Source organism: Salmo salar, chromosome ssa20, assembly GCF_905237065.1.
Source record: "Salmo salar chromosome ssa20, Ssal_v3.1, whole genome shotgun sequence".
NCBI classification, from domain to species: Eukaryota; Metazoa; Chordata; class Actinopteri; order Salmoniformes; family Salmonidae; genus Salmo; species Salmo salar.
Window position 1 is genome coordinate 30465078 of NC_059461.1, and position 70644 is coordinate 30535721.

The window sequence follows — 70644 nt, forward strand, 5'->3', positions numbered from 1 at the left end:
TTATTCTCCAGTACCTAATATGATCAGAGGCTTAAATGCTCACTGGCCTTCGAAGCCCTGTTCTGTAATATTGGCAGACGTTGAGCAATGTTGAAATTGTCTCGCCTCCAGGAACACTGCATTAAAGCCTTTTACCTGCCTGGAGGCGTCTGAGCTCAGCTGTTTCCTGTTCCTTCCAGAGGCAACGTGACAGGAGACACAGAGAAGAGGGACAGGACACAATGTTCATGAAGGCCCCTCTGGATACTAATGGGGACTGAAGTGACTGAGGCTCAAGCACTATTCTTTGAAATGGGATCATTATGGCCACGTAGAAGCGCATTTAGTGCAGCAGCAGCACTATAATAATTATTGATTTATTTTATATAGCGCTTTTCATTACAAGTAGAATCTCAAAGAAAGCTTATGTATTTTTTTATGTAGGGATCTGGCAGTTCTTGTGTGTTGTTCTTCCAAAACTTCAGGTAACAGGCAGTTGGGAAAAGTACAGTCGTTGTCACGTCCTGACCAGTAAAGGGGTCATTTGTAATTGTTGTACGGTCAGGGCGTGGCAGGGGGTGTTTGTTTTGTGTGTTTTGTGGTTTTTTGGTTCTAGGGGATTTTGGTTCTAGTTTTCTATTTCTATGTTTCTTTTTCTATGTGTGGCCAAGTATGGCTTCCAATCAGAGGCAGGTGTTTTTTGTTGTCTCTGATTGGAAGCCATACTTAGGCAGCCTGTTTTTCCTGTGTTTTTGTGGGTGGTTACTTTCTGTATAGTTGGTGTACCTTACAGAACTGTTGATTGTCGTTTGTTATTTTTGTTTAAGTGTTCACTCTCTCTACATAAATACACGAAGATGAGCACTATACCCGCTGCGTTTTGGTCACCTTTCATCGACGCATCTGACAGTCATGGCCAAAAGTTTTGAGAATGACCCAAATATTAATTTTCACAATGTCTGCTGCCTCGCAATTTGCATATACTCCAGAATGTTATGAAGAGTGATCAGAGAAATTGCAATTAATTGCAAAGTCCCTCTTTGCCATACAAATGAACTGAATCCCAAAAAACATTTCCACTGCATTTCAGCCCTGCCACAAAAGGATCAGCTGACATCATGTCAGTGATTCTCTCATTAACACAGTTGTGAGTGTTGGCGAGAACAAGGCTGGAGATCATTCTGTCATGCTGATTGAGTTCAAATAACAGACTGGAAGCTTCAAAAGGAGGGTAGTGCTTGGAATCATTGTTCTTCCTCTGTCAACCATGGTTACCTGCAAGGAAACACGTGCCGTCATCATTGCTTTGCACAAAAAGGGCTTCACGGGCAAGGGTATTGCTGCCAGTAAGATTGCACCTAAATCAACCATTTATCAGATCATCAAGAACTTCGAGGTGAGCGGTTCAATTGTTGTCAAGAAGGCTTCAGGGAACTCAAGAAAGTCCAGCAAGAGCCAGGACCGTCTCCTAAAGTTGATTCAGCTGCGGGATCAGGGAACCACCAGTACAGAGCTTGCTCAGGAATGGCAGCAGGCAGGTGTGAGTGCATCTGCACGCACAGTGAGGCGAAGACTTTTGGAGGATGGCCTGGTGTCAAGAAGGGCAGCAAAGAAACCACTTCTCTCCAGGAAAAAAATCAGGGACAGACTGATATTCTGCAAAAGGTACAGGGTTTGGGGACTGGGGTAAAGTCATTTTCTCTGATGAATCCCCTTTACGATTGTTTGGGGCATCCGGAAAAAATCTTGTCCGGAGAAGACAAGGTGAGCGCTACCATCAGTCCTGTGTCATGCCAACAGTAAAGCATCCTGAGACCATTCATGTGTGGGGTTGCTTCTCAGCCAAGGGAGTGGGCTCACTCACAATTTTGCCTAAGAACACAGCCATGAATAAAGAATGGTACCAACACATCCTCCGAGAGCAACTTCTCCCAACCATCCAGGAGCAGTTTGGTGATGAACAATGCCTTTTCCAGCATGATGGAGCACCTTGCCATAAGGCAAAAGTTATAATTAAGTGGCTCGGGGAACAAAACATCGATATTTTGGGTCCATGGCCAGGAAACTCCCCAGACCTTAATCCAATTGAGAACTTGTCATCAATCCTCAAGAGGCAGGCGGACAAACAAAACCCCACAAATTCTGACAAACTCCAAGCATTGATTATGCAAGAATGGGCTGCCATCAGTCAGGATGTGGCCCAGAAGTTAATTGACAGCATGCCAGGGCAGATTGCAGAGGTCTTGAAAAAGAAGGGTCAACACTGCAAATATTGACTCTTTGCATCAACTTCATGTAATTGTCAATAAAAGCCTTTGACACTTATGAAATGCTTGTAATTATACTTCAGTATTCCATAGTAACATCTGACAAAAATATCTAAAGACACTGAAGCAGCAAACTTTGTGGAAATTAATATTTGTGTCATTTTCAAAACTTTTGGCCACGACTGTAGTATCTTGAGCAGAGGGGCATTAGTCCCTCAAAGACATGAATAGTATATGTGTCACCAGTCACCACCAATCTGGTTTAAGTGAAAGTTAATGCAGCAATTATCAAAGATTCCCATCTCTACAAAGCGCTTTAAACTACAGACACCTCTCTCGATCTCTGTCTCAGAACATATTTTAGTTCTGGTGATTGTTATCATGGTATCTAACGGCTGAGTTGATCAGCAAGCTGTTCACCTGCCACAAACCTACTGCAGTCACCTTTAGGTAACATAAATATCCCAAGTCATAGCCATGGTTGGTCATGTTGAGGAGTTTGATGTGGAGACATGTTAAGAACATCTGAAGGTACCACTTAATGTGATGTCTATCAGGCCTCCCGAGTGGCGCAGAGGACTTCACAACAGATCCGGGTTCGATCCCGGGCTGTCTTGCAGGCTGGCGCGACCGGGAGACCCATGAGGCAGCGCACAATTGGCCCAGCGTCGTCTGGGTTAGGGGAGGGTTTGGCCAGCTGGGATGTCCTTGTCCCATCGCGCTCTAGCAACTCCTGTGGCGGGCTGGGCGCATGCACGCTGACACGGTCGCCAGTTGGACGGTGTTTCCTCCGACACATTGGTGCGGCTGGCTTCCGGGTTAATTGAGCGATGTGTCAAGAAGCAGTGTGGCTTGGCTGGGTTGTGTTTCGGAGGACGCATGGCTCTCGATGTTCGCCTCACCTGAGTCCGTACAGAAGTTTCCGCGATGGGACAAGACTGTAACTACCAACTGGATATCACGAAATTGTGGAGTAAAAGGGTTAAAAAAATATATATATATATATTTTAATCCATTAGTCCATCCCTATGGAGACCCTTATGAATCGATTCTGTATGTCAAGGGTGCTTCAAGTTAACATATTAAATGCTCAAACATGTCTAGTATTCTGTGCTTTATGCAAGTGTAATGGAGCAGAGTCATCATGCAGCTGAGTTGGTGGTGATGGGTGCAGTGTGGGTGTTCAGAGGTGACGAAAATCTTTATTAAGACACAACGTGACTGGCCCTCTTTTGCGCATTGTCCGTATGATTCTATGTAAAATCAAAACATCTCGCTTTTTCTGCCATGTGTGCTTTCCAATCACGTCAGCCCATAGATGGTGTTGGATGTCGAGTGGTATGATGATGACTCAGTCATTTGACTCACAGATTTGGATGTGATTAATTATGCATACCCGAGTACAGTAAGTAATGCATCTGTGGAACATAGAATATCCGAACACTCCCTTTCAAATGGGCCCATGCTAACTAACAGGCCTGGGGCTATTCATTGTGCATGATACCATATCACTGGGAAGATTGGCATTTATTGTCATTAATCCTGCCCTGGAGGCAACTCTGCAGAGTGGTCACTAGCTGGCACAGCCACAAAGTCATAACATCTTATTTTAAACCTAACCCTAACCTTAAAGATGTCCTCCAGTGATTTTTTAAACGTTCCTTTTGAAATGGCGATATCTGAATTATAAATACAGTAGTACACACAGAAAAAGGTTAAAAAAAATATGTTTTGAGCAAAATAGTGTTTTTCAGACACAACTGCAAACTTCAAGGAGTAGGTATTCAAGGACTTGATCTGATGGGGATTTGGGATGGCATCTGCCTCCTCCTTGCTTGAGGAACAATAGAGGAGCAATAGAGAACAAAAGAGGAAGGCTCACCCCCACCCCCCACATTTTGTGCTATGTCACGACTTACCTTGACCACCTACTGAGATGTGCCTTTTGTTGAGTAAATCAGGTGTTAAATAAAGAAAATGAGACAAAGAACATTTTAATTAAAAACAGGTTCAGCCCCTGGTTTGACCGTGATCTGGCAGAGTTACTCCACCTCAAGAATTACATTTGGCGAAAGGCTCTGCACACGCATATTCAGGCTGACTGGCTCTCGTTCAGGCAAATGAGAAATAAGTGCACTCAAGCTATCCGGAAGGCCGAAGTTAGTTACTTTAAGGAACAGATCTCTCTCTGTGGGTCTAACTCCAAGAAGTTCTGGAAAACGGTTAAAGACCTGGAGAATAAACCCTCCTCCTCACAGCTGCCCATGATGTGGTTGTTACTGACAAGGAACACATGGCTGAGCTCTTTAATCACCATTTCATTAAGTCAGGATTCCTATTTGACTCAGCCATGCCTCATTTCCGTCCAACATTTCCTCATCTCCCACCCCTTCTAATGCAACTAGCCCAGATGCGCCTCACTCTTTTTCCCCCGCTACAAAGTTTCTCCCTGCAGGCAGTCACTGGGTCTGAGGTGCTAAAGGAGCTCCTTAAACTTGACCCCCAAAAAACATCTGGGTCAGATGGTTTAGATCCTTTCTTCTTTAAGGTTGCAGCCCCTATCATCACCAAGCCTATCTCTGACCTTTTAACCTGTCTCTCCTCTCTGGCGAGGTTCCCATTGCTTGGAAGGCAGCCACGGTTCGTCCTTTATTTAGAGGGGGAGATCAAGCTGATCATAACTGTTTTAGGCCAATTTCAATTTCGCCCTGTTTATCAACATTTTTGGAAAAACTTGTCAATCAACTGACTGGCTTTCTTGATGTCTATAGTATTCTCTCTGGTATGCAGTCTGCTTCCCGCTCAGGTTATGGATGTGTCACTGCAACCTTAAAGGTCCTAAATAATGTCACCATTGCCCTTTATTCTAAGCAATCTTGTGGGCCGGTTAAGGAGTATTGGTGTCTCTGAAGGGTCTTTGGCCTGGTTTGCTAACTACCTCTCTCAAAGAGTGCAGTGTATAAAGTCAGAACTGCTGGCTCAGCCACTGCTGTCTCAGCCACTGCCTGTCACCATGGGAGTACCACAAGGCTCGATCCTAGACCCCACGCTCTTCTCAATTTACATCAACAACATAGCTCAGGCAGTAGGAAGATTTCATCCATTTACATGCAGATGATACAGTCTCATACTCAGCTGGCTCCTCCCCGGATTTTGTGTTAAACACTCTACAACAAATCTTTTAGTGTCCAACAAGCTTTCTCTGCCCTTAACCTTGTTCTGAACACCTCCAAAACAAAGGTTATGTGGTTTGGTAAGAAGAATGCCCCTCTCTCCACAGGTGTGATTACTACCTCTGAGGGTTTAGAGCTTGAGGTGGTCACCTCAAACAAGTACTTGGGAGTATGGCTAGACGGTACACTGTCCTGTCAAAGCTGCAGACTAAGGTTAAATCTAGACTTGGTTTCCTCTATCGTAATGACTCCTCTTTCACCACAGCTGCCAAATTAACCCTGATTCAGATGACCATCCTACCCATGCTGGATTTCGGAGACGTAATTTATAGATCGGCAAGTAAGGGTGCTCTCCAGCGGCTAGATGTCCTTTACCATTCGACCATCAGATTTGCCACCAATGCTCCTTATAGGACACATCACTGCACTCTATTCTCCTCTGTAAACTGGTCATCTCTGTATAGCTGTCGCAAGACCCACTGGTTGATGCTTATTTATAAAACCCTATTAGGCCTCTCTCCCCCCATCTGAGATAACTACTGCAGCTCTCATCCTCGACATACAACATCCGTTCTGCCAGTCATATTTTGTTAAAGGTCCCCAAAGCACACACATCCCTGGGTCGCCCCTCTTTTCAGTTTGCTGCAGATGGCGGCTGGAACGAGCTCCAAAAAACACTCAAACTGGACAGTTTTATCTCTGTCTCTTCAATCAAAGACTCAATCATGGACACTCTTACTGACAGTTGTGGCTGCTTCACGTGATGTATTGTTGTCTCTACCTTCTTGCCTTTTTGCTGCTGTCTGTGCCCAATAATGCTTGTACCATGTTTTGTGCTGCTACCATGTTGTGCTGCTGCCATGTTGTGTTGCTGCCATGTTTTGTACCCCAGTATCTCTACTTGCACATCATCATCTGCACCTCTATCACTCCAGTGTTAATGCTAAATAGTAATTATTTTTGCCACTATGGCCTGTTTATTGCCTTACCTCATTTGCACACACTGTATATAGATTTTTCTATTGTGTTATTGACTGTACGTTTGTCTATCCCATATGTAACTCTGTGTTGTTGTTTTTTGTCTCACTGCTTTGCTTTATCTTGGCCAGGTTGCAGTTGTAAATGAGAACTTGTTCTCAACTGGCCTACCTGGTTAAATAAAGGTGCTTTTTTTATGTAATTAAATAAAAATGTTGTTGTCATGTGGCGTTACTACCATGCTGTGTTGTCATGTGGCGTTACTTCCATGCTGTGTTGTCATGTGGCGTTACTACCATGCTGTGTTGTCATGTGGCGTTATTACCATGCTGTGTTGTCATGTGGCGTTACTACCATGCTGTGTTGTCATGTGGCGTTACTACCATGCTGTGTTGTCATGTTGCTGGGCGTTACTACCATGCTGTGTTGTCATGTGTTGCTGCCATGCTGTGTTGTCATGTGGCGTTACTACCATGCTGTGTTGTCATGTGGCGTTACTACCATGCTGTGTTGTCATGTGGCGTTACTACCATGCTGTGTTGTCATGCGGCGTTACTACCATGCTGTGTTGTCATGTGTTGCTGCCATGCTGTGTTGTCATGTGGCATTACTACCATGCTGTGTTGTCATGTGGCGTTACTACCATGCTGTGTTGTCATGTGGCATTACTACCATGCTGTGTTGTCATGTGGCGTTACTACCATGCTGTGTTGTCATGTGGCGTTACTACCATGCTGTGTTGTCATGTGGTGTTACTACCATGCTGTGTTGTCATGTGTTGCTGCCATGCTATGTTGTCATGTGGCGTTACCACCATGCTGTGTTGTCATGTGTTGCTGCCATGCTATGTTGTCATGTGGCGTTACTACCATGCTGTGTTGTCATGTGGCGTTACTACCATGCTGTGTTGTCATGTGTTGCTGCCATGCTATGTTGTCATGTGGCGTTACTACCATGCTGTGTTGTCATGTGGCGTTACTACCATGCTGTGTTGTCATGTGTTGCTGCCATGCTATGTTGTCATGTGGCGTTACTACCATGCTGTGTTGTCATGTGTTGCTGCCATGCTGTGTTGTCATGTGGCGTTACTACCATGCTGTGTTGTCATGTGGCGTTACTACCATGCTGTGTTGTCATGTGGCGATACTACCATGCTGTGTTGTCATGTGGCGTTACTACCATGCTGTGTTGTCATGTGGCGTTACTACCATGCTGTGTTGTCATGTAGCGTTACTACCATGCTGTGTTGTCATGTGTTGCTGCCATGCTATGTTGTCATGTGTTGCTGCCATGCTATGTTGTCATGTGTTGCTGCCATGCTATGTTGTCATGTGTTGCTGCCATGCTATGTTGTCATGTGTTGCTGCCATGCTATGTTGTCATGTGTTGCTGCCATGCTGTGTTGTCATGTGTTGCTGCCATGCTGTGTTGTCATGTGTTGCTGCCATGCTATGTTGTCATGTGTTGCTGCCATGCTATGTTGTCATGTGTTGCTGCCATGCTATGTTGTCGTCTTAGGTCTCTCTTTATGTAGTCTTGTGGTGTCACTCTTGTCGTGATGTGTGTTTTGTCCTATATTTTTATTTTTAATCCCAGCCCCCGTACCGACAGGATGCCTTTTGCCTTAACTGACTTGTCTAGTTAAATAAAAATTAAATAAAAATGTTTACAAAAAATGTAAATGAGGTGAAAAGGAGACTGGAGTGTTTATGGTATGGACAATTTTCACTTAGCAGCTGGCCCATCTAGCGGAAATGGCTCAGTTCTGCTTCCAGGCAAGATTGATGACAATAAACATCAAGCTGTTGGTCCCACAGCTGCTATTCCTATCTATTCTATGGCACAGCCCTATCAGATTTTTTTGGGTGACAAATTGGGGATGACACAAATGTAGGATTACAAAATTCTGTGAACTTTCCTGCTTATTCCCTTCTGATACCGGGAATCCTCCAACCAGGATTTTGGGAAAACCAGGGAATTTATAGAAAGTTCCCGGAATTTTGCAACCCTACAAAAAAAATGGTTGTATTTTGAAAACATTTTGATAGATCTTGTGTAGCCTCCAAACAAATCCAGTTTACACAGGTCTATAACATCTGAGCTGCATCCAGGCTTTCACAACAAAATCTCATTTCTAAGAACAGCTCCGTTGGTAGCTGCAAGTCCTCCTTGATGATTAGAAATTGTGGTTTACATAGATACTGTAGCCTTCATGTAAACAGACTGATCTGTTTCAAGTGATGGGCTTAACCTTAAATCAACATACACCACATCAGCACAGCTGAGATATTCTTTAAGATTTGGTGACGTTGTAGTCAATGTGTTTGCTGTGGTTGGCAGTGGCTAGACGATTGACAAGGCATCATGTGTTGCCACTGATAAAGTCATATCTGTGATTACACATTGCCTTCAGTTTCCATGTGTCTGAGGTGTCTCGGTCATGTCTTTTATGATTTATGTTACTCCTGGCCATTTCTTAGAAGCCTTCAGTGAATTGCTGTGTAACCAGACAGACAGAAGCAAGCCCAGTAGCATTCTGTATGTAATGGAACAACTCTACGGATAGCTAACACTGAGCAAGGTTATAGCATGCAATGCAACTCATGACTCAATAACCCAACTAACAGACCAAATAAAATAAAAAAGAAGAGGAAGAAATTCAACTTTATCCCATTTCTTAGAATTTGTCCTGTTAACTAGCATCCTTGTTGGCGTTAATGCATGGCCTATTCTTCTAGCCCTGGATCTCCTAAACAAACGCAATGATGTAATTAGTGTAAACAAAAGGAGAAAATGCATTTCTGTAAATTATTGCTTCAAGGGAAGTGTATGCAATCCATCCGAGAATCTCAGAGAAACCTGCAGCTTGTCTGGTCTGTAGCCTATTGTATCCACAATTCATTATTCCATGTGCCAATGGATGCCTTGTAATTTAAAATACCCTCTCTGCATGGACTTGTGATAATTTGTGTCGTGTTGAATTGGTAGCAGGTCATCATGATCGTCATAGGTAAAGTTACTGCGGAGTTCACTGCTGAATTACTAGCTAGAAACCACCTCCTCACGAGGTGCTAACATGACAACCATTTCACATGTTCGCTGTTTATTTTTATCACAAGCTACTTTTAAACGTTGCCATAGTCATCAAGTGCATGTACATTAACTGACTTTAGAAAACGAATGTCAAGCACAATGTATTTAAAAGTATAATATTACACTATACTTGCATGGGTATTTCTAGTGTTATTAAAAAGGTATCAGGTATGTAATGTAACATGGAACCTAGTTATATTTACAGTTCCTCATAGCTTCACAGATGTCCTCCAATGTGTGTGTTTAAGTGAGAAGCCTACACTCAGTTCTTATAATGTCAGGGTGGAAGTTCAGTGGGAGCACTGAGCTCCAACCCTTTGAAAATCCTGTTTATGTTTATCCAGAAAACATAACCAAAATTGCATGTTTACTCCAACGCCTTCGAAGATGTTGATGTGTTAAGTGGAATATATGTTGTTTTTGTCTCTACAGACCAGTGGTGGTTTGTGCCTTTCAAGATTAGGGAGGACACTATACCCCCTCTCTTCTCCTCTATCCATAACCCACAACATTATTAGACCCCATTGATGACTGTTGTCATTATTGTTGATTTTGATCAAAACCCACTTCTTCCTACAAGTTTTATTGTGGTGGTTGATTATGTATTAACTACCCTGGAACTGAGCCATATTGGTGGTGATGATGATGATGTGCAAAGAGAGTAAAATCCATGAAACACTGAAGTTATTCTACATTTCATATTTTCACATTACCATACCCTTATTTGAGGTTGCTGATCATCTCTGCTTTTTGAGCACAAACTAACTCTCTTCGCAATAAAGGCAATGAGGTATGGATGTGTGTCTTCCTGAGCCCAGCTGCTCTGTGAGTGAGTTAGTTAGTGTTATTATCTGTTTGTGAAATCCTGTAATCCAAACCCACACCACCCACCTGCTTACGGATAGGGCCACGCTGCTGCCTTTTGGAGCCCTCTGCTTTAAAAACACTGCAGTGGACCTCTGTGCCTTCAGAAAGGATTCATACCCATTGACTTATTCCACATTTTGTTTTGTTACAGCCCGAATTCAAAATGGCTTAAATATTTTTGTTTCTCTCACCCATCTACACACAATGCCCCATAATGACAAAGTGAAAACATGTTTTTAGATACTTCTGCTAATTTATTGAAATTAAATAAATAAATAAATAAATATCTAATTTACATACATAAGTATTCACACCCCTAAGTCAATACATGTTAGAATCACCTTCGGCAGCGATTACAGCTGGGAAAGTCTAAGTGCTTTACACACCTGGATTGTGCAATATTTGCATTTTTATTCTTTTTAAAAATCTTCAAGCTCTACAAGTTGGTTGTTGATCATTAATAAACAGCCATTTTCAAGTATTGCCATAGATTTTCAATACGATTTAAGTCGAAACTGTAACTAGGCCACTCAGGAACTTTCAATGTTGTCTTGGTAAGCAACTCCAGTGTACGTGCATTTGGAAAGTATTCAGACCCCTTGACTTTTTCCACATTTTGTTACGTTATAGCCTTATTCTAAAATGGATGAAATCGTTTTTTTCCCCTCATCAATTTACACACAAAATGTTGCAAATGATAAAAAATAAACGTATTCAAACCCTTTACTCAGTACTTTGTTGAAGCACCTTTGGCAGCAATTACAGCCTTGAGTCTTGTTGGGTATGACGCTACAAGCTTGGCACACCTGTATTTGGGGAGTTTCTCCCATTCTTCTGTGCAGATCCTCTCAAGCTCATGTTGGATGGGGAGTGTTGCTGCACAGCTATTTTCAGGTCTCCAGAGATGTTAGATCGGATTCAAGTCCGGGATCTGGTGGGGCCACTCAAGGACATTCAGAGACTTGTGCCGAAGCCACTCCTGCGTTGTCTTGGCTGTGTGCTAAGGGTCGTTGTCCTGTTGGATGGTGAACCTTTGCCCCAGGTTGAGGTCCTGAGCTCTTTGGAGAAGATTTTCATCAAGGATCTCTCTGTACTTTGCTCCATTCATCTTTCCCTCGATCCTGACTAATCTCACAGTCCCTGCAGCTGAACAACATCCCCAAAACATGATGCTGCCACCACCATGCTTCATCATAGGGATGGTGCCTGGTTTCCTCCAGACGTGACGCTTCCCATTCAGGCAAGAGTTCAATCTTGTTTCTTATGGTCTGAGAGTCCTTTAGGTGCCTTTTGGCAAACTCCAAGGGGGCTGTCATGTGCCTTTTACTGAGGGGTGGTTCCGTCTGGCCAATCTACCATAACGGCCTGATTGGTGGAGTGCTGCAGAGATGGTTGTCCTTCTGGAAGGTTCTCCCATCTCCACAGAGGAACTCTGCAGCTCTGTCAGAGTGGCAAAACTGAGCATTCGGGGGAGAAGGGCCTTGATGTGACCAAGGCCCTTCTCCCCCGAATGCTCAGTTTGGCTGGGTGGCCAGCTCTAGGAAGAGTCTTGGTGGGTCAAACCTTTTTCCATTTAAGAATGATGGAGGCCACTGTCCTTTGGGACATTCAATTCTGCAGATATTTTTTGGTACCCTTCCCCAGATCTGTGCCTCGCTCGAAGGACAATTCCTTCGACCTCATGGCTTTGTTTTTGCTCTGACATGCACTGTCAACTGTGGGACATTATATAGACAAGTGTGTGCCTTACCAAATCATGTCCAATCAATTGAATTTACCACAGGCGGACTCCAATCAAGTTGTAGAAACATCTCAAGGATGATCAATGGAAACAGGGTGCATCTGAGCTCAATTTTGAGTCTCATATCAAAGGGTCTGAGTACTTACTGAAACACCTTATTTACATATTTCTTTTTTTGATATACATTTACCCCAAAAATTTTAAAACCTGTTTTCACTTTGTCTTAATGGGGTATTGTGTGTAGATGGATGTAAAAATATATATAATCAATTTTAGAACAAGGCTGTAACATAAGAAAATATGGAAAAGTCAAGGGGTCTGAATATTTTCTGAATGCACTGTATATTTGGCCTGGTGTTTTAGGTTATTGTCCCACTGAAAGGGAAATTTGTCTCCCAGTGTCCGATGGAAAGCAGACCAGGTTTCCTCTAGAATTTTGCATGTGCCCGATGTGACGTGTTGGATTTGCCCAAAACATAACGCTTTGTATATTTTTTGTATCCAAAAAATATCTGCTGTCATTTCTTTGACACATTTTTTGCAGTTTTACTTTTAGCGCCTTATTGCAAACAGGATGCATAATTTGGAATATTTTTTATTCTGTACAGGCTTCCTTCTTTTCACTCTGTCATTTAGGTTAGTATTGTAGAGTAACTATAATGTTGTTGATCCATCCTCAGTTTTCTCCGATCACAACCATTAAACTTTTTAACTGTTTTAAAGTCACCATTGGCCTCATGGTGAAATCCCTGAGAGGTTTCCTTCCTTTCTTTCAACTGAGTACTGGGTGTATTGATACACCATCCAAAGTGTAATTATTAATTTCACCATGCTCAAAGTGATATTCAATGTCTGCTTTATTTAAGTTTTTTACCCATCGACCAATAGGTGCCGTTCTTTGCGAGGCAAAGGAAAACCTCCCTGGTCTTTGTGGTTGAATCTGTGTTTGAAATTCACTGCTCGACTGAGGGGTACAGAGATGAAGTATAGTCATTCAAAAATCATGTTAAACACTAATTTTGCACACAGAGTGAGTCTATGCAACTTATTATGTGGCTTGTTAAGCACATTTTTGCTCCTGAACTTATTTAGGCTTGCCATAACAAAGTTGTGGAACACTTATTGACTCAAGACATTTCAGATGTTCATTTTTAATTCATTTGTAAACATTTCTAAAATCATTATTCCACTTTGACATTATGGGGCATCATATGTAGGCCAGTGAATATGTAGGCCAGTTTAATCAGTTTTAAATTCACGGTGTAACACAACAAAATGTGGAAAAAGTTAAGGGGTGTGAATACTTTCTGAAGGCACTGCAAATGGATTGTAATGGTAAACAGTAGTGGGCTGTGATTACTCTGTACCTGGAGGGTTTCTGAACAGCCTTTCACAAACTAAAATCAAAGGGAAAAGCCCTTGTTGGCCTTCAGTGTGGAGACCAACATCACCTGGCACAGTTTCTATAACTGACACAATTGTTTTGATGTAAAAACCCACCTTCCCCAAACTGATGATGCATCTGGAGTAACACAAGTGGAGTCAGAGGCTTTTCCTCTGTCAGATAGGTTACTTATGGTGCTTTTCAATTGAGACTAAACCCCAGACCAGTGGGCTGCCAGTGTTTTATGTTAATGCTGGCTCTAGTGTTACTGTGTTTCCCTCAGGAGTGACACTAAAGACATGCAGCGAGCTGAATCAACAACCTCTGCATCATTCAAGACTATTCAAATCAAATAAAATGTTATGTGTCACATGCACCGAATACAACCTTACAGTGAAATGCTTACCTACAAGTCCTTCACCTACACTGCAGTTAAGAAAAAACAAGTGTTAAGATTATTTACTGAATAAACAATAAAACATATTTAATATATAGAAAAAAAGAAGAATATAGAAAAATAACAAATAATTAAAGAGCAACAATAAAATAACAGTAATGAGGCTATATACAGTAGGTACCGGTACAGAGTTAATGTGCGGGGGCACAGGTTAGTCAAGGTAATTGAGGTAATATGTACAAATAGGTAAAGGTTAAGTGGCTATGCATAGATAATGAACAGAGCGTAGCAGCAGCGTAAAAATGTGTGTGAGTGGGGGATTAAATGTTAGGAAATGTGAAAATCTGAGTTTAAATGTATTTGGCTAAGGTGTATGTAAACTTCCGACTTCGACTGTATATACCACTTGGATCCTGTTTCAGTAATAATGAAATCGAACCTTCTTGTTGCGTGGCCGATAATCTAATACAGGAGTAGTTAAAACATGCTAATAATGGTCCTCTGAGTACATCAAAAAATGTTTGGTATACTTCCACTGGCATGCCATCCAGTCCTGGAGTTTCCCCAGCCTTAAAGGCTTTAATTGAATCAAGAAGTTCCTCCTCTGTAATTTGGCCTTCGCATGAGTCTTTTTGTCCAGATGTTAATTCGACATTATTAATAAGAAAAAAATCCATACAATTAGCTTTGGTTAGTGGAGATGGAGGAGACTGAAACAAAAACATATTCTTAAAGTACTTTTCTTCCTCTTTCAAAATATCATTTGGTGAATCATGCGTGACTCCATCATTTTTAACAAGTTTCAATACATTTTTTTTGGTAGCATTTCTATGTTGAAGATTGAAAGATTATTTGGTGCATTTTTCCACATATTCCATCCAGTTCGCTTTACTTTTTATAATATATTACACTGGATCTTTCTTGAATAAGTTCCTCCATTTCTTTTTGTTTTTCCTCCAACTTATTCTGTGCCTCTATGGTACAGTTTTTATTGCTATCTAACTGTACTGTTTGTCCTTCAATTTCCTTTGTTAATATGGACTCTTTTGATCTAAATTGCTTTTGTTTTATAGATGAGTACTGAATTGCATGGCCTCTAAAGGCACATTTAAAAGTGTCCCACACAATAAGGGGATCTGCTGTACCTATATTATGTAGGAGAAGTCAGTTATAAATTCTTCTCTCCTAGTTATACACAAGTTATCATCCAGTTGGCTTTGATTAAATTTCCAATATCCTCGCCCACGTGGAAGTTCTGTAGGTGTAATATATATGCCAATTATTTGATGATCCAATTGCATTCTGTCCCCTATCAACACTTTTTAAACGTTAGGTGCCAGATAGAATGACATAAGAAAGTAATCAAGACGACTAGCCATGTATATCTCACTAGGTCAGTGCCACACCCTGATCTGGTTCACCTGTCCTTGTGATTGTTTCCACCCCCTCCAGGTGTCGCTTATTATCCCCGGTGTATATATCCCTGTGTTTCCTGTTTCTCTGTGCCGGTTCATCTTGTTTGCCAAGTCAACCAGCGGTTTTCCTTGCTCCTATTTTTCCCCAGTCTCTGTTTGTTTCTAGTCCTCCTGGTTTCAACCCTTGCCTGTCCTGACTCCGAACCCGCCTGCCTGACCACTCTGCCTGTTCTGACTACCATCCTGCCTATCCCCTTGTACTGTTTTGGACTCAGACCTGGTTTCTGACCCCTGCCTGGCCTGACCTCGAGACTGCCTATCCCCTGGTACTGTTTGGACTTTGATCTGGTTTGTGAACTCTCGCCTGTCCCCGACCTGCCTTTGCCTACTCCCTTTGTTATAATAAATATCAGAGCTCAACAATCTGCCTCCTGTGTCTGCATTTGGGTCTCGAGTTGTGCCCTTATAGTCAGGGTATTTAAGCCTCCATTTATCCACTAATTCCAATCTATCCATGACGTTCATGATTTCCTTAAGTGCCTGAGGGCAATAGTTTATAGTGTGATTTCCTTTACGGTCCATAGAGGTATTTAAAACCGTATTAAAATCCCCCACCATAATAATAGAGTCTAGTGTTGTTGTAGAGTTGATAAATTCTTTAAATATTTTCAAAGAAGCTTGGATCATCAATATTTGGAACATATAGATTAATAAGCCATATCTGTTTATTGTCCAATAACATATTTAAAATAATCCATCTACCTTGATGATCTGTTTGGACAATTTGCACATTTGGATCAAAATTACTGTTAATTAATATCATCACCCCTTTTGAATTTCTTTGCCCATGGGAGAAATATATTTAACCCCCCAGTCCCTTTTCCCACAAATCTTCATCTAAAATTGTTGAATGAGATTCCTGTAAACAATAGATATTGTATTCCTTCTCTTTTAGCCAGGTAAATACTGAAAGTCTTTTCTTATTATCTGCTAGGTCATTACAATTATAACTGGCTATACTTATTTCATAATGAGACACTTATTACCATAATGAGACACAAGTTTCAATTCTATTTATCAAAAAATATATATAATTATTTATATAAAATAAATCCTGTTTATCTCATTTTCCATAATTAGCTATTAATATTTGTAGTAATGTAGGCAATTTATGCAAAGGATTTTTACCTCTCACCAGTCTCACCATTACCAAAATTACATTATGGCAAGCAATTATTATATTAGCAAACAATAATTGTGAATCATACTATATTGTCCGTAACATCTTTTACTCTTTCCCCAGAAACACCCACAACATGGTATTGACCATATTCCCAAGCATCTCCGTGCAGTCAAACCTTTGATTTTGTGCCACCAGGGCCAAAATAATATGCCCCCTCTCTGAATGTCCAAGTGTGACCCCCTACCCATGGGTTAATGCAGCTAGTGTTGCCAGCACTGCCACTGCCTGGGTGGGGGCACCCCACTGGAATCCCCACCGGCTAGGTACAAGGTCATCAAGGTTCTCATTAGCAGCTTTGAGAATTTCCTTGTATATTATGCTCTCCCTTGCCCTGTCGTTGGAAAATGTAATGATGGTGTTGGAGTTGTGCCATGCAGTCAAGGGTGAACAGGGAGTACAGGAGGGGACTGAGCACTCACCCCTAAGGGGCCCCCGTATTCAAGATCAAAGTGGGAGATGTGTTGTTACCTACCCTTACCACCTGGGGGCAGCCTGTCAGGAAGTCCAAGATCCAGTTGCAGAGGGAGGTGTTTAGTCCCAGGGTCCTTAGCATAGTGATGAGCTTTGAGGGCACTATGTTGTGGAACGCTGAGCTGTAGTCAATTAATAACATTCTTATGTAGGTGTTCTTTTTGTGCAGGTGGGAAAGGGTAGTGTGGCGTGCAATAGAAATTGTGTCATCTGTTTATCTGTTGGGGCGGTATGCAAATTGGAGTGGGTCTAGGGTTTCTGGGATAATGGTGTTGATGTGAGCCATGACCAGCCTTTCAAAGCACTTCATGCTCACATCGGCTACGGAGAGCGTGATTACACAGTCGTCCAGAACAGCTGGTGCTCTCATGCATGCTTCAGTGTTGCTTGCCTTGAAGCGCGCGTACAAGTCATTTAGCTCGTCTGTGCTGTGCTTCCCTTTGTAGTCCGTAATAGTTTGCAAGCCCTGCCACATCTGACGAGTGTTGGAGCCGATGTAATAGGATTCAATCTTAATCCTGTATTGACGCTTGGTGTGTTTGATGGTTCGTCAGAGGGCATAGCAGGATTTCTTATAAGCGTCCACCTCCTTGAAAATGGCAGCTCTACCCTTTAGCTCAGTGCGGATGTTGCCTATAATCCATGGCTTCTGGTTGGGGTATGTACGTATGGTCACTGTTTGATGAAGCCAGTGACTGATGTGGTGTACTCCTCAATGCCATTGGAAGAATCCTGGAACATATTCCAGTCTGAGCTAGCAAAACAGACCTGTAGCTTAGCATCTGTGTCATCTGACCACTTCGCTATTGAGCAAGTCACTGGTACTTCCTGCTTTTTATTGTTTTCTTATGGGCTTATACAGCTCGTTGAGTGCAAACTTAGTGCCAGCATCGGTTTGTCGTGGTAAATAGACAGCTACGAAAAATATAGATAAACTCTCAGCTTATAATGAGATACTCTACCTCAGGTAAGCAAAACCTTGAGACGTCATTGATATTAGATTTCATTATTGATAAATAGACACAGACCACCACCCCTTGTCTTACCGGAGGCAGCTTTTCTATCTTGCCGATGCACGGAAAACCCCGCCAGCTGTATGTCTGCCATGTCTTCGTTCAGCCATGACTTGGTGAAACATAAGATATTACAGTTAATGTCCCGTTGGTAGGATAGTCTTGATCGGAGCTCATCCAGTTTATTATCCAATGATTGCACGTTGGCTAATAGGACTGATGGTGGAGGCGGGTTACCCACTCGCCGTCGGATTCTTACAAGGCACCCCAATGTACGACCCCTATATCTCCGTCTCTTCTTCATGCGAATGACAGGGATTTGGGCCTTGTCCAGTGTCTGAAGTAAATCCTTTGCATCTGAATCGTTAAATAGTAGATCTTTGTCCAGAACGAGGTGAGTAATCGCTGTTCTGATATCCAGAAGCTCTTTTCGGTTATACGAGACGGTGGCAGAAACATTATGTGCACAATTGGTTAGGAGCCCGTAAATTGGCAGCCATCTCCTCTGGCGCCATTATATCATTGCTTTGTGAGAAGGTGTTAAAGTTCAAAGTGAGCCATTGTTATGTAAATGCCAGCTGAAAAGTACCCAGGGCCTTGCCTTGGCTCTAAATTGGAGCATGTCCGCCGGAGCCATGGCCCAGTGAGATACGGCTGCCGGCCCACTGGGCTAAATCCTCATTGGAAAATGTGTCACACACAAATATACTCAGCCAGCCAGACAGACAGACAGACAGACAGACCACAAAAAACGATACCTACCTTGGCCTAAATCAAATCAAATCAAATGTATTTATATAGCCCTTCTTACATCAGCTGATATCTCAAAGTGATATCCCAACCCAGCTGATATCTCAAAGTGATATCCCAACCCAGACAGGAAGACCTTGTCAGTGACTCAACCCACTCAAGTGACGCACCCCTCCTAGGGACGGCATTGGAAGAGGACCAGTAAGCCAGTGACTCGGCCCCTTTAATAGGGTTAGAGGCAGAGAATCCCAGTGGCGAGAGGGGAACCAGCCTGGCAGAGACAGCATGGGCGGTTCGTTGCTCCAGAGCCTTTCCGTTCACCTTCACACTCCTGGGCCAGACTACACTCAATCATAGGACCTACTGAAGAGATGAGTCTTCAATAAAGACTTAAAAGTTGAGACCGAGTCTGCATCTCTCACATTGGTAGGCAGACCATTCCATAAAAATTGAGCTCTATAGGAGAAAGCCCTGCCTCCAACTGTTTGCTTAGAAATTCTAGGGACAATTAGGAGGCCTGCGTCTTGTGACCGTAGCGTACTGATAAGAGAATTATCTAATAGAGGTAAATTAATTAATAATCCATCATTAATTAGTAGTTATGTAGCATGGATAATGAATAATCAATGTACTGAATGGTTAGTCCCATAAGGTCTAGTAGAAGGCCGGGACAAAATGTGTGTGTGTTTAAGCAGGGAGATATCTCCAAGGTTTCTCTAATCTCAGGGGGAAAGGAACGGGCAGCGCTGGATAGTGATTAACGGTTGTAAGAAATCCGGGGAGTGAAACATACATCTAATGTTTGTGTGTGTATGTATGTGCGTAAGTAAGGAGGGAACTATAAAATAAAGGTCTTTGTTATTGGGACATCAGAACATTCTCATGAATAAAGCCAAATGAACCTTTTGCAGAAAGCTGAGTCCTTGCCTAATTACATTTTATTCAATTAGCAGACACTCTTATCCAGAGCGACTTACAGTGGTGAATACATACATTTCATTTTCATTTCATGCATTTTTTTTTTTTGCACTGGCCCCCGTGGGAATTGAACCCACAACCCTGGCATTGCACACACCATGCTGGCGTTGCAAACACCATGCTCTACCAACTGAGCCACAGGGAAGGCGTAGAATTTAACCCATTGTCTTACAAACCTTGGGAATTAGTCAAGGCTTATTGACTGCCGTATTTAGCACCAACTGAAGTTTATTTAGTGCTTTATCCGAGTAGAAAGTAGAGCATTGCAGTAGTCTAACCTAGAAGTGACAAAAGCATGGATTAATTTTTCTGCATCATTTTTGGACAGGAAATTTCTGATTTTTGCAATGTTACGTAGATGAAAAAAAGCTGTCCTTGAAACAGTCTTGATATGTTCGTCAAAAGAGAGATCAGGGTCCAGAGTAACGCCAAGGTCCTTTACAGTTTTATTTGAGACGACTGTACAACAATCAAGATTAATTGTCAGATTCAACAGAAGATCTCTTTGTTTGCAGCCGTCCACTTCCTTATGTCTGAAACACAGGCTTCCAGCGAGGGCAATTTTGGGGCTTCACCATGTTTCATCGAAATGTACAGCTGTGTGTCATCCACATAGCAGTGAAAGTTAACATTATGTTTTCGAATGACATCCCCAAGAGGTAAAATATATAGTGAAAACAATAGTGGTCCTAAAACAGCACCTTGAGGAACACCGAAATTTACAGTAGATTTGTCAGAGGACAAACCATCCACAGAGACAAACTGATATCTTTCCGACAGGTAAGATCTAAACCAGGCTAGATCTTGTCCGTGTAGACCAATTTGGGTTTCCAATCTCTCCAAAAGAATGTGGTGATCGATGGTATCAAAAGCAGCACTAAGGTCTAGGAGCACGAGGACAGATGCAGAGCCTCGGTCTGACGCCATTAAAAGGTAATTTACCACCTTCACAAGTGCAGTCTCAGTGCTATGATGGGGTTTAAAACCAGACTGAAGCATTTCGTATACATTGTGTGTCTTCAGGAAGGCAGTGAGTTGCTGCGAAACAGCTTTTTCTAAACTTTTTGAGAGGAATGGGAGATTTGATATAGGCTGATAGTTTTTTATATTTTCTGGGTCAAATGTTTGGCTTTTTCAAGAAAGGCTTTATTACTGCCACTTTTAGGGAGTTTGGTACACATCCGGTGGATAGAGATGTGTATTATGTTCAACATAGGAGGGCCAAGCACAGGAAGTGGCTCTTTCAGTAGTTTAGTTGGAATAGGGTCCAGTATGCAGCTTGATGGTTTAGAGGCCATGATTATTTTCATCATTGTGTCAAGAGATATAATACTAAAACACTTGAGTGTCTCCCTTGATCCTAGGTCCTGGCAGAGTTGTGCAGACTCAGGACAACTGAGCTTTGGAGGAATACGCAGATTTAAAGAGGAGTCCGTAATTTGCTTTCTAATGATCATGATCTTTTCCTCAAAGAAGTTCATGAATTTATTACTGCTGAAGTGAAAGCCATCCTCTCTTGGGGAATGCTGCTTTTTAGTTAGCTTTGCGACAGTATCAAAAAGAAATTTTGGATTGTTCTTATTTTCCTCAATTAAGTTGGAAAAATAGGATGATCGAGCAGCAGTGAGGGCTCTTCGATACTGCACGGTACTGTCTTTCCAAGCTAGTCAGAAGACTTCCAGTTTGGTGTGGCGCCATTTTCGTTCCAATTTTCTGGAAGCTTGCTTCAGAGCTCGGGTATTTTCTGTATACCAGGGAGCTAGTTTCTTATGACAAATGTTTTTAGTTTTTAGGGTTGTGACTGCATCTAGGGTATTGCGCAAGGTTAACCTTTTACGGCTAGTGTTTCTGCTAGTGGAATGTTTCGACAACATCCGTTGAAATGGCAGAGCTCGAAATTCCCAGAAAATTATTAGAAATATTGAACTTTCATACATTCACAAGTGCAATACACCAAATTAAACCTTAACTTCTTGTTAATCTAGCCACTGTGTCAGATTTCAAAAAGGCTTTACGGCGAAAGCAAACCATGCTATTATCTGAGGACAGCACCCCATCAAACAAACACATGACAATCATAATTCAACCCACCAGGCGCGACCCAAAACTCAGAAATAACGATATAATTCATGCCTTACCTTTGAAGATCTTCTTCAGTTGGCACTCCAATATGTCCCATAAACATCATAAATGTTTTTTTTGTTCGATAAATTCCGTCGTTATATCTCCAAAATGTCAATTTATTTGGCGCATTAGAATCAGAAAAACATCGGTTCCAACTCGCGCAACATGACTAGAAGATATCTAATAAGTTACCTGTAATCTTGATCCAAACATTTCAAACAACTTTCCTAATACAACTTTAGGTATTTTTGAACGTAAATAATCTATAAAATTTAAGACGGGATAAACTGTGTTCAATACCGGACGAAAACAAAGTGGAGCGAAATTTCAGGTCGCGCGCCCCAACCACAACAGTACACTAGACTCGACCCTCGTTCTGAACAGCCATACTTCTTCATTACTCAAAAGAAAAACATCAACCAATTTCTAAAGACCCTTGACATCTAGTGGAAGCAATAGGAACTGCAAGCAAGTGCCTTAGAAATCTAGATCCACATAGAAACCCCATTGAAAACACTGTCACCTCAACAAACAAAAAAATCCTAACACAAAAAGTTAAATTGAGTTCCTCAGTTAGGTGCTTAACTGATTTTTTGTCCTCTGACATCCTTGGGTAGACAGAGGGAGTCTGTAAGGGCATCAAGGAATCTTTGGGTTTTCTGAGAATTTATAGCACGACTTTTGATGATCCTTGGTGGGGGTCTGATCAGATTATTTGTTGCGATTGCAAACAAAATAAAATGGTGGTCCGATAGTCCAGGATTATGAGGAAAAACATTAAGAGTATGACTGTGGCAGTGAGTAGGTCCGGAGACATGTTGGACAAAACTCACTGAGTCGATGATGGCTCCGAAAGCCTTTTGGAGTGGGTCTGTGGACTTTTCCATGTGAATATTAAAGTCACCAAAAATGTGAATATTATCTGCTGTGACTACAAGGTCCGATAGGAATTCAGGGAACTCAGTGAGAAACGCTGTATATGGCCCAGGGGGCCTGTAAACAGTAGCTATAAAAAGTGATTGAGTAGGCTGCATAGATTTCATGACTAGAAGCTCAAAAGACAAAAACGTCGGGGGGGTTTTTGTAAATTGAAATTTGCTATCGTAAATGTTAGCAACACCTCCGCCTCTGTGGGATGCGCGGGGGATATGGTCACTAGTGTAACCAGGAGGTGAGGCCTCATTTAACACAGTAAATTCTTCAGGCTTAAGCCATGTTTCAGTCAGGCCAATCACATCAAGATTATGATCAGTGATTAGTTCATTGACTATAACTGCCTTGGAAGTGAGGGATCTAACATTAAGTAGCCCTATTTAGAGATGTGAGATATCACAATCTCTTTCAATAATGGCAGGAATAGAGGAGGTCTTTATTCCAGTGAGATTGCTAAGGCAAACACCGCCTTGTTTAGTTTTGCCCAACCTAGGTCGAGGCACAGACACAGTCTCAATGGGGATAGCTGAGCTGACTACACTGACTGTGCTAGTGGCAGACTCCACTAAGCTGGCAGGCTGGCTAACAGCCTGCTGCCTGGCCTGCACACTATTTCATTGTGGAGCTAGGGGAGTTAGAGCCCTGTCTATGTTCGTAGATAAGATGAGAGCACCCCTCCAGCTAGGATGGAGTCCGTCACTCCTCAACAGGCCAGGCTTGGTCCTGTTTGTGGGTGAGTCCCAGAAAGAGGGCCAATTATCTTCAATTTCTATCTTTTGGGAGGGGCAGAAAACAGTTTTCAACCAGCGATTGAGTTGTGAGACTGCTGGGAGGGGGCCAGAGACAATTACTCGATGCCGACACATCTTTCTAGCTGATTTACACGCTGAAGCTATGTTGCGCTTGGTGACCTCTGACTGTTTCATCCTAACATCGTTGGTGCCGACGTTCATAACGATATCCCTATACTTTCTACACTCTCCAGTTTTAGCTTTAGCCAGCACCATCTTCAGATTAGCCTTAACGTCGGTAGCCCTTAACGTCGGTAGCCCTAAACATCAGCACCACAGCTAACTTCCATTAAGCTGTGAACAATCTAAGAGACAAGCCAAGAAGGGCCTTCTACACTATCAAAAGGAACACAAAATTTGAGATCCCAATTAGGATCTGGCAAAAAAATCCTTGAATCAGAACCCATTGCCCTTTATAGTTGTGAGGTCTGCGGTCCGCTCACCAACCATGAATTCACAAAATGGGACAAACACCAAATTGAGACTCTGCATGCAGAATTCTGCAAAAACATCAGTGTACAATGTAAAACACCAAATAATGCATGCAGAATAAAATTAGGCCGATACCCTTTTATTATCAAAATCCAGAAAAGAGCCATTCAATTCCACAGCCACCGAAAATGAAGCGATTCCCAAACCATCCATAACAAAGCCATCACCTACAGAGAGTTGGACCTGGAGAAGGGTCCCCTAAGCAAGCTGGTCCTGGGGCTCTGTTCACAAACACACCCCACAGAGCCCCAGGACAGCAACACAATTAGACCCAACCAAATCATGAGAAAAAATAAAGATAATTACTTGACACATTGGAAAGAATTAACAAAAAAAACGAGCAAACTAGAATGCTATTTGGCCCTAAACAGAGAGTACACAGTGGCAGAATACCTGACCACCGGGTCTGACCAAAAATTAAGGAAAGACTCAGTGAGCATAGCATTCCTATTGAGAAAAGCCTCCAAAAACAGACCTGGCTCTCAAGAGAAGACAGGCTATGTGCATACTGCCCACAAAATGAAGTAGAAACTGAGCTGCGCTTCCTGACCACCTTCCAAATGTATGACCATATTAGAGACACATGTTTCCCTCAGATTACACAGATCCACAAAGAATTCAAAAACAAATCCAATATTGATAAACTCCCATATCTATTGGGTGAAAATATTTTACCTTTTGTACTTTAACTATTTGCACATCATTACAACACTGTATACAGACATAATATGACGTTTGAAATGTCTTTATTCTTTTGGAAATTTTCTAAGTGTAATGTTTACTGTACATTTTTTATTATCTATTTCACCTGCTTTGGCAATGTAAACATATGTTTCCCATGCCAATAAAGCCCCTTAAATAAATTAATTAATAAATAAATAAAGAGAGAGACAGAGAGAGAGAGACAGAGAGAGAGAGACAGAGAGAGAGAGAGAGAGACAGAGAGAGAGAGAGAGAGAGAGAGAGACAGAGAGACAGAGAGAGAGAGAGACAGAGAGAGAGAGAGACAGAGAGAGAGAGAGAGACAGAGAGACTCCATTTATAGTAGTTCAGCAGTGCCCCCTACTGGTTTTGTAATTTGAGTCTGCAAAGGGTAGGGACTATGGAAATGGCCTATTAACTGGTTTACCTGAATTGACAGTCTGATTTAGTTGTAGTACATTTAGTAAATTGCATGATTTTCATCTATTCAAGGAAAAAGAAATTCAGCATTATGAATAGTAATTTCAGAAGTTATTCAACAGTATCTGCTTGGATAGGGGTTTCTGACAGGTCTCAAATTAATACAAACCAATTGAACGTTTGCCAATCAGTACATTTTTATCCCAGTCAATTTTTACAGTAACATTCCTGGCTAGATTTTGACTGTAGTTAGACTACCGGTCTTTAGTTTGAAAGACGTCACGACTACTGTTACCTGGATCTCTGATTGGTTCAGAGACTCTATCCGGGTACTGAGCTGGAACGAGCTAAAGGTACCAACATGGCGGAGGTAAGAGGGAAAACAGGGGACAAGCATCAGATTTTAAATCGATGTATAGAACATTTGTGTTGCTAACATTCTATTTAAATGTAATCGATTGCATAGATTAAGTTGTTTTTGTTCTATATTTGTGGTTTTGTGTCAAAATTGCCGCAAATATCCCTCTAAAATATGTTTGAACGTATACGCCGATCCTTCACGACAAGGCCTGTTCGCTCTCAGCTGCTTTGCTAACATCTACTGGGCAGACTCAAACGCCAATGATGTGGGAAGAAAAATAAATAGACTTGATTTGCAATTAATTGCGATTGTGTTTTTCGGTTCTTGTGTAAAAACAAAAACATCGCCTATAACTGGTGAATTGTTCACAGTTTTAGGTTCCCGTGTACAGAGGCTAAACAATAATTGTTTTTTTTAATTGTCAATAAGGTTAGCTTTAACGCTAATTTCAGAGCATTGGCAGTGCACACAACTGGATATAGGGGCCTTGATGTTATTTTGCGTGCCACATCCAAATGTTATATTGCTACTTAATATTCAAATTCTATAACATTAAATAAACCGCTGTGCGTTCGGTATGTGTTTTCAAAAATGCAGCTCTGTTTATTTATTTATCCTGGTGGATATTATTGACAATGTCTGCTGTAAAAATAAATGTTTGTTTGAACGAAAATTTTCAAACGTGTAACAGTAATATTCACAGATTCAAACTTGCTTAATTGGTGCTATTATATTTTTGTTCTTCTAAACAGGCTTCCTTCGGGGGTTCGAGCCCAGGTAATGTCGGAATGATTTTTTTATGGAATTTGAATGTGAAATTATGAATATGAAATGTCCATTTTATATTCAGTTAATGTTTTGATACCATGTAGCTAAATACATTTATATCTTTATTAAGAAAGTAATTATTGTAAATTGTCATTCATTTAATTATGCTGTGGGTTGCGCCATTGGTATTGACAAGCTGTGGCAGTGCCAGTTTTGCCAAGAGTATCTTAATTTATTTGCCGTTGTCTGTGTAACGATGCCTTTAAACTGCATTCTAAAATAGTTTTCACTCCACAGTTGGCTCTTTGTCGTCGGAAGATCATGACTTCGATCCGTCAGCCGAGATGCTAGTTCATGAATATGACGATGAGAGGACTTTGGAGGAGGAAGAGTCATTTGAGGGCGAGAAAAACTTCAACTCAGAGATAGCTGATCTAGAGAAGGTTGGTTGGCTACAGATTGTAACACCAGATAATGTGATTTAACCCAACTTTTTTTACCATTATACTGGTAGTTACAGGTGTGACTATACAAAACATCAGCAGAGATGAACTAACCTTGTATTAGCGATTGGTGGAAACAGGAGTCTCGTAAAATGGATGCATCCAGTTGCACGGGGTCCATTTGATTTGAGAAAATGCTCTGATATTAAAATAATGTTGTTCATTAAGTAATCCAACAATGTGTACGTCGCCATCTTGTCTATTTCAAGTCTTCTCTCATTAATTGAGACAGGTGTGTCCACCCCCAAAGTGCTGCATGACAGACAGACCTGTCTCGATCAATGTGAGAAGACTTGAAATAGACAAGATGGCGGCATACACATTGTTGGATTACTTCATGGACCAAAATATTTTATTTTTAATAACAGCATTTTCTGAATTCAAACGGACCCACTGCAACTGGACACAGACATTTTATGAGACTCCTTTTTCCACGAATCGAGGACGAAGATGGTATCGCCAATACCAGGTTAGTTGGAAAAATCTCTGACAATGTTTTTTAATATCCACACCTGTAACTACCAGTATAATGGTACACATCTTTTTCCCATTAAATCACTTTATCTGGTGTTACAATCTGTAGCTAGGTTGGCTAATAATATACATTAATGTACTGTTTCCTTTCTTTTAGACAGGCATTATAGTTGTCATTTTTATTGGAATATTTTTAATTCTGTTTATGCTTGAATTACCACTTACTTCCCTACTTCAATTAATACAATGTTATAGGCTGGGGGGGAAGCATAATGTATACATGACTATGTTCTATGTTATTATGGAAACAGACACTGTGTCATGGAACTTTTCATTTAACCATTCTTCACATAGCAGACATGATATATCCTGATTTTGATTGTAGAGACATGGTCTAATATGATTTATTTTTGTTGTAACAGGAGGGGAACATGCCCTTGGAGGAACTGCTGGCCATCTACCGCTACGAGGCGTCTGTCAGTACGGCTGCAGGATCCAGCATGGACAGCTCTTCTGGGGAGCTGACGGATGAGCTGCCAGACATGACTTTGGACAAGGTGAGCAAAATTCAGTCCAATATCAGATTTGGTAAAGGGAATATTAAAGACATGTCACCATGTACAGTATAGACAAATTTGTGGATATTGAAAGAGATTTTCAGTATTTGCTATATCATCAGTAGGCCATCTCTATCCCAACTATTATTATGTTATACATGTCTTACTTTTGTATTACCTCCAAGGTGTGGTTATGACAGATATGAAACAAAACAAACTTGGAATTTTTAGGGTCAATTGATCCTTGACGGGTTACCTTCTAAAGTTACAAATGGTGATTGTGTTCTTCCACAGGAGGAGATTGCTAAAGACCTGCTATCAGGAGACTATGAGGAGGAGACCCAGTCCTCCGCTGATGACCTCACCCCTTCAGTCACTTCCCACGAGGCCACCGACTTTTTCCCCAGAACACTCAGATGTAAGGCAATTCACTTCAATTGCAACTTTATTAGGACACCTCGGGGATAAGACATTGTCAGAGCTCAAGAGAGCGCAATTACAAAACACAAATGGGCAGATTCATATAGTGCTTAATAGTGTGAAAGTTATGAGTAACTGCAATATTTTATTTATTAAAGCTGCAATATAACTTTTTGGGGGCGACCCAACCAAATTCACATAGAAATCGTATGTATTTTTTTAATTAAATTTTTTACATTGAATATCCAAAACATACAATATACTTGCAGTGAAGCCGCTCAACAACTACATCATACCAGTCATCCAACAGACTCCCATTCAGAGCGACACACAGAAGCATCCCAGGGTCAATGCCCTGCTCAAGGGCACGTTGACTGATCTCCCCCCAGGCCAAAAAACGTGAACCCAAACCCTCCAAGATCCCCCCACAGTTCCCCAATAGCTGTTCCTCAACCATTCGAGACCCCTCCCAAGAAGAAAAATAGAATTCATTCCATCCCCTACCCCCAATAACCCCCCCCCCCATGCACCAACAACCAAGAGAATGAACTAATGAGAAAAAAGACAGAACAAAACAGCACATAACAACGCAACAAAAAGTATTAAATAAATAAATACATTTAAAACAAAGGACATCAAGGACAACTAAAATCATAACGGCAATGCCAACTGTATATGTTTGTGTGCATGTCTGGCACTATTACATGTATGTGTGTGTTCTTGTATGCGTTTATTGAATGAGTGTGTGTATATGCACGGCATCAGCCTCAGGCAAACCGGCATTAGTTGTAAAAACACTGCCCCTCAGTGTCATTCAAACATTATTTTTATTATGTTTTATTTCCCCTCCCCAAAAAAATTGCTTATCTTTGTTGTTATTTGTCATTCTCGTTGAATGCAAGTCTAAGAAACGGTAGATATGTTCTATGTGATCTATTTCTGTGCTTCCTGTTAAGTTTTGCGTCTTTTACTTTCGGTTTTGTACACCAGCTTCAAACAGCTGAAAATACAATATTGTTGCTTATGGAAAATATATTTCACAGTGGTTTCGATGGTACAATGATTCTCTACACTATACTTGCTTGTTTTGTCACATAAATTGAAATTAGGCAAACTATTAGAATTTTAGCAACCAGAAAATGTCAACGCGAATTCTGCATAGTGCATCTTAATGTTTCCCAATTTTAGCTAGCAGTATGCTTCATTGAAAACTCATAATAATGGCAAAAATACCGTCAAGTGCAGGTTTCATTATAAACAAAAGCGCATTAACTTATTTATCTTGTGCTTTGTCAGCATTTATCCCCTCCCAAACATTCATACCATCTTTTAATATGACCTTATCTTGTCACGTGATGAGTTGATAAGCACAGGACACCATTCGTACAGCAAGAATTTTAATAAGGCGTGCCCTTTCTGTCTTTGCATTGTCAGCTAACACTATCTACGACGGTGATAAGGAGTCAGAGTGTGAGGAGGATGGGCCAAGCCCCGAGGACTCCAGAAAGGTAAGAATCCTGTCCTTTTAAAAGTGACTTGATTTGAAGAGGATTGGAGGTCAGTTATTTTACTTTCCAATGGTTACAGTTGTTTAGTAACCTTATTTTGGTTAACTGAACCTAGACCTGCATTTGGACTTCAACCTAAAATAGACCGATGGTGGAAACATGGTGCTGCATGTTCTGTTTTGAAGGGGTAAGTCTGTTTGTATTTCACAGGAAATAATGGTTGGGTCGCAGCACCAAGCAGAGGTCCCCACTCACCTCTGTCACTATGGTGTTGATGAGAAGGGTGAGTGGAGGCTTTCTTACGAGGTTAACCCATAAACCTATTTTCAAAGTTGCATTTGACAGTCAGATATTTAGAAGTGTTTCCAAGTGTAATATTGCATAGTGTCTAACATTGTGATTGTCATCTGCCATTTTCGTACAGTATATGAAGATGATGACCAGTTGCTATGGACCCCGGACGTGTTGTCAGAGAGTAAGGTTAGGGACTTCCTGTGTGAGGAGTTGTCACGGGCAACTGACGAGAGGACAAGAAGTGACACGGCAGGAGCTCATGTGAGAGACAATGAGCAGGTCAGTCATCACTTTAAGACTCACTGGATGTCATAACATTATATATGCTCCTGCTGCCATCTCAAAGTTGTTCACCTATTCCTCTGTCGTCTCCCTGTAGGCTCTGTATGAGCTTGTGAAATGCAACTACAATACCCACAAAGCATTGGAGCGGTATTGCAGTAATGTGAAATCCTCAAAGGGTAAGTTACCATTTTGAATAATTAGTAGACTCCTAAATGTCACTCTATTGTGAGGGAAAATGACTCCTTGTGATTTTTACAGAGGAATCCCCGCCGTGGTCTGAAGATGAATGCAGAAACTTTGAACATGCACTACAGATATACGATAAGAACTTTCACCTCATACAGAAACACAAGGTGGGACTCTCTCTGTTCCTGATTAAAGGGTGGATAAATTATCATAATGTTGATAGCTTCTGTAAGGATATGGACACTTTTTATTTAGCCTTTCTTTAAAAAGCCTGTGACACTAACTTCCTGTGTTGTAGGACTTTTCTCTTTATCGTGTATTTCTGCCCTTCATCAGGTGAAGACACGGACGGTAGCTGAATGTGTGGCCTTTTACTACATGTGGAAGAAGTCGGAGCGCTTTGATTTCTTCGTCCAGCAGAACCGCTTTGGCAAGAAGAAGTATAGCAGCTATCCTGGTGTAACGTAAGTGATCGCTCATTCTGCTCAACAGTAGTAACTGAGGTCTGAATTCATTGCCAAATGTATGTAGACAAGAGTTCCCTCTGACTATGATGAAAGCCTGTGTTTGCAGATTTTATTTTATTGTGCTTGCAACTACATGAAAGGGGTGGCTCATGGTTATTAAAGGAGAATGCGTCTATGGCTGAGTGTGTGTGTTAACCTGGTGTGTCTTCCCTCTGCTTGCAGGGACCTGATGGACCGGCTGGTGGACGAGGCGGAGGGCCTGGCAGTAGACAGCTCCTCCTCTGTGTGCTCAGGTGGAGGAGGGGTGAGGATGGAGCCCACCACAGAGCAGCAGCTCAGCCTGCTCAACTCCATCACTGCCAGCGACCTCACAGGTTAGTCAACAGGGTCTCAGACGCTCCACATGGCATGTAGCACAAACTGACCCCATCTTCCTTGACAGGGTAACTATATTTTTCACAAGCCTAACTTCAGATCTGGTATTCAGTATGAACTTACAGTACACATATTATACACAACAATACACATTTATATAATCTACATAAGTCCTAAAAACATTGCATATGAAATCCACAGATAACCAAGTAGTTTATATACGTGTTCCCCTCCCTCAGCCCTGAGTAACAGTGTGGCCACAGTGTGCAGCCCAGCGGAGGTGAGCTGCCTGGACTCGTACAGTTTCCCCCCTCTGGAGAGCCTCCACCGGGGGTCGCTGGCCCACGACGAGCCCCTGGGCTTTCCATCCAACGGAGGAGACCCCAACTGTCTCAACATGCTGGATGCTGGCTTCTACCACTCGGACCTGGGCCAGCTGGGTGGGGTGTGCGGGGCCAAGGAATGCGAGCGGCCCTCTAAGAGGCTCAAGTTGGCACTGCCCGACTCCTTCATCAACGACGTTTCTGTGGGAAACCTCGCAGTGGACTTTGAGGGACGGCGGAAAATGACACACCACCGTATCACCGGCACCAAGATGGCAGTGTCCGTCACAGACTTTGGGAGTTTGGCGGGGAGCCCAACGGACTTATGGGAGCACACACACGGCATCACACACAGCACAGCACGGCGCTCCAGTCAGAGTGACCTCCCTCCGCCCCGCCCCCAAAGTTCCACCTTTAAAACCACCCTCCCATGTGTACATAAGACTCACTCACTGGAGAATTAGATTTATTTAATAATTATATATATGAATATACATTTATTTCATTTGTGAAATATGACATCAGTGATGTCTTTATCATATAGAACTAAAAATCTTGATTTCTCAAGAGTTTATATAGCCATTTATTTTCTCTGGTCCTGAGATGTTTAATGTCCGTGTTTGTGTATAGTGGGGTCCGGCCCGAGGCTGCGGATAGACAGTTGTTTGCCCCCACCAAGTTATCCTGTCACTCATATTCAGCTGCCAAAACATCTTTGTTCTGGTTTCATATGTAGTTTGTTCATTGTTAAAGTGGTACTTTTGATTGAATATCAGTGTTTACAGGTACTTATAGTATCCAGGCTTGGGAAAATGTTATTTTGTCTGAGATGAGCCTGGGGTTTGTATTTAATGCAACAACGCTCGTTGTCGAGGCGTTGTAGGTTATAACTCGTTATAACCTCCCTCTCCGCCTTAGAACTTCTCTCCTGTGGAAGCTTATTTTGTACTCAACCTGCTTTTTTTCCAGACCTTAACAGTCCAAAGTGGCCAAACCGGAGGAGAATGTTCTAGAATTGTAACAGTATATTATATGATAATTTCTCATTGTTCATTCTCGTGAGTTGTGACAGGTCAAGACATTTGAAACATTTTTAAATTTAGAGACTTTAAGGCTGAATCTAACACCCCAATAAGCCGAGCAGCTTTATCTGTCCATCAGATTGTCTGAAACGTGCCCTTAAAAAAATCACTCTTATTGCCCCAGAAATTAGCCTATATCATGGCAATATTTTACATTATGAAGGAAAGCGTTTTTTTGGATTGGTATTAGTGTTGCTTTGAGATGTGGTGTTCAGTTACAGTAATGTATATAGTTTCTACCCTATACTCTTGGCACAACACAAATCTATTTAACCCAGGCAAATTGTGCTGTTTGCATGTTTATCATGGAGTTTGTTGCGCTTGACCACTTGGCAAAAAAGAACAATACAAATTATTCTAAATTGTATTGCTCTATATTGAAACTTAAACAGCCTGCGTAAGATTGTTAGAAGTATTATTTCCTTATTTAAAGCCACTTTTCTGTAACTTCCACAGTGCTGACTGGAGGATGCCTTTTGTTATCCGGTCCATAAATTAATGTCCAGTTGCAGTCTAACAACAGCCTACTTCTATTTCTCTTGACTGAACTAACTAATTGTGAATTGTTGATTGTCGTGGAGTCATCACTGTCTGTTAATGAGTGCAGTAATAGTGTTTACTTAATTTAACTATGCATTGTGAGTTGGATAGTTAGTTTTGGGGGTATTTAATTCTGAATGTCAGACACAGAAGTCCATAGATTTTTACATAAAGATGTACCATCCAATAATTCACTATCCTGAGTGTGTCCTGTCGGGTTTCTTGCATATGATCATTGGTTTTACCTAGGTAGGTGTTATCTAGTCACTGTTTCTATGGCAAACATTGGAGTCAGCTGTTTGTTCACCTTGCATTGTTTCCCCAAATGTGCACAGTTTCATGTAAATAATTAGCTAATAGCCTTAAATGTCTTCATTGACGTCTTAAACTTGTGAATCTGTGTTGATACAAAGACTTTAAATTATATTCCTTGTAAAAAGGCAATGTGTAGATATGTACAGACATTACATGTTCTTACGTTTTACTGATGGACTTTGTGTTTGGATACTTTGGGGGGACAATGCATGCTAGCTGTGTGACAGTTCTTGAAAATGTACCACAAAAAAAGGCTTTACCTAAGATGTATTAATATATTATTCAATGTCGCATTTTGTGTTCTGAAGTCTGCAATCATACGTACAAATCCCATTTTGTTTCTCTTTTATCATTTTCTTTTCACATTGCTGTCTTTGTCTTGGTGATAAAAGGATTGCTTCTGTAGTCTGTATCTTGAGAGATGGGTCTAGTCCAGAATCAAGCCCTTGTCCCTATCCCTTAGGTACTTGCATAGATCTGGTATGGTTGGATAGATATAACCAAAAATGGTATACCATATTGCTTATACCCATCAAATACTTACAGATACATCAAGTGCCTAGGGAGATGTACCAAATTATTGTTGCTCACCATCATACAAAGTGCAGATGCAGTGGGTGTGTCCAGGTGCTCTCTAGCTTCAGAAGTGCAGGGATATATTTTTCATCCTGTGGTTTGTACAAAGACTCGGAAATACTGTCTGAATGTAAAGGCCACTGACTAGTAGATTAATATTTAGATTTACAACCCTGTGCTGAAATCTCGTGATTTCAGTGAGACTTTTGTGTGTAAGAAAGCACTAAACTAATTCCTTTTATATTTTGTATTGTGTTTTGAAGTTAAGGGGGGTGATTATAGCAGATATATATTAAAAAAAATCTAGTTCTGTGAATAAAACCTGCAAAACGTGTATCCAGAAATAGACAATCAACACATTTACAATCAAATGTTAAGAGAATCTTTATTGTTTATAAGAATTGTACATAGACACTGAATTGGTTTTTTTTCTTTTGGTTTTAAACATTTTGTATTTTCTGTTCTTTAATACATGGTGTATGGATCCAGAAAAAAGCTCTGGAAAATGTCTCAAGACTCCTGCTTTGACTTGTGTGACAGCACAATTGTGATTTTGTGGTGGATCTTTCCCTAAAATGTGTTACCCGTCCCCAACTTCTTCACTGACATCACTATGGTGGGTTTATACTTTATAGTTGTCCCCCACAATTAAATCGGGAAGGGGACTGTGGATCTCCGTCTGTTCATACGTTAGTCACATGGGATATCTCAGACAGCAAAGGCCTGATTTTGAAGAAACACCGGTGAATGATCTGTCATTCCATAGAGATCCATCATTTACAAAATTACACTGATTGGCCAGATGGTGGTGCTTTAAAAGACTGGAAATGCTAACTTTGAAAGGTCACACCCCTCACCTTGTTTGACCTAGAACATGAAAGTTGGTACATAGATCCCTCTCCTCACAAGGAACACATTTGCCTTAGCTCTGCTGTGATGGATTTTCTGCCATTTACAATTTTGTAAAAAACACTACTCTTCTGGTACCGAATGACCGATCTGCATGAAACTGGCATCTATGGACAAAGGTCTCTCAATGCAATATTTTCCAGACTAGTACCAATAAACATTCACGTGGGCAGGAACATAAATACATATAAATCAGTTACGGATATTCGCATTGTAACACAGTTTGGTACGTGTTTAAAACACTTTCAAGACAACATCGACCACACAGTGGCACTACAACAGACATGTTTACATCTCTTGATCTGACTTGTGTACTGAAATTTGGCACACGTGCTCAGGGAAATGAGTCTAGCTAACCCACGTGATATCGCAGACATTTTGATGAAAGTTGAGTGAATGATGCTCATGCCATAGAGAGAAGTCGTTTACAAAATTACACTGATTGGCCCAAGGACGACATGTTTACTGTGTGTTCCGAAGAAAAAAATAACAAAACTGTACATTTCAGGGGGTCTTGGCCTGCTGTATCTCAGGTTCTGTAGCAGTCACATCGTTTCTGACACTTAATGAATTTTTACTTTTCTAACAGTACTAAGAATGTGTTTGTAGGACTTAAAGTTTTGAAACCAAAATGTACTTTGAGCGCAGTATACAATATTATGCCTAGTTTAGTAGGTTAAACAATGCGAAATACAAATACAAAATCGTTCTATTCTGTGGCTGTATGAAATAGCAAACATAACGTGAATTAGGCTACCTGCCAACCGTGTTAGAGCGTGGGACTAGTAACCGAAAGGTTGCAAGATCGAATACCTGAGTTGACAAGGTAAAAATCTATCGTTCTGCCCCTGAACAAGGCAGTTAATCCACTGTTCCTAGGCTGTCATTAAAAATAAGAATTTGTTCTTAACTGACTTGCCAAGTTAAATAAAGCTTAAAAAAAAAATTCTGCGATGACATTACCTCATCTTTGTAATTTACCTCCATGATAAAATGGTAACAACCATTACTGTAGTTAGATGTGTTGAAAAAGATTCCACGATATGGGCCTTTTATTTCATTAACAACTCATAACACATAAACAAAGTATCTTACGAAACAGTATACCAACACAGACAAACTTTATACACAGGGGTATACACATTTGTAAAAAAAGAATAATAAAAAAGATACAAAATGCTTTACAGGGATTTAGGGTTCGTTTTGCTTTACCAATTTTCAGATTATGCAACATTTAAATAAAATGTAAATTCAATACATTTAGTCCACAATCCGGATTTGGGCGAGTGCTCGGCTCGTTCTCGATGCAGTGTGCTGTTGAAATCTAAGCCCACCGTGACATATAGCACCGACCACCGGGACAAATACGGTGAAAAAAGTGTGTCCATGTTACAACAGAACTCTCTGGTTACATTGAAGGGGATCGATTAAAGTCGCCCGGGCGCCCGTGTAGGCGTGTTTCGGTTAGAAATCGATTGCATTCGATTTAGAACCGGGCTGCCTCCCGGGCGTGAGCCAGGTGACCCGTTCAAAGCCCACGGCGAAATCGTCTAAAAACAAAAGTGACGTAATTAAGCATGTGTAGTAATTAGTAGGATTCTGTGTTTATCTATGCAAAAGTGATTGTCTTCCCAATTAAAAATATTTAGAAAACTCAAACATTTATTTCATGAGAAATTACGATGCCCGTTGCTGCCTTGTTGACATATTGACCGAGCGTCACATGTAACAGTCTTCCTTCACTCACTCTCCTCACCCCTACCTGGGCTCGAACCAGGGATCCTCTGCACGCCTCAACAACTGATACCCTCGAAGCATCGTTACCTATCGCTCCACAAAAGCCACAACCCTTTCAGAGCATGGGGAACAACTACTTCAAGGTCTTAGAGCGAGTGACGTCACCGATTGAAACGTTATTAGTGCGCACCCTGCTAACTAACTAGTCATTTCACACCGGTTACCGTTCGATTTGACAACTGCCCCCCTCCCTCCCCGTTTTTTCCCGTTGATGTGAGACGGGCCCGGTGCCCCGCGGCTGAGCATAATCGAATCCGCCCATTGTAACAACGTTGGATACAATGCGAACGCTGCAGTTTCATTGGTTTATCATTACAGAAAGGCGTGGTTAAATATTGTTTATTCTGTTGATTATGAAATGTCAACGTAATCGATACATAAAACGTCAAATGGTGGTTGAAACCTATGACATTGCAGTAGGTTTTGGCATATCTAACGTTAAGAATGGCCGGCGCACGCGTCTTCGGCTTCAAGGGATGTCGGAAGATTGGAGGCTCTCAAATAAGAAATCTGCTTAATGCAAAAGATTTCTTCCTTTTCGATTGCGATGGCGTAATATGGCACGGAGAAAAGGCAATAACTGGTGCCCCTAAGGTGGTGAGTTCTTTGATCAAACACGGCAAAAACGTGTTTTTCGTTACAAACAATTGCACTAGGCCACGTGAGAATTACGTGAACAAGTTCTACCGTTTGGGCTTTACTGATGTTATGCAAGAGCAGATATTCAGCTCCTCGTATTGTTCGGCGCTTTACCTGAGAGATGTCGCTAAGGTGCAAGGTAAGGTGTTTGTCATCGGCGGAGAGGGAGTGCGTAATGAGCTGTTACAGGCTGGCATTCCTTTCGATGGTGACGACGACGCGCCAGACGGCACTATATTTAACTGCGCATTGGCCTCGGATGTCAAAGCGGTCCTTGTTGGACATGATGACAAGTTTACCTTCCTTAAATTGGCCAAAGCCTCCTGCTATTTGCGGGATCCAGAGTGTCTGTTTTTGGCCACTGATGTGGACCCCTGGCACCCGCTGCAAGATGGAAGAATATTGCCAGGTATAATACCGATGCTGTGCACTAACTAATCTAGCTAGTAAACTAACCGACTGGTGTGCGTGTGGAAGAGAGGAACAGAGCTAGAGAAAAAATAAATAACATGTACTCTATTTCCAACCCCCATCTCTCTCTGTCAGGTTCTGGGTGTCTGACAGCAGCACTGGAAGTGGCCACAGGTCGGAAGGCCATGGTGATAGGCAAGCCCAGCCCCTTCATGTTTGAGTGCATCTCCAGCCAGTTCAGAGTGGACCCAGCCCAGTGCCTGATGGTGGGTGACCGCCTGGAGACAGACATGCTGTTTGGGGCCAACTGTGGCCTGGATACCATGCTTACACTCACAGGGATCTCTCAGATGAAGACAGCCCAGGAGTACAGAGACAGTGATCACTCCACAAATCAGAGCTTTGTACCAGACTATGTAGTGGATACTATTGCTGACTTCTTACCTGCTTTTGAGGACTGACTTTGTGTTTGATGGTGGTGTTGTCAGTTCACCAGTGTTGAGTGACTCTGCTGTTATAAATCTTATAACTGACTGTTCAAATTATTACTGAGTTTAAGAAAAACAGTTGTAGGATCATGAGTGAAATGTTACTTTTATATTCCAGTATTGGTTGTAAGAACTACTCATTCCAGGTAATGCTGTTTAACATTAAAGGTTCTAGTAATCAGGTCTCAAAGTTGACATTTTTGGCAGTGCGTGTAGGCCTACTGTAAATATTCCAATGAATTGTTGATGTGTATAGTGGTGTAAACGTGATATGCTGTCTGTGTTCCAGCTATCCCTTATGGGTTTTAGAAGAACATGTGAAAATCCATATTTCTGAATGGCCTGTGACCGTTGCAGACTAACCACATTGATATGCGAGAGGCAATCAATGCACAAATAGTATTGGAGAACACTGAAAACATTTGAAAAGCTTCAAGATAATGACTGTCTTTTTAATGTATTATGATCTTGTAAGTCATCTAATACAACTGGTACCAGTACTGTCAGCTGAACTATCCCTGTTGTGAATTCCTTTGCTGGAAGACTGAAATTTGAGCTTTTTGACATTCATATTAGACTATTTCCCTTGGGTGTGGTGTTTGACATATATTGTCAGATCCAATAAATGTGTATTTTATATCTGAACGCTCCTGTCTCAATTCTCTAAATACCAGACATAAAACCAAGTTAGATGTTAGAACATTAACATGTATAAGAGTACACATGCATTAAGGTCCATTGTTTACCCACTGTGGCACAAATGCCATCTTACATTTAAAAAGAAAAATCGCAGGCAATATCATAGTAACCATTTTAATCATTCATGTCCAATATCAAACAAAATCCATTCACTTCCATTATGTATCCTACTTGCTCTGTACCCCAAAAGACTTGCACCAGATTAATCCATGTTAGTCTGGGCCATGAGAAAAGAGCCCTTCATTTTCTTCAGTTCTGGGGCGTAATTCAGTCTGGTCCTTGTCATAGAAATGAAGAAAAATATGCAACTATCGACAATGTAGTGTAGCGATGGGAGAACAGGCTGGTCAATGGTACACAGACATACTGTCAACCTTCAAGGGTTGAATTAAGTGAAGGTGTAAAATAGTGAGCACTGAGTGAGGTGGGTGCTGAACAAATAATTATAATTGGAAGATTTACGGTAATGGCTTTTTTTCTTAAAGAACAATTAAAATGTACCCATTGAAATTAAGTTAGAATCAAGCAAAAAATATGTACACAGTCACATCTTTAAAAATAAACTTTATATGTACAATTTCAACATGAATAAAATCTTTACTCTGCATAACATCTAATGAGGTGTTGCAGCAGGTCCTCTTGTTGAGGAACAAAATGAGGCAAAGAAAATGATTTCCACAGATAAGGACCTTGGTTGCATTCACTGAGTCACTCAACATCACTCTGGTCCACCACGCTGAAAAATAAACCAGAAGAAGATTTGGTGGTAAGTGAGATCTTTACTGTATTACAACACTAAGGTAACAATTAATGCACTTTGTGTACCCGGGATGCCTTCTGTAACACTATGGGCTGAATTCAAAGCACAGATCATATCATGAGTGTAGCCGTATGTTACCACCCCCTAAATGATTTGTATAAACCTGTTTTTTTTTTTTTTTAAATCAACAATAATAATGCCACAGATAGGCATTAACCTGGATATAGTCCATCTCTTCTGCTTCCAGTGCTCTCCTGCGGTATCTTTCGGGGAGTTCCTTCACTGTGGCCAAGCTGTCTGGGGTTCCAGGGAGCCGAGTGAAAGGTCCTGGGGGTCTTGATAACGGCAGCGGCACTACAAGTGGAGGTGGACTAGGAGAGCTGACTGCTAATGTTTTAAGAGCCTCTTGGACTGAAACAGAGGAAATGGTTGTTTGTTTTTAAACAATATTCATGTAGCTTTTAAAGCAGTGATTTTATTGTTTTAAACATCCTTTGTGTTTTATGTTATTTTAAATTCATCACTTTCATTGCTCCTGGTTTGCTTTGATTAGCACATTCATAGCACTGTTTCTTTAACAAAATTGGAAAGGACTAAAAGAACCTCTTCCTAAAATGGAAAATAAAGTCAGTGTTCCCCCTTTTATTTGAAAAGAACCTCAAAACAATACCCAGGTTTGCCAACATAATGTCAAACCAATAGAGGACAAATGTTTTTAATGCGGAGAGCTACAGAGTAATATTACAATAGAACATTGTTTGACGCAATTCATACTGCCTATCATGTTCAAGTTGATGCAACTAATCAACATGCAACCAACACATTGACATGCAATAGGCTACATGTTGACGAACAAAACATAATAGCATACAGTAGCTGTGTCCCTGAACAGTCAAAGGCTGGAATGTCCTCTTCAATAGGGTTAGTATAGTACTAACAAAAAGAAAACAATAGCTAGTGCAACATCAAACTGACAAGTTGCTACTCACCATTCGGCCTGGGTACGCCCTCTCTGTTGGGAAACTTGATTAGTGGAGCATGAGGTTTCACAGCCTGAAAGGTAGTCAAATGAAACCAGACAAATTAAATCAACCACTTAAATGAAAGTAGTTATGACACACTTGTCTTTTGCAGCCAGCCAGTCCTATATACTGTTTAATGCTATGAAGTGAAAACAATGCCATATTGTATTGTAGGCCTACACATGTTTATCATTACTTTGAATAAACTGCATAACTAGCCAGCTAGCTACTGGACAAGGTAAATTAGCTAACTAGAGTAAACACTTTTGACAGGAAGAACTACTGATCAATGAACTTGCTATTTATAGCCTTAGTTCAACGCCAAACCACATAAATCATGTTACACTTATGCCAGTTAGAGTGGAGCTAGTCAGTCAACTTTTACTTTCATATACATACTACATGCTAACCTTTTGGAATTTCATGCAGACCAACAAGGGCATTAGCACGGGTAGCTTGCTCGTTAGCTTTGTGGATGCACAGCAAAACCAGAAATATCGCTGATTTCTGACCTTGAAACCGTAACTTCTTACATTAGCTATTCAACTTTTAAATGTACTCACTTGAGTGACAAGAGTGGTTGCAGAGCGATAAATTACCCAGTTAGACAAGCGTACCTGTACAACCCGCCCAACAGTCGCCATTTTGCTACTGACTTTGCCCCCCATGACCTCACGGGTCTTCTTCCGGTTGAAAACAATTCGCAGTTCCTAAAAAGTACCAAAGAGCATTTGTCATGTGAAAATAACCAAGTCCACTGTATGGAAACCATAGGTTGAGAACAACGGTATGGAAGGGATGGGATGCGAATGTGAGCTGTCAAAAAGCTAACGGTTCACCGGCGGATAACACCGTCACATTCAGAGTCAAATACAGAATAAAACATTATCTATGTACGGACTCCAAACCCTTCAGAATTTCTTACCTTTGTATAGATGCAGTCAGCTGAAAATAGGCTTTATTATTCGAAAAAACAGTAAACGTTCAGGTCAGTTTCTCAGGCTATTACTGTCAAACGTGACTTTTGCTTGCACCAACTTGATTTCTAAGAATAACACAAGGAAAATCCTCTTAATCGATCAAAATGCTGGTAGCAGACAAATCCCATTGACCACATAGAGCTACGTAGGGTCCATTGAAAATTAACCTTGTTTTATATGTTCAAATAATCACTATAGAGTATAGGCAATGACAAACGCGGTTAGCAAAGGAGAATAACCTACCGGTAATTTATTTTTACTCCGCCTAGAAAAATGCGGGGGGGGGGTTACTGAATAATTACTTGGTCACGTGGTTAGTCTTAATTTCCTGGCGGTATATTCAATATTGCACCAAGAGCCTATCACCGAGTCGAATTTTAAAGGACGTGACGTTTAACCAATGGAAATATTGTTACGGAAATTGTTAAAAATGATTTGTCCAATAGGATTAGACTTCTCACTTCAGTTGAGTAGACATGTTGTATTGGTTTGCTAGTTAACTGCTAAAAGGAATCCATACATTGTTTGTGTATTGAAAACTAAGAAAAGGGTACGTATTATTTAAATGTCTGTATAATATATTATATTTCAGTTAGTGTTGATTAATTAGTTGCTTTCAAGTTCTTATCCGACATTCCTGTCATTTAGCTGGCTAGCTAACGTTAGCTGGGGTTGTCTGCTTGCCTTTATCAAAGTCTTTCACTGATCATTTCTGGTTTCACTGACTTAGATGGAAAGGTGATTGCAGAGTTAAAAAATTACAGAAAATCATAGCTAAATGTCCTTTCCTTGAGTTGATTGTTCTTCTCTATGGTTCTGTTGACGTTGGTGGTGAATCCACTGACTGACACTATTTCATTTTCCAGGCAATAATTGAACATGGAGCCCTTGGATAGACTGGAGACCCCTGCCTCAAGTCTTGAGACCGTGGCATTAAATGGTTTTCAGGCTCCTACGGTTGACAATGGACAGAAGGACAGCTCACCTGCAGAGATACTAAGGTTTTTCCACAATTCTCATCTATAGATCATACAATCATTCTGCAATACTTTCAGATGAATATGTATCATTCAGAATTACTATTTAACAGCAAACCCATCTATCATAGAGTATGTAATACAGGTAACTGCCAAAATAATGGAAACACTTGAGTAAATGAGTGATGCAAAGTATACTGAATCGGGTACTTCCATCCAGGTGGGGTTCGTCTGGAAACGTGCCTCAATGCAGGGATGGGATATGCCACTGTACTCCAGCATGAGGACGAATAGGGCAGTTTTCCTGGAAAATTAGCAGTATTTTCGATCTTCTCGATTGCGCGGTGTGGATAAAGGTACAATTTTGAGCACAGTGGCGCATCCCATCCCTGCATTGAGGTACGCTTTCCCGACCAATATCTCGTGCCGGTTTCTTAATGTAACCATGACTGCTTTCCGATCTCAATGCAGCTCGGAATGGTTGGTATCTTCTGGCAAGGTGCGTTGAAGCTGTTCTTACTCGTGGAGGCCCAACGCCCTAATAAGAGACTTTATGTTGGTGTTTCCTTTATTTTGGCAGTTACCTATGACTAGAGCTGATACTTCTTAATAAGACTTGGTATTCATTTCTACATTCATGAGTGTTTCTCCCCTCAGGATGAAAGAACAGATGTCAAATCAATGTTTTGAGATGGCAGTGAAGCTCCAAGCAGGTAAATTACATTACCTTTATTACTGAATTGGGTATGCTGATATACTATGTGACAATAAGACTGTTATTATTTAGCAATTTCAAATGTTCTTTAACAGGAAAAGGCAAAAGATCTTGCAGTGCATCTGATGCTGAGAAAGACTTGTGAGTGTCTTTAGTTTGCAATATCATCTCATGTAGGCCTATCCATAACCAAAAGGAATATTTTCTCAACTCGTATTTTGAAAATGTGTATTTCTTTGTCTCTGGATAATCCACAGGCTGGATTATGCTAATACTTTGGAGGAAGCAAAAATCATTAATTTTAACAAGACATTGGCCTTACACAGGTAACTATCACATTTCTGTATTGATATGTAAAATAATGGTCTTTCAATCCATTAATTACTAGTGCATTAGTTATGATAATAGTAATTTGTTGCTTGCAAACCCTTTAAGTAGAAGTTTGGAGCATCAGTTCCATTTGGACTTCTTTAAAAAAAAAAAAATGTTTTTTTTTACTGATTATACATTGTGTTGTATTTGTCAGGATGCAGGTGTGGCATGCCATCTCTGAGAAGCTGAAACAGAGTGATCCAGGGGCTGTGTAAGTCCAACAGGAGCAGATTTTAACAGCCTGTTTGCATCCCAAATGGCACCCAATTCCCTATATAGTCCACTACTCTTTACCAGAGCCCAATTTACTATATAGGAAATAGGGTGCCAGGAAATAGACCCTGTCTTATTGATAGCAGTTCCTCCTAAACTGGCCTTTGAGGAAAAAAAATATTAACACTACCTTTGATATACTTTGGGATTGAGTTGAATTTGTTTGCATTGTTTGTAAAAATGTAAATTACACAAACCACAAATAGTTATCAGTTGTTTACCTACCGACATTGTTATTACACTTTACCTGCCTATACTGTACATAACTAATGTTACCAATTTAAAAACATGTAACTATATATTTTTAGCACTACTTGATGTAGTGTGGGGCCTGTATATTTTTATTCCAGAGCAATGAGGGGACTGACCAGTTGTAGCCTAGACCTTTGTTTAAAGATAAAGACACTTCAGCAGGTGGGTGCATCTGTTTTCAACAATCTGATGGTGTGATTGTTATTCAACCGTTTTATAAATGACAACAGAATGTTTATTGTTTTCATCAGAAAAACGGTGCAGTCATTGGCTTGGCTCTGCTGCGGTGTCACCAATTGTTGCAGATTTATGGAATGCCCTTTCTGACCTCTTGTTTGCTTTGTCAAAAGGAATCATGTGAGCTGCAGGACCAAATCACAGACCTTAAAAAGCAGAGGCTAGGTATTACATCACCCACACTATTACTGCTTTTGCAAGGATGTATAGGAAAGTTCAAATGTGTTGTTTGAACCTACTCTTATGAGGGTGTAACAATTCACTAAATTTGAATGAAGATTAAAAATTACTTTTGTAGTGAATGTTTTCGTACTTTGCCTTGTATTTCAGGAGAAGAGGTGACATGAATAAAATAAAATCCCTCAAGCATATTTTATTCTTTGACATATGTTTTATTTTTCTGCAGATCTAAAGCGTCTCACTCATGAGAAGATGAAGGAGATGGATGAACTGAAGAGGAAGAGGGAGCACCCAGAGGCAGAGAAGTACAGAAACGTCCTGCAGAAAGGCCAGTCTCACCTGGAGAAGTACCAGAAGATGGCCACCATCACACAGAATGTCCTGCGGGTAAATTGCGCTCGTTATATCTTTAAGAATACAGCTCTTTATTCCTAGGATGTGTCCCAATAATATCTCCTTTCTTCTGAAGTGTGCACTTGATTACTTCTTCTCACAAATCTGAAAGCTTTGGACTCGTGGGAATGTCCATGATCTTTCTTGTACCAGTCATTTCCTTCCAAATCAGTAAAGGGAAGTGAACAAGTGCACACTTGGGGAAGAAGGAGATTTAATTGGGACAGAGCCTTAGTGCCAATGTAACAGTGTAGGTTCCGTCCCTCTCTTCGCCCCAACCTGGGCTCGAACCAAGGACCCTTGCACGCATCAACAACTGACACCCACCGAAGCATCGTTACCCATCGCGCCACAAGAGCCACGGTCCTTGCAACGCAAGGGGCAACCCTACTTCAAGTCTCAGAGCGAGTGACGTCACCGATTGAAACGCTATTAGCGCGCACCACCGCAAACTAACTAGCCATTTCACATCGGTTACACCAAGAGGATGGTAGCATTTTACCTGTTCTGTTAATGTCAGAACTCATGATGCTATGTTTTTTTTCTGTCCAGGGGATCATCATTGCCAGTAAAGTGAACTGGAGAGACGACCCCAAATTGAGAGACATCGCCATGACGCTGGAGGACATTCCCATCTCTGAGGAATGAGCATTCTGCATGGAAGGGAAACATTTCTGTGACATTGTTTATATGTATAATATGTTCAGTTATCAAGGAAGAGAGAGAGAGAGAGAGAGAGAGAGATATAACATTAACTGATGTTAAGAGCGCTTAGTAAAGTGCATAATACACTGCATCAGAGTTGGACATATTTTTGTAATAAACCATTAGTTGTTTTTACAATAAAAAGCATATTTGTATTGACCATGTGTTTTTATGAATACAACTGCTGTTCACCAGTTTTGAAATCTGGTAAATGTTCTAGTGAAATGATGGGAAAGAAATGTGATGCATGATGAAACCACAGGTGTATGGCTCTGCCAGTAGATGGCGGTACGCACCAATCGGCAACGGTTTCTACCATTTCTAACCACGGCAGCACATTTCCTGCAGACGTCATAAGTCAGGATATTTCGGTTATTTGCACGTGTCGAAAATATTTTTTGCGACTGGAACAATTTTTGATTAATTCGTTTTCTTTAGGAGTGTCTCAGTCGATTGAAAAATGCCAAAAGTAAGGACAGAAACGAGAACCAGACAACACCAACAGGTTAAAAACCAAGGTTTGTTTCAGCTGTTTCGAGTATCTAGCAGCATCTAGTATCTAGCAGCTAACGTTCGCAGTAGCTTAGTGCGAGTCGGAGCTAGTCAGTGGCAAATACGTTTTTAGCAAACGTTAGCTAGCCAGTCTGTTATGGCTATATATATACAATATCATTGATCTGGCGTGATTTATTTGTTAACCGTGCGTTAATATCTACTAAATCACGCTAGGTAGATATTAGCTAAGTTAGCTAGTTCATTATGTTAAAAGAATCATGATAAGGGGTCCCGAGTGGCGTTGCGGTCTAAGGCACTGCATCTCAGACCCTGGTTCGATCCCAGGCTGTATCACAACTGGCCGTGATCGGGAGTCCCATAGGGCGTCGTCCGGGTTAGGGGAGAGTTTGGCCTAGGGTAGGCCGTTATTGTAAAATAAGAATTTGTTCTTAACTGACTTGCGTAGTTGAACAAAACATTTTTTTAATGTAAATGTATTCTAGGGGTGATGTTCAACACTGGCCTTGGTCAACACATCTTGAAAAACCCACTGGTAGTCAATGGAATCATTGAAAAGGTAATGTACTGGTTGTAACCACTTTGTTTACCATTGGTAAAGGTCAAGGATCACAACCACCCCTTCTACAATTTTAATAAGCATGCACAGAAATGCCTTTGGTCAATATTACAGGATATTGATAGGACGGCTCACTGACATATTTTCCGATATCCATGTTGGCAGGCTGCTCTCAGGCCGACAGATGTGGTGTTGGAGGTGGGTCCTGGCACAGGAAACATGACTGTCAAACTGCTTGAGAAAGCCAAAAAGGTGAGAGATGTGTTCTTACTGGCAGTGAATGTTTGTAGCTAAAGGCTTATTTGAGGCTTCTGGTACTTATTGTTACTTTCATCTTCCCCTTGTCTGAAGGTAGTGGCCTGTGAGTTGGACGGTAGGCTGGTTGCTGAGCTCCAGAAGAGAGTGCAGTGCACGTGAGTACTTGCCATAACTTAGCTAGTGAGATACATTTACAATTCCTTAAAAGGGGAGTATAAGTTGAAAGTGTGATAAGGACATCTGTGTTCATTGTCTGTAATAGGCCCATGCAAACTAAACTACAGATCTTAGTGGGGGATGTCCTGAAAACAGAGCTGCCTTTCTTTGATGTCTGTGTTGCCAATTTACCTTACCAGGTAAAACTCATCACCCTCAGTAACCAACACTTACCCAGTTCAGTAACATAATTCTGACAATAATACATACCTACAGAAACATCTGTTTCATTGTTGTTTTGCAGATTTCATCACCTTTTGTCTTCAAGTTACTTCTGCACAGGCCTTTCTTTAGGTAAGAGACAAGAGAAGCTGGCTGGTTCCAGAGCTGAAAAACTCCCCTGATACTGTCTGATGTTTTTTCTTCACATCCATTAGTACACTTGGGGGACAAATGTGAACTTCAAACAGGCATGGGTAGACCAGACTGTTGTGTAAATCATGCATTATTATCAATGTGAGATATTTAGGGACATTTGAGTGATGTGCATGGACCTCAAGTTGGGATTTGGCCAAATCAAAGTGTATTTGCCATATGCACAGGATACAGTGTAGTGTACACGGTACAATGACATGCTTACTCGCAAGCTATCCTCATAAAGTGCAACAACTTAAACAATGGCTAAAACCGTTTGATTTTATGTCTTGTCAGATGTGCAGTGCTGATGTTCCAGAGAGAGTTTGCCATGCGTCTGGTTGCCAAGCCTGGAGACAAGCTGTACTGCAGGCTGTCCATCAACACTCAGCTGCTGGCTCGAGTAGACCACCTCATGAAGGTCAGTGGGATCTCTTGCTTGCGTCCCAAATAGCCTGGTCAAAAGTAGTGCACTATATAATAGGGAATAGGATGCCATTTACATTTTGGGACAACCATTGACTCAGCCATGAAACTGGCATTGTGCATGCGGACTGTTGTTTCTCAGCTATGTTACTACCGTTACTTCATTCTTAATTTTCATTTGTCTCTTGCTCAGGTGGGGAAGAATAACTTCCGTCCTCCTCCTAAAGTGGAGTCGAGTGTTGTCAGAATAGAGCCTAAGAACCCACCACCTCCGGTTAACTTCCAGGTAAGTGTTAGTTCTGTGAAGGTGATTGTATAAGAGACATGGTTCACTGTCACCTACATGGGAAAGCTAGGAGTTAAAATGTTCTGCTGCACAGTAGTTCTTGTAATCGGGTATGTAATCTTGCCTCCAACAGGAATGGGATGGTCTCGTCAGAATTGCATTTGTGAGGAAAAACAAAACCCTCAACGCAGGTTTCAAGTGAGTACCAAAACAAAGCATATTCAAATCATTATTGGTCATATCCTGTCAGCCTTAAATGGTTATGTGACAAGCTATAGACTGAAGATGGTTCTTTCCAGGTCCACTGCAGTTGAGCGGCTGTTGGAGAAGAACTACAGGATTCACTGTTCAGTACACAGCGTGGTAAGCACACACACACCAATATTCTACTTCTGCAGTCTGTATTTTCACATTCTGGATGTGGTTGGGTGATTTATTACTAGTTAACATGAGTCATTACATTTGTTTGTTTCTGGAACAGGAAATCCCAGCAGACTTCAGCATCACCAAGAAGATTGAGAGTGTTCTGCAGGAGGCGGAGTTTAGTGAGAAGCGAGCCAGGAGCATGGACATAGATGACTTCATGGTGTAAGTGGAGCTGGACTATTCTACTTATGTTTGCAGTTTTCTTTCCTTTAATGTTAACTTGGTTTATTTTAGATTTTTCATGTCATAACGTTCATAATCTGTCTTCTGTCCAGACTTCTCCACGCATTCAACTCTGCTGGGATCCATTTTTCCTAACCGGACAGTAGACGATTAGACTATAGCTGAGGACTTTGTGCAGGAGCGCAATATGGTGGAAACCTATCCAGTTAAACCTCCAGTGTTCTTTAAAGAACAGAAACTGGAAGCTTTTATGGATTGAGATCACATCTAAGAGTCATGTGATTGATATCTACTCTCACAGGAATGCAGCAAGACACCTCAGACTCAGTCCCTGGACTACCTTCATCATGCCTTTTATATGAACATGAAAGCTGGTGATCAGTGAAATTGTTTGTTTTGCTGAAATGTACATATTTAATAAGCGGTAACAGGTATAGTTGATGTTCATACATAAAACAGGTGATACAAGTACCTGTTGAGGTGTGTTCTATGCACTAGAAAGTACAGATGGTCAGCCCTACAGTTTGTGCTTGGTTGTCATGGATAGGTTGAAAAATATACTTTGTCAGATGTCTGACTCATGGTTGTTGTGTGAGGGAGCCCTGAGATAATCTTGGTTTCATGAATTCATTTTTTTCATGAAGTTATGCAATTCATGACTGCTTTACCACCATAAAAAACATGATAGTCTGACCTTAACTCTCTATATATATATATATATAATGACCGAACTTGGGAGTATTCAAACAGGCTTTGCTGCACTGTACAGTTGTGGCCAAAAGTTGAGAATGACACAAATTAATTTCCGCTTAGTTTGCTGCTTCAGTGTCTTTAGATATTTTTGTCAGATGTTACTATGGAATACTAAAGTATAATTACAAGGATTTCATAAGTGTCAAAGGCTTTTATTGACAATTACATGAAGTTGATGCAAAGAGTCAATATTTGCAGTGTTGACCCTTCTTTTTCAAGACCTCTGCAATCTGTACTGGCATGCTGTCAATTAACTTCTGGGCCACATCCTGACTGATGGCAGCCCATTCCTGCATAATCAATGCTTGGAGTTTGTCAGGATTTGTGGGTTTTTGTTTGTCCACCCGCCTCTTGATGATTGACCACAAGTTCTCAATGGGATTAAGGTCTGGGGAGTTTCCTGGCCATGGACCCAAAATATCGATGTTTTGTTCCCTGAGCCACTTAGTTATCACTTTTGCCTTATGGCAAGGTGCTCCATCGTTCTGGAAAAGGCATTGTTCATCACCAAACTGTTCCTGGATGGTTGGGAGAAGTTGCTCTCGGAGGATGTGTTGGTACCATTCTTTATTCATGGCTGTGTTCTTAGGCAAAATTGTGAGTGAGCCCACTCCCTTGGCTGAGAAGCAACCCCACACATGAATGGTCTCAGGATGCTTTACTGTTGGCATGACACAGCACTGATGGTAGCGCTCACCTTGTCTTCTCCAGACAAGCTTTTTTCCGGATGCCCCAAACAATCGGAAAGGGGATTCATTAGAGAAAATGACTTTACCCCAGTCCTCAGCAGTCCAATCCCTGTACCTTTTGCAGAATATCAGTCTGTCCCTGATGTTTTTCCTGGAGAGAAGTGGCTTCTTTGTTGCCCTTCTTGAGCAAGCTCTGTACTGGTGGTGCCCCGATCCCGCAACTTAATCAACTTTAGGAGACGGTCCTGGCGCTTGCTGGACTTTCTTGGGCGGCCTGAAGCCTTCTTCACAACAATTGAACCGCTCTCCTTGAAGTTCTTGATGATCCGATAAATGGTTGTTTTAGGTGCAATCTTACTGGCAGCAATATCCTTGCCTGTGAAGCCCTTTTTGTGCAAAGCAATTCCTTGCAGGTAACCATGGTTGACAGGGAAAGAACAATGATTCCAAGCACCACCCTCCTTTTGAAGCTTCCAGTCTGTTATTTGAACTCAATCAGCATGACAGAGTGATCTCCAGCCTTGTGCTCGTTAACACTCACACCTATGTTAACAAGAGAATCACTGACATGTCAGCTGGTCCTTTTGCGGCAGGGCTGAAATGCAGTGAAAATGTTTTTGGGGGATTCAGTTCATTTGCATGACAAAAAGGGACTTTGCCATTAATTGCAACTCATCTGATCACTCTTCATAACATTCTGGAGTATATGCAAATTGCCATCATACAAGCTGAGGCAGCAGACTTTGAAAATTAATATTTGTGTCATTTTCAACTTTTGGCCACGACTGTACAGTCCTCGTCTCCCTATGAAGTCTGCCTCTAATTGGTGCTGGTGTCACTTCTACTGCTGAGTGACAGGTCCAGAGTCACCACAGTCCCTTCCTGACAACCCTCACTGTCTCTGGGTCTTACAAACACAGGACATCACACTGCTTACTACACAAACACCTGTAAATCCTATCGTTAAACTAGAGGTTTTCCTACCTATGAAGACTGGAAATTAATCAAGGCCTATATTCAATCCATGTCATAGCTCGATTGACATTTAAATGCAATATTCACAGTTAACCTTGCATGTCGGTGCAATCGGAAATTCTATTTAAATATCAATCGTACTGCAACGGACCTTCCACGGGTTCCGGATTGAATCTAGCCCCAATTTATCATCATACACCATGTTACTCAGCCCTGTAAAATCCAGGTTATATGCTTCGTCAAGTATTTTGACTGCATGTGCATTTCTGTCAGTTATTAAGGAGACTATTGAGAGGTTCTAATGACACATCAAGAGTTAATGCCTAAGTGTGGATGACATTTCAGTGGTGCAGGTCAAATCAAACAGGATACTCTTAGAGCGTTGGGCCAGTAACCGAAAGGTTGCTGGATCGAATCCCCGAGCTGACAAGGTAAAAATGTGTTCCCCGGGAGCTGAAGAGGTGATTGTCGATTAAGGCTGCCCCCCACACCTCTCTGATTCAGGGGGGTTGGGTTAAATGCAGAAGACACATTTCAGTTGAAGACACTCAGTTGTACTACTGACTAGGTATCCCCTTTATTACTTCAGCCAGTGTTACATCTGTGGCAAACACAAAGAAACATACGTAACAGTAGGTCAGTGGCATTTACTATACATTTCTTTTGTTTAATAATAAAAACATTTAAATGGGTGAAAAACAACTTTACAGTATTAAATAAATGGGGGAACAAATAAACTGGGTTTGCCACAAAACATGATATGGCACAACACCGAATCAAACTATAGACAAGGACTGGTAAGACATGAGAAGAACCACAACTAGTTTTGACTTCCTCTCAACTCAGGAAATTCAAGAGGAAGAGGGAAAGAAAGACTGACCCTACAGAGTAATGTCTTCTGTACAGTGCCAACTGAGCGGGGAACCAACCACACGCGTTGGAGGCCAACAGAGAGTTGCACATGCATACATGTCAATCAGACCTACCAGAATGCACAACCAACATGGAGGTCTCTGATGAAGACAATTCAACAGCCGTTCAATTTAAAGTACAAACAAGTAAAAAAGTAAATAAATGAAATAGAACAGGGCAAAACAAGAGTGAAAATGTAAAATCAGCTATAAAAAGGGATCCAAGGTTGCATTCCCCTCCTGTTATTTCTGATGACATCCGTGGGCCTGATTAGAAAACAGATGAGTCGGTTTCTTTGCATTTTCACAGGTGGTTGTGACTGCTGTGCCACGTTTTTATAGTGGTCATGACCCTGTATGCGCCACTGCCCACTCCACACGGAGACCACAATCCCCTCCCTGGTCAGGTCTGGTCTACAGCAGGGCACGTGGCCTCTTAGGATTGATCTGCTTACTGGCTTGTTCCTCTTCTTGGAGCGACGAGCGGAACGACTTCACTTTATCTGAAAAGAAAGGAGCAGAAAGAGTGGATTAGATATTAGTATTAGTATAATAAAAGTGAAACCTACTACTGAATATCAATGGTGATACATGCAGAGACCAAAATCAACAAAAGAATGAAAGAGGTGGTGAATAATACAAATATGCTGGCATGCATACGCCAGGAGTAAAAATAAATCGCTAATTTTGAGTATGTGGACATCCCTTCAAATGAGTGGATTTGGCTATTTCAGCCACACACGTTGCAGACAGGTCTATAAAATCGAGTACACTGCCATGCAATTTCCATAGACAAACATTGGCAGAAGAATGGCCCGTACTGAAGAGCTCAGTGACTTTCAACATGGCACCATCATAGGAGGCCAAATTTCTGCCCTGATAGAGCTGCCCCGGTCAACTGTAAGTGCTGTTATTGTGAAGTGGAAACATCTAGGAGCAACAGCTGCGAAGTGGCACACCACACAAGCTCACAGAACAGGATCGCTGATGCGCATAGCGTGTAAAAATCGTCTGTCCTCGGTTGCAACTAGGGTTGCACATTTTGGGGAATATTCAAAAGGTGGAAACTTTCTGTGGGAATTAACGAATATATGCAAATTAATATTAATACCATTTAAAATGTAGATGTTTTTTTTTGCATTGGATATATTTACCATATCATATGGAGACAGAAACAAACATTTTACCTTATCATAAGTAGACATAAATGGCAAATGATTAAATCCTTTCAATATAAATTAAAAAAACTATTTAGTTACAAATTGAACTTTAATGGAGTTGACTCTTCACATGTGATGATTTCACTGAACAACAAAAGAAAAGGGAATATTGAATGATCCCCAATGATCCATCGCATCTCCCAAAAACATTTTCAACATACATCTGTAAAATTAGTCTAGAAACTAAAGCTTTGGTTGTCTTCCTCTCAGGCTTCCATGTATTCTCCCTACAAGTCCTCATAGTCCACCTCTTGAACATCAGACTCTGAAGCTTCACTGTCACTTTCCAACCTTGTTGAGGATGGCTCAGACTCAAAAAGACTCAAATTTGCCTGGATGGCCACCAATTTTTCAACCCTTGTATTGGTCAGCCTGTTGTGTGCTTTGGTGTGTGTTCCCAAACAAGGATCAGTTGCGCTCAGATCCACAAATTCCCTTCCACCAGGTCGCTTAGTGGTTATAGCGTTGGGCCAGTAACTGAAAGGTTGCTGGATGGAATCTCCGAGCTGACAAGGTAAAAATCTGTCGTCCTGCCCCTGAACAAGGCAGTTAATCCACTGTTCCCCAGAACGCCGTCAATGTAAATATGAATTTGTTCTTAACTGACTTGCCTAGTTAAATAAAGGTTCTATAAAAATAAGTACATGAGATATGTTGGAACGACTGCCATATTGCATCTCCATCCCAAAGCCCTTGCTTGGAAGTGTACTTCACCAGACTGCCAAGAACCTTGCCTTCATTCAGACCAAGGTGGCGAGACACAGTAGTGATGACACCATAGGCCTTGTTGATCTCTGCACCAGACAGGATGCTCTTGCCAGCATACTTGGGGTCCAACATGTACTCTCCAGTGTGTATTGGCTTCAGGCAGAAGTCTCCACACTTTTTGATGCATTTCAGAACTGCAGTTTCCTCTGCTTGGGGCAACAGTGAAGTGGGCAGGACAGTATGGATTTATTCTCTTACATCTGCAAGCAGAGTCTGAACATCAGACAGGATGGCATTGTCTCCCTCAATCAGTACAATGGTTACTGCTATAGGTTTCAGGAGTTTCAGGCTGCTTACCACTCTCTCCCAAAATACATCATCCAGGAGGATCCTCTTGATGGGGCTGTCCATATCGGCAGACTGTGATACGGCCATTTCTTGGAGAGACACTTCCCCTACAGGAGACTGTCAAACATGATGACAACACCACCCCAACATGTGTTGCTGGGCAGCTTCAATGTGGTGCTCTTATTCTTATCACTTTGCTTGGTGAGGTTGATTGCTGCTATAACTTGATGACCCTTCACATACCTAACCATTTCCTTGGCTCTCTTGTAGAGTGTATCCATTGTTTTCAGTGCCATGATGTCCTTGAGGAGCAGATTCAATGCATGAGCAGCTCAGCCAATGGGTGTGATGTGAGGGTAGGACTCCCACTTTAGACCAAGCAGCCTTCATGTTCGCAGCATTGTCTGTCACCAGCGCAAATACCTTCTGTGGTCCAAGGTCATTGATGACTGCCTTCAGCTCATCTGCAATGTAGAGACCGGTGTGTCTGTTGTCCCTTGTGTCTGTGCTCTTGTAGAATACTGGTTGAGGGGCGGAGATGATGTAGTTAATTATTCCTTGCCCATGAACATTCGACCACCCATCAGAGATGATTGGAATACACTCTGCTTTCTCTATGATTTGCTTGACTTTCACTTGAACTCTGCATCCAGCAAATGAGTAGATAAAGCATGTCTGGTTGGAGGGGTGTATGCTGGGCAAAGAACGTTCAGAAATCTCTTCCAATATGAGCATCAGAGGTGAACCAGTAGCACACACAGCTCGAGCAAGACATTCATCAGCATTTCTCTGACTACGTTCCTCCATTGAGTCAAAAACAACTTCTGATTCCAGGAGGACCATGAGCTGTTGCTATCGATAAGGTGTCTGATTCATCATTTTCACCTTGAATAGAAGTAGAGGGACTTTTGTCAGAGGTTGCTTGTTGTGAGCGCTGAGGGAACTTTATGCACTTGGCCAGATGATTCTGCATCTTTGTTGCAAATGTACACAGCTTTTCCTTCTACATTAGCTGCAGTGAAATGTCTCCATACATCAGATAGTGCCCGTGGCATTTTCCTGTAAAAAAATAGAAAAAAAGGAGTAAAAAACCCCCAAATACAATTCCATGTACAGATAAATAGTTAAGCAGTTAGATTAAACAACTCCTTTGTAAGATAAATGTTTTAAAATGACACATGTATGGAAACAGGTGAATTAACACTCCTCAGTTAGCAGGCTCAAGCAAGCTAAAACCCACATGGTAGCAAAAACTAACTAGCAGAAATTATTAAGTTAGAAATTATTTAAAAACACACTTTGCTGTAGGCTACCATTTACAAAAAAATCAGGTATGTCATAAAATATATTCACCCCACCCAGTATTGTAATCAAAACTTACCAGAAAGCATGTAGTCCTTGGCTCAGATAGTGTAGTAGTATGGGATCAATAGCATCTCATTAGTGTGCAAGATCTTGAGAATCAGCTGTACATGTGATGGAAGAGTGCACTGCACATGTGATGGAAGAATGCACTGTGCATGCAGAGGGTTGCAATTCCATTCAATTGGGGATAGTTTAACCAAAATATGCCACAAGACCTAGAATAGCCTTATGTGTATCCCACAAAAAGGTTCACTGTTATAAGATAACTTTTTTGATGAATTTAAGCAAAATTCCCCAAATTCCCAGGCTTAACTTCACATCGGAAATTCCCCGGAAAGTTTCCAACCCTAGTTGCAACACTCACTACCGAGTTCCAAACTGCCTCTGGAAGCAACAGCAGCACAATACCTTTTCGTCGGGAGCTTCATGAAATGGATTTCCATGGCCGAGAACCCGCACACAAGCCTAAGATCACCATGCTCAATGCCAAGCGTCGGCTGGAGTGGTGTAAAGCTCGCCACCATTGGACTCTGGAGAAGTGGAAATGCGTTCTCTCACGCTTCACCATCTAGCAGTCCGACGGACAAATCTGGGTTTGGCGGATTCCAGGAGAATACTACCTGCCCGAATGAATAGTGCGAACTGTAAAGTTTGGTGGAGGAGGAATAATGGTCTGGGGCTTCTTTTTCATGGTTCGGACTAGACCCCTTAGTTCAGTTGAAGGGAAATCTTAATGCTACAGCATATAATGACATTCTAGACGATTCTGTGCTTCAAACTTTGTGGCAACAGTTTGGGGAAGGCCCTTTCCTGTTTCAGCATGACAATGCCCCCATGCACAAAGCGAGGTCCATACAGAAATGGTTTGTTGAGATCAGTGTGGAAGACCTTGAGTGGCCTGCACAGAGCCCTGACCTCAACCCCATCGAACACCTTCGGGATGAATTGGACCGCCAACTGCAAACCAGGCATAGTCGCCAAGCCTCACTAATGCTCGTGGCTGAATGGAAGCAAGTCCCTGGAGCAATGTTCCAACATCTAGTGGAAAGCCTTCCCAGAAGAGTGGTGGCTGTTATAGCAGCAAAGGGGGGACCAACTCCATGTTAATGCCTATGATTTTGGAATTAGATTTTCCAGGTGAGCATACTTTTGGCCATGTAGTGTAAATGGACCAAACCTCATTCCTTAGAGATGTTCTTCCATCTGACTGAAACGGTACCATGTCACTGTAATAATACATGTCTAGGCTGCTTACCTCTGAGCTCAGTGAGGATATCAATCTTCTGATCCAGGATCTGCTCTAGCTGAGTGGCGTAGGAGTCCACGTCATAGTCCACCTCCTCAGTCATTTCCAGCAGAACCTTCTCATCCTCCAGCCACCGGATAGACTCCTGTTCACAATAGACACACACAACACACACACACACACACACGTTAACATCTCACCAATACGGTCATTTCATCTTCCTACTGACAAACAAATGATTCAAATCAATGACTTTGCTCCCATCAAGTCAGTATCACATTAGCTTGAAGAAGTGGATGATTTAGAGAATTTCATGGATAGTCACTCCACAGGACATTAATCTTGCAGATGAATTCAACACAGAGGTGGAACCTCCTAACCATATGTGAAAGGATCTAAGAGGAGCCATCTGTTAATGTGGTCTGACCTGGAAGACAGCTCTGTGGTCCTCCAGCACCTGTTCCTCCATCTCCACCATCTGAGACACAGCCTCATGGAAGTTAAAGAGCTGGGGTGACACCTCCTCCTCCTGGAGAGACAGACAACAGTCAGACACACACACACACACACACACACACACACACACACACACACCAGCATCACCTCTTTTGAATAAATTACCTCAAGGAAGGAAGAGCTGGGGCTCATGCACAAACTCATGCACACAAACACTTGCGCACACGGTGAGAAAACCATCTAGGATAAAAGCTGAGTGAGCATAAAAGTGCATTATAAGAGTGTTGCTTACGTTCTGCTCACAGAGGAGTTTGAGGTCGTCTCTCTGGGGTGAGCTGCCCAGGTGGTCCCAGTCATTGTCCAGCAGGTCCACCACATGGATGTTGGGCCGGACCCCCTCGATCACCTGGTTAGTATCCACCGTCAACTCCTTCACTCTGTGTGTCAATCAACATATCCTCCGGTCAGCTGACAGTGCTGCTCAGCCCAGTTAAATACACTCCACATGATGGGCCTTACTCAGTAGGGACAAACAGTCAGGATATTGCAGATAGAAATGCATTACTTGGATATGACTGTGACTCAGAGTATTACGTCTCGTCAGTTCTATGCAATACATTTGACTGAATGTTTTGGCCCATTGAATAGACACCCAGACACCATCACAACACCAGTGACACCATGTGCAGCCAATGGGTCAATCATCTGTGCTCTTTTTGGTTGCAACTTGCTTGACAATCCATTTTAGGTTACAGTGATATAGCCCTTTAAAATAAAATGTTTTATCTTTTCAGTCGATAAAACCAAATGAAGCAATAAGAATAATCAGTTAATCAAATTCAGAGTGCTAGATTAGTTGTTCCCCACTAACACAGCTCTAAATTATGATGCTATAGAACTGTAGAAGCTGTGTGTTTCAACAGGGCCCTTGCATGTTAGCCATGTTTGGCATGACAATGAGCGACAATGAGTTGGCATGATAGCACAAACATACGGCCAGGACTGTCTATACTTCTGGCATCTCGCGTATGTTTAATGAGGTGTGACTGAGCTGATATGGTCCAGTACAGCCTAACCTTATTGACTTGTGTCTGACCCTGACTGGGTGGTGACAGGAATTGCTGTAGCAGTTGGAGATGGAACAAGCTGGTCTCACTGCACCTTTGGCAATAATTGCAGGTACTTAGCCAAGGAATTATCCTCTAACTAGCACAGTATAAAATGACCAGTCAAATATTAGACTGACTGGTTATGCTGCATGACACCATAAACAAAGATTTGGAACCAAATGCCACCTCACAAGGAAATTATGTGATAAAATGTACACACACACGTTATTGTCCATGAGAGGATATGAGGAGAACAACAGCTTTCACAAGTTAACACAAACTCAGCACACCAAAAGATGATCGCAGAGCACATGCCAAGGCTGGAGAAAAGGATGAAAGAATGTTTCATGGAGATTGAATAAAAAGGAAAGGAAATGAGGAATAAGACGTGTGGACAAGTCCTCCACAGAGACGGGTGAGAACGATGGAACAAAGACCAAAAGAAGAAAGTGTGTTGTGTGTATTTTACAACTAATGTATGCATACAGGAAAAGCATGCAGGTAAGTGTATGCTTTGACAACAAAAAGGTATTTGTGTGTGTGCACACAATGGGAAGGTGCTTGACCTGCAGGGAGAAGTAGCAAAGTCATCGTACTCATAGGTGGGCGAGAGCTCCGAGAGACTTCCACCGCCCTGGGAGAAGGGGATATCTGAGGGACTGATCCCAAACTCCTTTACTCTGCAGAGCAGAGCACAGCGCCAAGCCCAGAGCAGAGGAGCAGGAAACACAAGAGAGAGGGGACGAGGGTCAGGACACACAAAACTAGAGAGAAATAGGCATTTTTCCTTTCCCCATGACCTGCCTGCCACAGTGGCACTCATTCAGTCTTTCACATGTAGCCAACATCTGATCAAAATGCTGCAGGCAGATACAGTGGGGCAAAAAAGTATTTAGTCAGCCACCAATTGTGCAAGTTCTCCCACTTAAAAAGATGAGAGAGGCCTGTAATTTTCATCATAGGTACACTTCAACTATGACAGACAAAATGAGAAAAAAAACCTAGAAAATCACATTGTAGGATTTTTCATGAATTTATTTGCAAATTATGGTGGAAAATAAGTATTTGGTCAATAACAGAAGTTTATCTCAATACTTTGTTATATACCCTTTGTTGGCAATGACACAGATCAAACGTTTTCTGTAAGTCTTCACAAGGTTTTCACGCACTGTTGCTGGTATTTTGGCCCATTCCTCTATGCAGATCTCCTCTAGAGCAGTGATGTTTTGGGGCTGTCGCTGAGCAACACGGACTTTCAACTCCCTCCAAAGATTTTCTATGGGGTTGAGATCTGGAGACTGGCTAGGCCACTCCAGGACCTTGAAATGCTTCCTACGAAGCCACTCCTTCGTTGCCCGGGCGGTGTGTTTGGGATCATTGTCATGCTGAAAGACCCAGCCACGTTTCATCTTCAATGCCCTTGCTGATGGAAGCAGGTTTTCACTCAAAATCTCACGATACATGGCCCCATTCATTCTTTCCTTTACACGGATCAGTCGTCCTGGTCCCTTTGCAGAAAAACAGCCCCAAAGCATGATGTTTCCACCCCCATGCTTCACAGTAGGTATGGTGTTCTTTGGATGCAACTCAGCATTCTTTGTACTCCAAACACGACGAGTTGAGTTTTTACCAAAAAGTTCTATTTTGGTTTCATCTGACCATATGACATTCTCCCAATCCTCTTCTGGATCATCCAAATGCTCTCTAGCAAACTTCAGACGGGCCTGGGCCAGGCTACTGGCTTAAGCAGGGGGACACGTCTGGCACTGCAGGATTTGAGTCCCTGGCGGCGTAGTGTGTTACTGACGGTAGACTTTGTTACTTTGGTCCCAGCTCTCTGCAGGTCATTCACTAGGTCCCCCCGTGTGGTTCTGGGATTTTTGCTCACCGTTCTTGTGATCATTTTGACCCCACGGGGTGAGATCTTGCGTGGAGCCCCAGATCGAGGGAGATTATCTGCTCCCACAGTTGATTTCTTCAAACCAAGCTGCTTACCTATTGCAGATTCAGTCTTCCCAGCCTGGTGCAGGTCTACAATTTTGTTTCTGGTGTCCTTTGACAGCTCTTTGGTCTTGGCCATAGTGGAGTTTGGAGTGTGACTGTTTGAGGTTGTGGACAGGTGTCTTTTATACTGATAACAAGTTCAAACAGGTGCCATTAATACAGGTAACGAGTGGAGGACAGAGGAGCCTCTTAAAGAAGTAGTTACAGGTCTGTGAGACCCAGAAATCTTGCTTGTTTGTAGGTGACCAAATACTTATTTTCCACCATAATTTGCAAATAAATTCATAAAAAATCCTACAATGTGATTTTCTGGATTTGTTTTTCTGATTTTGTCTGTCATAGTTGACGTGTACCTATGATGAAAATTACAGGCCTCTCTCATCTTTTTAAGTGGGAGAACTTGCACAATTGGTGGCTGACTAAATAGCATCATCTAGCCATCATCTACCCATTTCTAAGCACAAAAATGCTGTGTGAACGAGCACAGTGAAGAGCTCAAGGTCCATAGAAACCTAAAGGGAGCGTGGTCAAAGAAGAGGTTCCTATATTCCTTTTCTCAGACACTTCTCTGCTGATCACAGATGGAAAGCACAATTGTAGGAGACACAGTTTCCCATGGCCAGCTGTAACATGTGTGCCCACCTGTTAGCGTAGCGTAGCGTGTTGAGGGTGTTCTCACAGGATGTCATGCCAGGAGAGATGGTGGCTATCTGGATAGGACAGAGGTGAGGAGAAACTCAGTGGAGGTAAGGTAAGGCCAGTACAAAGACCAAGTAAGGTGGCTTGTCCTTTGCAGAAAATGTGTTTACTTAAAAGCTACAGGGTCCCCTGCAGGGTCGGTATAGGCCTAGACCAGTGGTCAGCAACCTTTCTGAGTCAAGAAACATGAAATGGGAACACTTCGCCTACCCAGCCAACGGCGCGATACAAATAAATAAAAATAGAAACAAGGCTTTGTCGTTGTTTTTCTAAGAGAAATGTTTGGCGAACGACAAGGAATACCTTGGTGACCACTGGCCTAGACCATGGGCCAGGTGTCTTAAAAATAGTAATTTTTAATAAAATCAGAGATGACTGAACCCTATGCCAGTGAGGAAAGAATTCACCAATTACCAATCCCACTAGCAGTGACTAATGATGAACTCACCATGCATGTGCGGGAGTTCTCCCCTATGAAGGAGTCTCGGAGGACCTGTGTGAGCTTGCTGGCCCTGAATGGAGTGTGTGGTTTGTTCCGTCCCAGCGCCCTGATGCACTCCTGGTAGAGTTAAAGAGAGATACAATGAGCTACAGTTTGTCTGCCTGCTGCGAAGTCTGACTGGCTGACTGATATACATTCTGAGAGATGGGACAGGAAAAATACAGTTGACCATTTCTATAAGATTACGTTATGTTCAACTAAGACTGCTAGCTCTGTTCATCTGAAGGAAAACGTATCTCAGACAGCACACTATCAGAGCTGAATTCATGTTAAATCCTGTAAATCCCTCTAAGATTAATAAACTTTTACTTGAACTCTCAGACTAAACATCTGCTGACGTTCTACCGAGTGTCCCTGTCAGAATGCTCTGCAGCTGCCCTCTGACCTCTCCCCTCTGACCTTTAGTGCCAGAAGGCTCTTGTTGATCTCAGCTCCCTCCAGGCGTGTCTGGCGGTCAGCGCTGGATGTGTCGGCCCCCCTCTCGTTCCCCGCCAGGTCAATCAGGGAGAACTTGCCATGCATCTTCCCCTTCCTCCTCAGAATGATCTGGAACACGGCGTGGCTACGGGACGAGTGGGCGTTGGCCGAGGTCTGCCCTGACGTTCTGAGAGAGAGGAACAGAGAGGGAGAAAAAGCAGGAAGGGGAGCATTTAAATGTAATGCACAATAACGTTTTAAAGATCAGCGTTTATGTCATTAGTTAGGGAAACTGTGGGATGTTGCTACAAATACCTTCCACTCCGTTGCCTTACCTGCAGCTGTTGCCCACTTCTATGAGTTTGAGGACGTCCTCTGTGCATTTGACATCTCTCTCATGCAACCCCACCACCTGCACCTGCTGCTTCCCATCCTCCAGCACCCGGAGCTTAGCCTTACCATTCAGCAGGTCAAACACCTAGAAGACACACACAACAATCAGGTCAAAAACCTATACAACCACACACGCAGTCAGGTTAAACACAGTCAGGTCCAACACATATAGGACCACAACTAAAAACCAGTCTGTCAACATTATCACCCACGGGAGCAATTCACCGCTTCCCCTTACAGTCCGGGTTAAACACTTACAACCAAGTTCCCTCCATTATTTTGGGGCACTGACCAATTGAGGTCTTGGAAGCAGAAACTTGAACGTTGTGAGAATTCTGTGCAACTTCCGGCACACGTTTACAGTGAACACTGAGGCTGTACCCTTACAGTTTTAGACAGTAGTCAATAGTGTAGTGTCTATTTGAGCATAATGTAGGCCTATCAGAGTGGTCTACCAATGAAACCAATAGAGAAAATCCTTTAACATTTTCACATGGAAATAGCTTTTGATTTTTATGATAGGTCTAAATTCCATGAGACTTTAAAAAAAAACATTTTTTTAACATCATGGACCAAATAGGTAATTGTAAATTGCATTGTAATGTGTTATATGATGCAATATAAACTGTGTGGTTCGAGCCCTGAATGCTCATTGGCTGACAGCTGTGGTATATCAGAATCGTATACCATGGGTATGACAAAACATTTATTTTTACTGCTCTAAATATATTGGTAACCAGTTTATAATAGCAATAAGGCACCTCGGGGGTTTGTGATATATGGCCAATATAAGGGCTGTGTCCAGGCACTCCGCGTTGCGTCGTGCACAAGAACAGCCCTCGTGCCTTATTGCTTAAATAAACCACATTACAAAATCAAATATATTATTATTACCAAGCAATAAGGCCCGAGGGGGTGTGGTATATGGCCAATATACCACGGCTAAGGGCTGTTCTTAAGCACGACGCATCGCAGAGTGCTAGGACACAGCCCTTAGCTGTGGTATATTGGCCATATATCACAAACCCCCGAGGTGCCTTATTGCTATTATAAACTGGATAACAACATAATTAGAGCAGCATAAATACATTTTTTGTCATACCCATGGTATACGGGCTGAAATACCACGGCTTTCAGCCAATCAGCATTCAGAGCTCGAACCACCCAGTTTATAAAGAGAATTAGACAATGTAGGCTACACTCTGCCCATTAGCTTATATGCAACACGGACCCTTTAATTAAAGACTCAATCTTGCAAAGTATGTTTCGGTTTGTTGCATTGAAATGGGGCTGATAATGTTGATTCGATCACATTAGAGAAAAACGTTGATAGTGCAAACTGATGGGACGAACTGAGTGAAACTCAATCTCTTGCGTCTTCTGCGGGGCAGTCCTGGAGGAGATGCGTGCTACCTGTCCCAGACCTGCTGTTTTCAACTCTCTAGAGACAGCAGGAGCGGTAGAGATACTCTCAATGATCGGCTATGAAAAGCCAACTGACACTTACTCTTGAGGTGCTGACCTGTTGCACCCTCGACAACTGTGATTATTATTATTTGACCCTGCTGGTCATTTATGAACATTTGAACATCTTGGCCATGTTCTGTTATAATCTCCACCCGGCACAGCCAGAAGAGGACTGGCCACCCCTCATAGCCTGGTTCCTCTCTAGGTTTCTTCCTAGGTTTTGGCCTTTCTAGGGAGTTTTTCCTAGCCACCGTGCTTCTACACCTGCATTGCTTGCTGTTTGGGGTTTTAGGCTGGGTTTCTGTACAGCACTTTGAGATATCAGCTGATGTAAGAAGGGCTATATAAATACATTTGATGTATAGCCACTCACGCGCGCAGCTTAGAAGGAACATTGCCTACAACCAAAACCACAAGTTGATGCTGTACAAACGAGTCATTAATCACTTGCCTTTCCACTGTAGATTTCAAAGAAGGTTGCGTACACCTGAAGATCTAACTTCTTGTAGCAGGGTTTCTTCAACATGACAAACACATCCCGAGCTGCATGAGGACAAAGGGGAAAGAGACTAAGAGAAAGTTTTACAATTGTAATTGGTTCTGAGCATTACAGCACCAACAACAATACTAAGTATCCACTGAGAATCACTTACCAGCTAATGCATAAATCCCTTTAGAACAATCCTGGTTCTTTCCAGAAAAATCTCCACCCATAGTCTGAAACAAAAGACGGCAATATTCACAGTTCTGATTGTGGGTGAAACATAAACAGAAATGAAAATGCAACAACGCTTGTACACATTGAACCTTGATGTCGCTGATGTAATGTTATTGTTAAGTTGGTGTTTAATAACTGACATGCATCAGCAGAAGAGGATGAGGAGGCTGGTGTGTGCGTGTGCGACTCACATGTGTTTTGCCACTACCAGTCTGTCCATAGGCGAAGCACGTGGCCATGCCCCTCTCAAAGATGGTCTCCACCAGGGGCCTGGCAGTAAACCTGTAGTGGAAACACACAAATCCAGTCAGTGTGTGTGCGCACACACACACACACACACACACACACACACACACACACACACACACACACACACACCATCAAAATACATTCTACACACACAAATCCAATGCAAGCAGTCCTCCTGGATTGAATTCCAGTAAAAACATACAGCTGACAAGTCAAACAAAACAGATGTTTCACTGCAACAACCGACTGCTGTCTGTCTGACCTGTAAACCATTTCATTAGTGGTGCTGTCATCAAAGGCGTAGTCGAAGCGGAAGGTCTGGTTCTCCAGGTAGCGTGTCAGGTCCACCTTCTGCTTGGGCTCATGGACCATCACCACATCCTTACTGGGGATGGTGATCACATCCAGGTCCCTTATAGTCAACTCTGGAACACACACAGCCATGTTAACGAAAGTATACAGAGAAGATACACTATATACACAAAAGTATGTGGACACCCCTTCAAATTAGCGACTTCAGCTTCACCCGTTGCTGACAGGTGAATAAAATTGAGCACACAGCCATGCAATCTCCATAAACAAGCATTGGCCTTACTGAAGAGTTCAGTGACGTTCAACGTTGCACCGTCATAGGACGCCACCTTTCCAACAAGTTTGTCAAATGTCTGCCCTGCTAGAGCTGCTCCGGTCAACTGTAAGTGCTGTTCTTGAGAAGTTGAACGTCTAGGAGCAACAACGGCTCAGCCGCAAATTGGAAGAACACACAAGCTCACAGAACAGGACCGCCGAGTGCTGAAGTGCGTAAAAATATAGTCTGTCCTCGGTTGCAACACTCACTACCAAGTTCCAAACTGTCTCTGGAAGCAACGTCAGCACAAGAACTGTTCGTCGACAGCTTCATGAAATGGGTTTCCATGGCCGACAAGCCTAACATGCGCAATGCCAAGCATTGGCTAGAGTGGTGTAAAGCTCGCCGACATTGGACTCTGGAGCAGTGGAAACGCGTTCTCTGGAGTGATGAATCACCATCTGGCAGTCTGACGGATGAATATGGGTTTGGCGGATGCCAGGAGAATGCTACCTACCCGAATGCATAGTGCAAACTAAAGTTTGGTGGAGGAGGAATAATGGTCTGGGGCAGTTTTTCATGGATCGAGCTAGGCTCCTTAGCTGAGGTGAAGGGAAATGTTAATGCTACAGCGTACAATGACATTCTACATGATTCTGTGCTTCCAACTTTGTGGCAACAGTTTGGGGAAGGCCCTTTCCTGTTTCAGCATGACAATGCCCCTGTGCACAAAGCGAGGCCCATACAGAAATAGTTTGTCGAGATCGGTGTGGAAGAACTTGACTGGCCTGGACAGAGCCCTGACCTCAACTCCATCGAACACCTTTGGGATGAATTGGAACGTCAACTGCGAGCCAGGCCTAATCGCCCAACATCAGTGCCCGACCTTACTAATGCTCTTGTGGCTGAATGCAAGCAAGTCCCCGCAGTAATGTTCCAACATCTAGTGAAAAGCCTTCCCTGAAGAGTGGAGGCTGTTATAGCAATGAAGGGGGGGACCAACTCCATATGAAAGCCCATGATATTGGAATGAGATGTTCAGACAAGCAGGTGTCAACATACTTTTGGTCATGTAGTGTAGTTTCCCTGATTGCAGGCCATAAGAAAATACCTGAACATGACTGATTATGACCATGCAAAAGCTCATAGTAGGTAAACTCATGACTGGTTCCTCATTATGATTAAAGGCTCTGTTGGATGTCCTCCTTACCTTTCTTGTTGAGTGGACGTTTCCTCACACAAACACATATTCTGTGCTCTTCAATCTGACAAAATAAAAACACACATTGATCAGGCCATTGTATTGGGACAGAGGGAGAGAGAGCAGGGAGAGGGAGAGAGAGCAGGGTATTGTCTGTACTCACCAGATCTGTGGTGGACAGCGGCCGGTAGTCCAGACTGGCACGGAAGTCTCTGATCATATACAGGATCTCATAGTTAGGGACAGTGGTGTCCACCTCCTGAGAACAGATATGATAGGTCACTGTTCAATTTATACTTGAATTCAATTAGCAAGTTATTGTCACTAAAGAAAACGTGTTCAATGCCTAACATGGCTATAGTGAGTCAATTAAATATGTGAGTCAATTATCTTATTTTATCCTCATTTTAAAAGCCCAGATATTAGAGAAGAGGATGGAAGGAGGAGGGTGCCCCTGTACCTGTGCCTTCTTCTCCCTCAGCTCCTGTTGCTGTATCCGTCGTCTCTCTCTCTTCTCCTGCAGTTTCTCCACTTCCTTCACACAGTTGGACTTCCTCCTCGCTGCCAGGAAACCCCGGCAAAGGAAGAGGAAGTCACAAACGCTGCCTTTCACAGAACATGCACACTCAACATTTCTGAAAGGGATCTCTTCCTCTGCTGGTGTTCCCCAACTATAGGGTCATCCAGACAGAGTGGTGGCTGGCTGGGGACTGGGCCTAGCTAGCATCCAGGGGGACAGCAACTTTATACAGGCCTGAGGGCAGGCTACAGCAGCTGGCACAAACCTTACCCTGGTAACCCTTCTATTCCTATTACACTACAATTCCTATTACACTACTATTACAATACACTACTATTACAATACACTACTATTACAATACTATTACAATACTATTACAATACTATTACAATACACTACTATAAGGCTCTTGACTGACCAACCACTGATCCAACAACAGTCAAATGCTGACTGGGAAAGCAAAGATATGAGTACATAGGGGACTTCTCAGTCTAGGTTCCTCAAAAGTTACATAAATCCTGCATCACATTACAGTTAGTACCATTTAGAAACCCAATTCATCATTTGAAAATCTGATTATAAGAGAGAGGAGAGTATAAAGTGAGTGTCAGTAGCCCATTTCTGATTCCACCAGACCCCAAGATATCCAGCTGAGCAGCACAGTAACCCTTCCTCCAGCATACAGCCCCATCTGAAGGCCTGCAGGCTCGTCATTCAGAGCAGAGAGCGGGGATTAATCATCTGCAGTAATCTGGGAAGGCAGGGCCAGGTCAGAACCAGAGCCAGGCTGGCCGGCAGGAAGAAAGAGAGAAATAGAGAGAGAGCTACGAGGATGTCTCTGATTCCACTGGTGGGGGGGAGCCCCCATCACTGCTTTGAATATAGCGGAAGCCTTTGGGTGAGTAATAATCACAAACTAAAGGTTCTCCAAAGGAAAGCGACAGGGCTCTAAGATAACATTAAGCATTGGGGTGGTTGGGAGAGTTGATACATACAAAGCTGTCCAAACTCCTTTCTGCTTAGCTGATGCAATGACGCTTCTGTGACAAACATGTGATCGACAAAACATAGAAAATCAGGAACATCAAGTGTATTGGTCAAATGTTATCGTAACAAATACACAACATGAAATGGAATAACAAATAATATTTCCGGGGCTTGCTTAGGAGGGTGAAAATGACAGAACATTCAGATTTCTCGGAATGAGAAATATGTCAAAATGAAACTCCTACATAGAATTATTTTTTACCTTTATTTAACTAGGCAAGTCAGTTATTAAGAACAAATTCTTATTTTCAATGACGGCCTAGGAACAGTCTGTTAACTGCCTGTTCAGGGGCAGAATGACAGATTTGTACCTTGTCAGCTCGGGGATTTGAACTTGCAACCTTTCGGTTACTAGTCCATCGCTCTAACCACTAGGCTACCCTGCCGTGATGTTCCTACCGTTGGCTAACTGTTGGGCTGTCTGGGCCTGAGTGGGCTGGGCTGGCTGCTGAGCGGGAGGAGGAGAAGGCTCTAGCTGCTGGGGTGGAGCTGGTCTGGCCCGGGTCGACACCACTGTGGAACACACAACACAGAGAGTTATCGAGAGGGCCTGTTTCAAGTGAATTAAGCAACATGGTACCCATGAACATTTCAAGACAATGTTCAACTGTCAATGATCAAAAACAAGTACACACACAAACCTCTGTTATCCCTGGACGGAGTGCCATTCTTAGCGGGCGCTATTGTTCGCCGGTTCTGCTAAAGAACACAAAAGACGGAGATAAGATAAATGCATTGACAAAAATAATTGAAGCCATGACTATTAAACCGTAATCATGGTTTACGAAATGATTTTACCCAGCAGATCACTAGAACACAACACTTCTCACTCCCATGACTGCAAAATAAGGGTTATAAAAATGGACAATTACTGAGAATCAGATTACTGGAGCTTCCTTTGTTCGCATCTATTCTGTGTTTTGTTTTGCCACTCCAGCAGTGGGCCTCTGAGGCCACACACTGCACCATAGGCAATATATCAGGTTCTATATCTATGCACTACACAGGCAGACTTCACCCTGCGGTGGTTATACTAGCAGTCCATAACAAAACTAAATTCCGTCGCATGAAGCGCTCACCTTGGTGATCTTGTTGACCTTCACAGAGGTGGGCGTTGGTGGGGGCGGGGTCTCTGGGCTGGGGGCGATCTCCTCTGCTGGGGCCACATCTGGGTTTAGTGCAAATATACTCTCCAAGTCAATCTGGACAGAGAGAAGAGTGTGTCACTGTAATTGTACCTAACCCATAGAGTTGCTCCTGAACAATTCCACTAGTCCCTTCTCTTCGCCCTTCTTGTGTGTGTCTGTGTGTGGTGTGGCAATAAATGTGTTGACTGTACATCTATCTCCTACTAGTCATCATTACCACACCTTCTAACAGAGGCCACAACCAATTGGTACCCTTTTTAAATGGTCCTTCGAGCCATACTTTTCAAGTCAATATTCAACAGGAGATCTAACACAATATACTCTACACATCAATATGCAGAAGAGATGAGGTGCAAATATACTCAGTTAATATGTACCTTATATGTTAGTATATGGAGAGCAGAGAGGTATATCCGTGTAGCTCAGAGGAGCAGAGAGCAGTAGGACAACATCTGTATTCAACAGCAAAGCTCAGGAAATATGACTGCTGTAAAGCTCTCTAAACTCATGTATATTCAGGACAGAGTGTGATGTTTGGCAGAACTGTAGAACATGCAGAAGGATTGTGTAATCTCCAAAACTGTAGAATGTCTTCAGATGCATTATTCATAGGGCTCAATGCCTAAGAGCTGAGCGGACGCTGGCTGTTCGTGCTA

General features: G+C 42.1%; 6 protein-coding genes across 14 annotated transcripts in view; 4 read left to right on the top strand and 2 right to left on the bottom strand.

Moving 5' to 3' along the window:
• The first annotated feature begins 25506 nt into the window (after positions 1-25506).
• Positions 25507-34755, top strand: mier3b (mesoderm induction early response 1, family member 3 b). The gene is given in 14 exon segments (XM_045703190.1): positions 25507-25581; positions 26325-26349; positions 26638-26783; positions 27740-27874; positions 28169-28292; positions 29729-29802; positions 30013-30085; positions 30227-30375; positions 30476-30557; positions 30640-30734; positions 30904-31031; positions 31257-31408; positions 31649-32029; positions 32032-34755. Coding segments are annotated over 14 exon segments (1656 nt in total). The 5' UTR covers positions 25507-25572; the 3' UTR covers positions 32115-34755.
• Positions 34756-37194: 2439 nt separating this feature from the next.
• Positions 37195-39128, top strand: LOC106580405 (chronophin). Its single transcript, XM_014161416.2, has 2 exons — positions 37195-37999; positions 38137-39128. The coding sequence occupies exons 1-2, from the start codon at positions 37396-37398 to the stop codon at positions 38460-38462; spliced, it is 930 nt and encodes a 309-aa protein (XP_014016891.1). The 5' UTR covers positions 37195-37395; the 3' UTR covers positions 38463-39128.
• A 607-nt stretch (positions 39129-39735) lies between these two features.
• Positions 39736-42222, bottom strand: kgd4 (alpha-ketoglutarate dehydrogenase subunit 4). 2 transcript variants are annotated; one of them, XM_045703191.1, is made up of 5 exons: positions 41896-42222; positions 41588-41680; positions 40938-41001; positions 40166-40359; positions 39736-39924 (listed from the first exon to the last, which is right to left on the bottom strand). In XM_045703191.1, exons 2-5 carry the CDS (start codon positions 41636-41638, stop codon positions 39907-39909), a joined length of 327 nt encoding a protein of 108 aa, XP_045559147.1. In that variant the 5' UTR covers positions 41639-41680; positions 41896-42222; the 3' UTR covers positions 39736-39906. The 2 variants fall into 2 exon arrangements, with proteins under 2 accessions (XP_045559147.1, XP_014016892.1); XM_014161417.2 differs by having other exon boundaries at positions 41534-41680.
• Positions 42223-42414: 192 nt separating this feature from the next.
• cenph (centromere protein H) lies at positions 42415-46208 on the top strand. Its single transcript, NM_001146471.1, is given in 10 exon segments — positions 42415-42500; positions 42817-42951; positions 43585-43640; positions 43738-43783; positions 43900-43968; positions 44169-44225; positions 44638-44701; positions 44890-44941; positions 45183-45343; positions 45902-46208. Coding segments are annotated over 9 exon segments (723 nt in total). The 5' UTR covers positions 42415-42500; positions 42817-42829; the 3' UTR covers positions 45998-46208.
• A 199-nt stretch (positions 46209-46407) lies between these two features.
• On the top strand, positions 46408-49967 carry dimt1l (DIM1 dimethyladenosine transferase 1-like (S. cerevisiae)). Its single transcript, NM_001141559.1, has 12 exons — positions 46408-46572; positions 47053-47126; positions 47292-47378; positions 47478-47539; positions 47647-47740; positions 47845-47894; positions 48252-48375; positions 48574-48666; positions 48800-48864; positions 48966-49029; positions 49148-49254; positions 49368-49967. Exons 1-12 carry the CDS (start codon positions 46515-46517, stop codon positions 49408-49410), a joined length of 921 nt encoding a protein of 306 aa, NP_001135031.1. The 5' UTR covers positions 46408-46514; the 3' UTR covers positions 49411-49967.
• Positions 49968-52244: 2277 nt separating this feature from the next.
• LOC106580407 (kinesin-like protein KIF2A) overlaps positions 52245-70644 on the bottom strand; it is a 34091-nt gene continuing 15691 nt past the window's right edge. For 3 of the 8 annotated variants that reach the window (XM_045703192.1, XM_045703197.1, XM_045703198.1), the window contains 20 exons: positions 69920-70042; positions 69482-69539; positions 69240-69353; positions 68789-68833; positions 67734-67834; positions 67437-67532; positions 67283-67337; positions 65767-65929; positions 65447-65537; positions 65191-65254; positions 64989-65080; positions 63013-63155; positions 62660-62864; positions 62207-62317; positions 61702-61769; positions 59622-59735; positions 58239-58383; positions 57918-58019; positions 57500-57635; positions 52245-53106 (listed from right to left, as the gene is read on the bottom strand). In XM_045703192.1, the coding sequence (XP_045559148.1) occupies positions 53018-53106; positions 57500-57635; positions 57918-58019; positions 58239-58383; positions 59622-59735; positions 61702-61769; positions 62207-62317; positions 62660-62864; positions 63013-63155; positions 64989-65080; positions 65191-65254; positions 65447-65537; positions 65767-65929; positions 67283-67337; positions 67437-67532; positions 67734-67834; positions 68789-68833; positions 69240-69353; positions 69482-69539; positions 69920-70042 (2115 nt within the window). In that variant the 3' untranslated portion in view covers positions 52245-53017. The remainder of the gene's footprint in view (positions 53107-57499; positions 57636-57917; positions 58020-58238; positions 58384-59621; positions 59736-61701; positions 61770-62206; positions 62318-62659; positions 62865-63012; positions 63156-64988; positions 65081-65190; positions 65255-65446; positions 65538-65766; positions 65930-67282; positions 67338-67436; positions 67533-67733; positions 67835-68788; positions 68834-69239; positions 69354-69481; positions 69540-69919; positions 70043-70644) is intronic. The other 5 variants (XM_045703193.1, XM_045703194.1, XM_045703196.1 and 2 more) reach the window with 5 other exon arrangements.

What these genes read in the sequence shown, in the direction of transcription:
- LOC106580405 (XM_014161416.2), top strand. Translation starts at nt 37,396, where the DNA reads ATGGCCGGCGCACGCGTCTTCGGCTTCAAGGGATGTCGGAAGATTGGA. An exon ending in AGATGGAAGAATATTGCCAG is followed by an intron (nt 38,000 to 38,136) that starts GTATAATACCGA and finishes TCTCTCTGTCAG; the next exon opens with GTTCTGGGTGTCTGACAGCA.
- kgd4 (XM_014161417.2), bottom strand. Translation starts at nt 41,638, where the DNA reads ATGGGGGGCAAAGTCAGTAGCAAAATGGCGACTGTTGGGCGGGTTGTA. An exon ending in CAACCACTCTTGTCACTCAA is followed by an intron (nt 41,002 to 41,533) that starts GTGAGTACATTT and finishes ACTACCTTTCAG; the next exon opens with GCTGTGAAACCTCATGCTCC. An exon ending in GGGCGTACCCAGGCCGAATG is followed by an intron (nt 40,360 to 40,937) that starts GTGAGTAGCAAC and finishes CCTCTGTTTCAG; the next exon opens with TCCAAGAGGCTCTTAAAACA.
- dimt1l (NM_001141559.1), top strand. Translation starts at nt 46,515, where the DNA reads ATGCCAAAAGTAAGGACAGAAACGAGAACCAGACAACACCAACAGGTT. An exon ending in CCAACAGGTTAAAAACCAAG is followed by an intron (nt 46,573 to 47,052) that starts GTTTGTTTCAGC and finishes AATGTATTCTAG; the next exon opens with GGGTGATGTTCAACACTGGC. An exon ending in GAGTAGACCACCTCATGAAG is followed by an intron (nt 48,376 to 48,573) that starts GTCAGTGGGATC and finishes TCTCTTGCTCAG; the next exon opens with GTGGGGAAGAATAACTTCCG.